The following is a 72089-nucleotide window of genomic DNA, read 5'->3' as shown; positions in this document are numbered from 1 at the left end:
TTTCTCAGAGGTCTTCCAAGTTCCCCTTCTAAATGGAACGCTAACTTCTTAAAATTAAATTGCTCACAATGGAAACTATCTTTGCCTGTGAAAACTTTCGTCAGTATAATGCTGTCACCAGCCTTTGGGTCTCAGACTTTACGGCTGGATTTTCTTTGGGCAAATCTGACATATAGTTAGAGCTGGCCCCTCATCTGACTTTGACCTTTGGGATCTTCATGTGGCCCCTCTTACTGTTACCTTAATACCTACCCTTGCCAGGTTCTGACCTTCCACAGGTAAGTCTTAATCAGAACTTAGTATTCAGTGTTCCATTTTCTAAGGCTCCGTTAGGGCATTTACTTCTAAAATCCCTTATACGGTGTGATGGTTCAAAACGGAAATGCTGAGGACCTGGGTTAACACATGAGTTCTATCACATTCTGCATGTCCTGGGAGGAAAACTCTTTTTCGTTTCTGCAAATGGAGATGATTAAAAAAAAAACCATGTGAAGTTGTCATATAAATAAATTAGGACTCTTGGCAGACAGACATTATCCTAAAGGATTTAAAAGGGGAATGAGGCAATTAAAGAATTATGTGTGGAAATTTTGGCATTGTAAAGAGAAATTTAAAATAAAAATGAGTCTCAACCCACTGGTGAAGTTTAACCCAAGCTAACAAACTGGTCGGAGAAGGCAATGGCACCCCACTCCCACGGACAGAGGAGCCTGGTAGGCTGCAATCCATGGGGTCGCTAAGAGTCAGACACAACTGAGCGACTTGACTTTCACTTTTCACTTTCATGCATTGGGGAAGGAAATGGCAACCCACTCCAGTGTTCTTGCCTGGAGAATCCCAGGGACATGGGCTGCCGTCTATGGGGTCGCACAGAGTCGGACACGACTGAAGCGACTTAGCAGCAGCAACAAACTGGTCATGCTGATGAGGGTACTGAGAATGGGAGGCTTCTAACTGAAACCTTCAGATCATTGTTTCATCAACACGAGGTGTTTTAGCACAACAGAGAGACTCGCTGTGGAGGGAGAGGGCGTTACAAATCGAGCAAGAGGGTCGATGGCGGTGGACTCCGCCCTGTCTGCTCAGATCATGGGCTTCTAGCAGGACTCATTTTCATGGTCCCCTGGCCACATTTTTCAGAGTATTCTCCTCTCTTTGTTCCAGACCTAAACTCTCATATTCATGGGTTGGTCCTATGTCTAAGTCATACAATGCCATGATGCGTGATGAGGATTCAGACATTATTCCTGCCTTGGAAATAAGTTTATCTGTACCATTTTCCTAGATTCCATATGCACACATTACACAATATTTGTTTTTCTCTGACTTACTTCACTTGCTATGACTGACTCTAGGTCCACCCACATCTCTGCACATGGCTGACATGCACACACTGCCACGTATAAAGTAGAGAGCTGGTGGGAACCTGCCGGAACGCAGGGAAGCTCATCTCGGGGTTTTGTGATGACCCAGAGGGCGCACTGGGAGAGAGGCTCGGGTGGGAGGGATATATGTGTACACACAGCTCATTCCCTTCTCTGCAGAGTAGAAACTAACACACTGTAAAGAAATCATACTGCAACTAAAGCTAATAGTTCTGAAAAACAAGCATTCAGACTTCAGGCTCAGGCAGGTCTGCATTTGGACCCTTGTTCTCCCAAGGGCTTACCTGCCACAGGGTTACCTGCGATGAAGCAAGAGGCTTCACCATTTGAAGCTTCCCGTCCTGCTCAGTGTGGACACGCGACTCCTCCACCCCCAGGTCAGTGTGAGGGGTAACGCCACAGGAGGTGTGGTCTTCCCTGCTGGTTCAGGCAGTAAAGAACCTGCCTGCAATGCAGAAGACCAGGGCTCAATCCCTGGCTCGGGAAGATTCCTGGAGAAGGGAAAGGCAAAACACTCCAATACTTCATGGGCAGAGGAGCCTGGTGGGCTATAGTCCATGGGGTTGCCAAGGAGTCGGACATGACTAAGTGACTAAAACTTTCACTTCTCCCCACTTAGCACCTAAATGTGTGCTCAATAAAAAGAAGCCAGAAACTCCATTAGCTGCTTAAGATGTTAAAAAAAAAAAAAAAAAAAATGTTGGTGTTGAATTTCTTTAAGGCAACATTTCACTTAAAAGTGAGCATTTCTGGTGTAAAAAGACACTTTAACTCAGCACTTCTTTCCCGTCCACCATGACCGGGGTCTCCACGCTCCTTGTTTAGCCAGTACTTTGTCATCATGCTTTAGTAGTGGATTAGCCTCATCTTTCTAATGCTCAAGAAATTAGAGACAATTGAGGCTGACAACTCACATGCCGTGTGACCAGAAATGAAGATCCACAGAAATATTGATCGCTTCCAGGAGCAGGGGGGACAGCGAGGGCTTGAGGCAGATGGAGGCGGTGGAGAGGAACAAGGTATACCCTCCGGAGCTTAATTCTTTCAAAAGAGCATCTCTTCCCCGGATTTGATGCAGTTTCCCAGTCTCAGGAACATGAGACCCCCGTGATCATGCTGATGTTCATTTTTACTGTCTCCATTAATCATATTAACTGGATAATTGCTGAGTGCAGAGGCTATGGACCTAGAATCATCTGATCCATGAAATCAGCCGCACCCATAATTCAGCTAATAAAATCACACAAGTGGAGAGAAAACAGTTCCATTAATTTGTCTCTGCGAATTCCACATCTTGGCTTCAATTTGCATCGCATTCAGCAGCGCTTTTCAAATGCAGTACATATCCTCAGGGGGCTGTGTGCTAAGGAAATGGGAAGTCAGAGGATAAATATGGCGCATTAATTACTTCATTCTTTCATTCACTCAGCAAACATTTACCAAGTATTTACTCCATGCCAGGTGCTGCCCAGGCCCCAGAGATTCAGCAAGGAAGAAATGAGTTGCAATTCCAGTTCTCTTTGGTGTTTATAAATAGTGCAGTGAAATAGTCCAGTGATGGTCACACAGGTCTGGACGCAGTGTGGAGACTTTAAAGACTCGGTGGAAAAGTCAGTCAAGTGGGAATAAACTCAAGTATTTTTAAAGACTCGGTGGAAAAGTCAGTCAAGTGGGAATAAACTCAAGTATTTTTACAACTTTTAAAATGGAATATTTATTTATTTATTTGTCTGTGCTGGGTCTTAGTTGGACTTCCCTGGTGGCTCAGATGGTAAAGAATCTGCCTGCAATGCAGGAGACCTGCGTTTGATCCCTGGGTCTGGAAGATCCCCTAGAGAAGGAAATGACAACCCACTCCAGTATTCTTTCTGGGAGAACTCCATGGACAGAGGAGCCTGGCAGGCCCCCGGAGTTCATGGGGTTGCAAACAGTGGGACACGACTGGGTCTTAGTTACAGCATGTGGGATCAGGTCTCCCAACCGAGGATGGATCCCAGCCCCTGCATTGGCAGCAGAGAGTCTCAGCCACTGGACCACCAGGGAAGTGCCAGCAACTTATTTTACATTAAGCAGTGCACATTGCTTTCTATTGCATACATCTGTATGTAAATTTTGTCCGCCCTCTGATAGCGGAGGATAAGAGGCCTGCGCAGACTTCCTGATGGGAGGGACTGGCTGTGGGACAATTGGGTCTTGCTCTGGGGGGGTAAGGCCATGCTCAGTAAATCTTGAATCCAGTTTTCTGCCAATGGGCAGGGCCGGGTTCCCCCCGTGCAGTTTGGCCTTAGGCCAGATGAAGGTAGGGTGCGGGCTGCCTCCTCCCAAAGGACTTAGCAGTTCTCCGTGCCTCCCAAGACGGCAGCTGTCAGTCTCTGACCCAGAGGCAGGCTGCTGGCAACTCGGGCACCCACTGGAGACTCCCAAACACTTGCAGGCAAGTCTAGCTCAGTCCCCGTGGGCCCACTGCTCCTTCCTCCTGGTCCTGGTGAGCACAGGCCTCATTTGTGCCTCCAGGAGTCGCCTTTCCCCAGGCCTGTGGATGTTCTGTGATGAAACCCCGCGGACCTGCAAGGTCAGATTCCCTGGGGATTCTCAGTCCCTTTGCGGGACCCCAGTTTGGGAATGTGTTGTGGGGCTGAGAACTTTTGCAAGTGCGAGAACTTCTTTGGCATAATGGTTCTCCAGTCTGTGTGCTGCCCACCTAGTGTCTCTGCAGTGGGGCTGATGCGATCTCCCCCAGGAGGGCTCAGGCCACACTCAGGGCCTCCAGGACTGCTGCTGCCAGAGCCTGGGTCCCGTCGCAGGCTGCCGCTGACCCCACAGGAGACCCGTATACGGTCACAGGCAGGCCTGGCCCAGGCTATTGTGGGGGTCACTAGTTCTTCCCCTGGGTCCTGATGTGCATGAACTGTTGTCTGTGCCCTCCAAACATCCAAAGAGCCGAAAGCAAAGAGGAACTAAGGAGCCTCGTGATGAGGATGAAAGAGGAGAGTGAAAAAGCTGGCTTAAAACTCAACATTCAAAACACTGAGATCATGAAATCCAGTCCCATCACTTCACGGCAAATAGATGGGGAAACAATGAGGCAGTGACATATTTTATTTTCTTGGGCTCCAAAATCAATGTGGATGGTGCCTGCAGCCATGATATTAAAAGACACTTGCTCCTTGGAAGAAGAGCTATGACAAACCTAGACAGCATATTAAAAAGCAGGGACATCTCTTTGCTGACAAAGGTCCGTCTAAATCAAAGCTATGGTTTTTCCAGTAGTCATATGAAGATGTGAGAGTTGGACTATAAAGAAAGCTGAGTGCCAAAGAATTGATGCTTTCAAACTGTGGTGCTGGAGAAGACTCTTGAGAGTCCCTTGGGCAGGAAAGAGATCCAACCAGTCCATCCTAAAGGAGAGCAGTCCTGAATATTCATTGGAAGGACTGATGCTGAAGCTGAAACTCCAATACTTTGGCCACCTGATGCGAAGAGCTGATTCATTGGAAAAGACCCTGATGCCAGGCAAGATTGAAGGCGGGAGGAGAAGGGGATGACAGAGGATCAGATCATTGGATGACATCACCGACTCAATGGATTTGAGTCTGAGCAAACTTTGGGAGATAGTGAAGGACAGGCAAGCCTGGTGTGCTGCAGTCCATGGGGTAACAAAGAGTCACACACTACTGAGAGACTGATCAACAAAATACATGAATTACTTTTCCCAGCTTTATTGAGGTGCAATTGACAAATAAAATGTATATATTTAAACTGTATATGTAACTTACTTTTTAAAGTAAAACATCATCACTTCAGTCTATTCCCCTTTCAGAGATAAGGGTTTGCTCTTCTCCATCCTTAGAGTCTTGTTAGTGGAAATGTTTGAAAAGTACTGAAATATTCAAAGCTAGATAATGTTTGGGAATAGTACTTAAGGCTGGATTGATTATGTTACCGACTCCAAGCTTACTCTGCTCTCCCCACGACAGGTCCAGAGGAGGCATTGAGGTAGGGAATACGACTTTAGACCGAAAAGATGGCAGACTAATTCTCAAAATAAAAGTAAGGGGGATCTGGCATCTTATGGGGTCTGGATGCCAAGTTCTTTTACAGATCAGAGATGGGGGAGGTGAGGAAACAAAGTAAAAAGGCCTTTAATCTTGCAAATATCTCCTGGAATGGCAAGCCTCAGGCAGGGGGATGTGTTAATCCCTGTCTTCCTGCTATTAACAGGTGGACAGGGTTCTAAACAAAGGGAAGTTAGCTTAGCAGTCAGGCAGAAGGGCAGGATTCTCTGAGGCAGGCCATTATGTGTGATTATAATAACAAAAGCAACGGAAAGAAAGTCAAAGAAACAGTTCCAACATGGAGTCAGAAGTGATTTCTCCCTGCAACAATTACACCTTCAGGAGCTCATTTTTTGTGCAACTGTCCTGGACCACCTCTACACAAGGTGACCGCAAAGCGGGCCAGGATCGTGGCTTGGTCAGTCGCCTCCTGTTGAATATCTCGTCACAAAGCTCACCTCTTAGCCTTTTGCAAAAAACACGGGGTTTGTTGTCACTGTTGCTGTTGTTCCGTCCTTGGTTTTCCCAAAGTCTATGTAGGGATAGGATTCGGTGTTGTCCACACATGTATCTTAGTGGCTTCCCAGGTGGCGCCTGTGGTAAAGAACCCGCCTGCCAATGCAGGAGACATGAGAGATGTGTGTTCCATCCCTGGGTTGGGAAGATCCCCTCAAAGAGGGCATGGTAACCCACTCTAGTACTCTTGCCTGGGAAATCCCAAGGACAGAGGAGCCTGGTGGGCTGCAGTCCATGGGGTCACATAGAGTCAGACACGACTGAGCAACTTAGCATGCAGCATGCGTGCATATATCTTGCAATTATCTTTATTTAACACCTACCTGAAGTAACTTTTGATGGGGAAACACACCAATGTACTGTTACAAGATATTTTTTTTTCAGTAGCCCCATAGCTGAATGGCATTCTGTACTCTCATTTTTGTCAGTGTATAAAAACAAATGCTATGCTTGGTCAGATTTAATATCAAGTGAACTACTGAAGAATTAGATTTGGTTTTAGATCTCTTCTAGCTCCTCAAATAACAACTCAATAGTGCCAACAGGTGGCTTCCTCAGGTCAGCATGACAACTCCTCTACCTTCCCGGGGCTGTTGAAAAGCAAAACGTATCAGCATGGATGCCTCCGAGGAAACACGGGAAGGCACACAGGAGGAGGGAAGGAAGCGACAGACTGCGCATTTATCCTATTCGCTTTTGTTGCTGAGTCGCTAAGTCATGTCTGTCTCTGCCACCCCATGCACTGCAGCACACCAGGCTCCTCTGTCCTCCACCACCTCCCTGGGTTTTCTCAAATTCACGCCAATTGGTTGGTGATGCTACCTAACCATCTCACCCTCTGCTGCCCCCTTCTCCTTTTGCCTTCAATCTTTCCCAGCATCAGGGTCTTTTCAAGGAGTTGGCTCTTTGCATTAGGTGGCCAAAGTATCAGAGCTTTAGCTTCAACATAGGTCCTTCCAATGAATATTCAGATTGACTTCCTTTAGGTGACTGGCTTGATCTCCTTTGATGTTATGTATACAAATGATAGCCCTAGCACAATATTTCCTCGGGTATAAATCAAAATAAGAACAGTAAGTATTGTCTCAAAGCATAAAAATATTGTTCCTCCTTCCTTTATATGCTTATGTCAGGTGACAAAATTATCAGTCCATTCCTAACATTAGAGAGGCACATATTTTTAAAAAGAAAATAGATCAGGGGCTTCCTTGGTGGCTCAGTGGTAAAGAATCCCTCTGCCAGTGCAAGAGACACGGCGTCCGTCCCTGATTAGGAAGATCTCACACGCAGCAGAGCAGCTCGGCCGGGGCACCCCAACGATTGGGCCTGCACTCTGGGGCCGGGAGCCGCAACTGCGAGCCCACGTGTGACGGCCACTGAAGCCGAGAGCCCGCATTTGGCGACGAGAAGCCTCCACAATAAGAAGCCGGCGCCTCAGCCAGCAGTCCCCAGTTGCCTCAACTAGAGAAAGCCTGAGCGGCAGCAAAGCCCAGCATAGCCAAAAACAAGCAAACAAAAAATATTAGAAAGAAAACAGATCAAGAGAGATCTTCTTAAGTGATACTTCTCAATTTAATTTCATGAACAACACAGATGCTGAATTAAAAATTATAATATATACTTGAATCCAAATCAATAAATACTGAACTGTGTTGTTTCATTGTATGAATAACCAACTAAGTTTTAATAGTTAAATGTCAAGCTTAAAATATTAAATTTAAATGATAATTATAAAATTAATAGACTAGAATTTTAGTGAAGTGTGTGCTCCTTTTTTTTTTTTCCCAAAACACAAAACAACTCTACAATGTACACGTTTTCTCATTTCTTCCTCTTAGGAATCTCTGTATTATTGCAGGGAAGTGGGAGCTCATACGGCAGTTTTCCCCCGACTTCCTCAGCTGGTTATGATGGAGCCAAAATTTGAAACCAGCACTCCTGGCCTTCAGGACCCATCATTTCCCACGATACTCTGACATTTCACACACACACTCATTTAGCTGATATTTTCTCTAACTCAAGATGTGGATTGCAATGCGTGGATGATGTAGGGACGGGGTGAGGGGCGCTGGATGAGGCGGGATGACGGTCAGGCACAGTCCTGCTCTGTAAGGTATGTGCTGAATTTACCTGCCACAATTCATTCTTCTTTCTTCCAGGAAAATACAGCTTTTCCTTTTCAAAGACATTTTTACTCTATTCTCAATGCATGTGCTTTCAGCAGAGCCATTCAGAGTACCACCACCCCCAGTCACGACTACTGGCTCACAGGTGAGTCCACCACCCAAGCTGGGCCAGCACCAGCCCTACTTGAGATGCTCATTGAGACTATTAAGAGAAAGACACCATCTCTTTAGTTGATAAGCTGGTAGAATACAAGCCTAGAATAATCTGTAGCCTTCTTACTATACACGGAGAAAGGCTACTTGGGAATTGAGTCAACCACAATGAAAGCTGAACTGAGATGGGGAGAAACAGGTTCATATTGTTTGGACCTGAGCTTCCGGATGTGGCCTTACCTGAAGCAGGTTACCCCTGGAAATATACGAGTCAGTAAAGTCCTTGTTTGGAACTGGGCTTCTGTCACTTGCAGCTATGAGTCCCTTCAAATACATGCTTTATGTAGACTACAATTTGGTAGATAAGATGCAAAGTAAACAAAAATAACTCATGATAAAAAGGATACTACCTCAAAAGGTAGGTTAGGTGTGTGATAAGGATTCATATCAGCTGTGATGATGAGGAACACCTTGAATCTATGTAAATGAATTAATACGTAACATTCTAGGAATCTAAAAGCTAACTTCAAAAGCTGTCTTAAATGTACATTGTTGAAACTAATTCAGAAGCAACACTTTAAATGAGTCACATCTAAAGTAATGAAAGCTGCCAGGCTGTGTCACGGTGCTCCCGAGCGATGGGTTCCGGGTGGAGGGCTGCTCTTGTTTAGTTGCTAAGTCGTGTCTGACTCTCTTGGGACCCTCTGGACCACCAGGCAATGATGGAGGGTTACTTTCCTTCCAAACTTCTGCAATAAAATTTCTTTTCTCCAATGTTCAGTTAAGTTGTCCTTGCAAAGAAGTGAATTATTAATACAAATGCAACTGTTTAAGCGGAGAAGTTCTGCAAACAGCACTTCCTGCTCGTGCTGCTAACTCTGGTGTGTCCCTAACGTCCTCCGCTTTGTAGGTTCTGAAATTACTCTGGGCTGTGACTGCTGAACAGAAAACAATGGAGAACACTGGCAACCTCCTGTTGAAACTGATTCGACTGCCACATTGGATAATTAATACATTTCAACGCGATTTATTCATATTCTCTGTCTACAAGCATCAAATTAATGAGGTACTTGCCAAAACTTCCTTTTTAGACTTCCTGTGGTTCTGAAAACCACATGTCCTGACAAAATTAAAACACAAAGAAGGATTAATATGCAAAACAACGAAAGATGCCAGCAAACAAAAACATTAATGAAACATGTTTCCCAGGCATTTTGCCTATCATAAATGCACAAGAAATGTTAAATCAGTTCTGTTTCTTTTCAGGGCCCTATAAACTCATAGCATTATTTCTAACCCCTGAAGTCAGCCAAATTCAGAGGGCTGATAAAGATGAGTTACCAGCAAGATCCATTCTGGGATGGGCAGAGGAGACAAGACAAGGAGACTCGGGTCAGGCTTCACAGACATTAAACCCCCACGTTTAGGGCTCTAACATCAGGCACAGATGCGATGATGCGCTCAGTTACAGAGGAACACTGATGGGTTGGAAGAAGGGAGCACTGAGCTCTAAACCTGGCTCCTCAGACGGGACGCTGCTGCTCCAGGAGTTCATGTGTGTGTCGGTGTGCTTCCAGTTAAAACACTGTATACCCGTCTTCTGCACAGCCCACATTTCCATTGAAAACTTTGTTAAAAGCATTGTTAGAAGTGAGTGTCAATCTATACCATGATTTTTATACTTCTGAGTGGAAATTCATTATGATGCAATATTTTAAAGATGTAACTAGATCAGACCTTTATTGCTATGCTCTGGTATTTGAAGATATGCCCTTTGCTCATCTTTCTACTTTTCTTTCCCCAGAGTTCTCAGTTCTTGCCTTTGTAGTTTTTGCCTTAACCCCCTTTTCTGGCTCCCAACGGATCTGGAGGTTTTATGTACTTTCCTTGGTACTGGGGCCTTAGTTTTCCTTATGCTTCCTTGTATATATTTCCCACCCCCCACAACTTTAGCTTTTGGTGTTACCTAAGGAAGGAATTTTCTTCGTGTGTGCTCAGTCCCTCAGTTGTATTCAACTCTTTTGCAACCCTGTGGACTGTAGCCTGCCAGGTTCCTCAGTCCATGGGATTTTTCCAGGCAAGAATACTAGACTGGGTTGTCATTTCCTCTTCCAGGGGATCTTCCCAACCAAGGGATCGAACCCTTATCTTCTGTATCTCCTGCATTGGCAGGTGGATTCTTTACCAATGAGCCAATTGGCAATTTCCTGCTCTAGAGTTAAAGCCCCAACAAACCTTGTTTTTGCCCAAAAACTTGGGCAACCCTTGTTTTCGGTGAAGAAGGGTCCCGTAACTACTCCTCATCAAGGCATGGAGCTCTTCCTGTTGGACACCTATGATAACCGGCTCTAAATATGCCTCACTGAGAGTCTGTAGTTTTTCCTTATCTACGGTTTTGCTTTTCATGGTTTCAGTTACCCATAGTCAACCCTGGTGTGAAAGTATTAAATGGAAAGTTCTCAGTTCAGTTCAGTCACTCAGTCATGTCCTACTCTTTGCAACCCCATGGACTGCAGCACGCCAGGCCTCCCTGTCCATCACCAGCTCCCAGAGTTCACTCAGACTCACGTCCTTCGAGTCAGTGATGCCATCAGCCATCTCATCCTCTGTCGTCCCCTTCTCCTCCTGCCCCCAGTCCCTCCTAGCATCAGAGTCTTCTCCAATGAGTCAACTCTTCACATGAGGTGGCCAAAGTATTGAAAAGTTCTAGAAGTAAACGATTCATGAGGCTTACACTGCCTGCCATCCTAGTCGTGTGATAAAGCCTTGCCCACCTGCTCCGTCCTGCCCTGAACATCGTTGTGGTCACACGTTCCTGGCATCCAACCCTCCACGTTGTCAAAGCACCACATCCCAAGGCCACCCGAAGCAGACGTTCTTTCTTCTGATGTGTCCAGAAGCCTAATGCTGGAGATTTATGCTGTTAGTGGAGAAGAGCCCATGGAGTCACAGAGCCGGGCATGACAGAGCATCTGGGCGCTCACTAAGACATGATGAAGATCAGTCTTCATGTGATAAAAGTCAGCGTTAGGATTCTGCACACAGCCTAACGCTGCCTCACAGGGCTGATGTCATCCTGCTCACTTCACCTCATCACACAGACAGTTTATGACCTCACATCCTCATAAGAGCGGTGAGCGTAGTAAAATCGAGTATTTTGAGAGAGAGAGAGCCACACCCACATAACTTTCACTACAGAATGCTGTTATAGTTCTTTTATTAGTTTTTGTTATTATTTTGCCTAATTTATGAATTAAGCTCTACTATAGGCATGTGTCAGGAGAAGGAAATGGCAACCCACTCCAGTGTTCTTGCCTGGAGAATCCCAGGAGCAGGGGAGCCTGGTGGGCTGCCGTCTATGGGGTTGCAGAGTCGGACACGACTGAAGCGACTTGGCGGCAGCAGCAGCATAGACATGTGTGTTAGTCACTCAGTGGTGTCTGACTTTCTGTGACCGCGTGGACCGCAGCCTGCCTGGCTCCTCTGTCCATGGGATGCTCCAGGCAAGAATACAGGAGTGGGCTGCCACGCCCTCCTCCAGGGGATCTTCCCGAGCCAGGGATCAGACCTGCCTCTCTTCCGCCTCCTGCATTGACAGGAGGTTCTTCACCACTAGGGCCGCCAGGGAAGCCCACTATGGGCGTGTAGATTCAGGGGAAACAGTATATTCAAGGCTCAGCACTCTCTGCGGTTCTGGGATCTGCCTGGGGCCTTAGATAAGGTGGGATACTGTAAAGTGATATCTGTACACAATGCATCATTTATAGACACTAATAATTTTAGTTCTTTTTCAGGTCCCACTGAGACATAGGGCTTCCCAGGTGGCTCAGAGGTAAAGAAACTGCCTGCAATGCAGAAGACATAGGAGACGCGGGTTTGACCCCTGGATCAGAAAGATCCCCTGGAGAAGGAAATGGCAATCTGCGCCAGTATTCTTGCCAGAAAAATCCCATGACCAGAGGAGCCTTGCGGACTAGAGCCCATGGAGTCACAGAGTCGGGCATGACTGAGCATCTGGACATTCACCGAGACATGACGTGGATCAGTCTTCATGTGATAAAAGTCAGCGTTAGAAGAACACAACGTTTTTATTTTCTTAAGACTAAAATTGACTTTAAGGATAGAAAAGGCTTCTAGGTTTTCTGGGAGCCCTGAGAGAGGAGGCTTGCCCAGCCCTAAGTCTCCTAAGGTGAGAGTGTAAGAATTCTCCAGGCAGGAATGCTGGGGAGGGCAGCGCTCCCTTCTCCGGAGCACCCCCACCCAGGGTCTGAACCCAGGTGTCCCGCAGTGCATGCAGATTCTTCACCAGCTGAGCCACCAGGGAAGCCCTGGGGCCCTTAGAATTACTTGAAAAGGCATTCCCAGGAAGGTCTTTTAATTTCTTTTCAAAGAAAGACTTTAAGAAAGACTCTAGACAAATTAGCACATAAAGAAAAATTTGCATGAACAAAGTAACACACTAAGCCACAAATAAAACATGACTCCGGGGAAATGTACCTATCAGAGATGCTCTGGAGATGCAAAACTGGTCTTTTCAGATAAACATGATTATAAGCCATTAAGATTCTAAGGTTGTTCCTCAGGTAGCGTAATCACAGAAAAAACTGATACATAAGTACAAGTGAAGTGAAAGTGAAAGTCACTCAGTTGTGTCCGACTTTTTGTGACCGCATGAATTATACAGTCCATGGAACTCTCCAGGTCAGAATACTGGAGTGGGTAGCCTTTCCCTTCTGCAGGGGAATCTTCCCGACAGGGGAGTTCCCTGTTGGCTCCTCAAACTATCTGTGCATCTGTATATTCCTGCTAGGCCTCTGAGTACACATGTATGGATGTGAAAGCTGGACCAGGAAGAAGGCTGAAGAATTGATGCTTCTGAATTGTGCTATTGGAGAAGACTCTTGAGAGCACCTTGGACAGCAAGGAGATCCAACCAGTCCATCCATCCTAAAGGAAATCAGCCCTGAATATTCACTGGAAGGACTGAAGAATCAGACATGACTAAGCGTTCAACACATACGCACGCTGGAGCTCCTGTACTTTGGCCACTGGATGTAAAGAGCTGGCTCATTGAAAAAGACTCTGATGCTGGGAAAGATGGGGGGCAAGAGGAGAAGAGGGCATCAGAGGATGAGATGGTTGGATGGCATCACTGACTCAATGGACATGAGTTTGAGCAAACTCCATGAGATAGTGGAGGACAGAGGAGTCTGGTGTGCTGCAGTCCGTGGGGTCGAAAAGTATTGGACATGACTCAGCGACTGAACAGCACTCCTCTGAGTAGCAGATATCGTCATTACTATTTTTAATTATGGGAAAGAAGGCCTATTAGACCTAGCTTCTTATGACTGGATATAGAGGGTTAGTTCACACTCTCTCCATTATATCAGATATTCACAAAATGCTACACAGCTGGTCTGCAGAACACTGAAATATCCAGAACCCAAAATGCCACAGTAAACCAGGAGTAGAAGCATATTTACCCTCACGATGAACATGGGAACAGCCGCTGAGCAGCTTGTTGCCAGCCATGCACACAGCTGGGCTTTCACAGGGAGCAAGACCCTGGATGGCATCCGGGCCACCTTGGCTGTCCATACATTGCAAGGATACTGGTCAAGCTTCCCTTCCAGAGGCAGTAGAATGAACCACTATCCCCATTAGGGGTTTGGGCCAAATATCAAAATGTACAGTGTGCCTATAGGATCTGAATCTGGGGAGCTCATGAAGTTAAAAATGCTTGTTCCTTGGAAGAACAGCTATGACAACCCTAGACAGCATATTAAAAAGCAGAGACATCACTTTGCTGACAAATTTCTGTATAATCAAAAAAATGGTTTTTCCAGTAGCCATGTACAGATGTGAGAGTTGGACCACAAAAGAGGCTGAGCACTGAAGAATTGATGCTTTTGAACTGTGGTGTTGGAGAAGACTCTTGAGAGTCCCTTGGACTGCAAGGAGATCCAACCAGTCCATCCTAAAGGAAATCAGTCAAGAGTGTTCATTGGAAGGACTGATGCTGATGCTGAAGCTCCAATACTTTCATCACCTGATGTGAAGAGCTGACTCCTTGGAAAACACCCTGATGCTGGGAAAGATTGAGGGCAGGAAGAGAAGGGGAGGACAGAGGATGAGAGGTTTGGATGGCATCACCAACTCCATGGATATGAGTTTGAGCAAGCTCTGGGAGATGGTGAAGGATGGGGAAGCCTGGAGTGCCTGCAATCCATGGGGTCATGAAGAGTGGAACAGGATTGAGCGGCTGAACAACAATAGCATGCTCAGAGATGGCTTTTTTAGGAAATGACATGATCTTCCTTACAGATTACTAGAGTGAAGTAGAAGTTATGAGACAGCGAGAAGAGTATCAACAACAGTAAGATGGAAAAGAAAAGCTGTTGACAGAACTCATTCTAAGTCTACATATTTAATTATGTGGTGCCTAGGCATAGGCCCAAGTCCACTGAATGCAAGATTCCTTGTTCTTTTCTCTGTGCTTCAAAATACATGTGTGTGCAGGAATATACACATACTGCGTATGTATCGTTGTTGTTCAGTCACCAAGTCGTGTCCAGCTCTGCAACCCCACGGACTGCAGCATGCCAGGCTTCCCCGTCCTTCACCATCTCCTGGAACTTGCTCAAACTCATGTCCATTGAGTTGATGATGCCATCCAACCATCACATCCTCTGTCGTCCGTTTCTCATTCTGCCCTTAATCTTTCCCAGCATCAGGTCTTTTCCAAGGAGTTGGCTCTTCACATTAGGTGGCCAGCAATACATTTGTATAAATACATACATATTTCAAAATCAAATATTGATTTATTTATTGAACATCTACTGAGTGTCTATTCTATGTAAAATACTGCACTCCATTGACCGGCACAAACAAGACTGGCACAGTCCCTGGACCACGGCCACTGTTAGTCTCGGGCACCTCTCATCTGTGCCTACCGCTGCTGCTGTGGGCAAGGAACGCGGGGGGAGAACCAGTGCTCTGCGATAGCAGCTCTCCTACCTGTCATCCCACCTCCCCCGACTGTGAAGTCAGCAGCAGAAGATACCCACTGTTTCTCTTAATCCCGCCACTGCCATTGGTCAGGGCCTGATTTGGTTTTTTGCTGGAGGACTAACTGGTCATTCACCCTGAGAGTTAAGCTTTTGAACATTCACTCCAAGCTAGACAGCCACTGAACAAAGACTTGTGTGTGTATTATGATGTTTGCTGATTTCAGGCGCGATCTGGGAGGTAGGATGATGAACCAGCCATGTAATTATGATTATACGCTTCGTTAATTCCAAACGTCATTTACCCTGTGTTGTCTAATATACAAAATGAGTTAAACTGACTCCCTCCCACCCTGCCAATCTCCACTCCCGCCCCTCTCGTGTTCATAAACGTCTGGAGGGAAGATTTCATGCGGATTCTGTATTCAGGATAAATCCAAGCAGCTGACAGCCCCCAAATGTTCACTCTTTGCTGAGAGGGGTCTGCGCGGGGCTCTCTGCCTGCTAATGAATGCCTCGATCACGCGGTGCTGGGAGAGGCCGGACAGGATGGCTTAATACGAGCTAGACAGAACCAAAACTACTGTAACGGAACAAAGAGAGCTCATTTCCAAATTTCCTTCCTCAAAATAAAATAAAATGAGGTCCAGACTTAGAAACGGGAACATTTCACAGCATGGAGGAGAGAGTGGCTGGCAGTTCTCGGGTGCTGGACCATCTGACGTCACGGAGTGGGACAGGCAGGACGCTGTCCTTAGTGGCACCGTAGCGGAGGGCTTGCCTTCCCTCTCTCACTCAGCCAAGCAGCTGCAATCAAGCTAAACTCATTGACAGTGATTAGCTATCCCAGGAAGGCCCAGAGGAAATCCACAAAGGTGCCACGTAACTCCTAAGAGTCTGTAGAGAAAATCAGGAGCAAGACACCAAGCTGAGTGCAGACGCCAAGCTGAGTGCAGACGCCAAGCTGAGTGCGAAGGGCCTTTGTTTCACTAGAGGTGCCACTTGTCATCTTGGGCCTCGAGATAAAATGCCCAAACCACCAATGTGTCATCGCATATCTCATTCAGTTAACATGTCCACGTGGCCACAATCCAAGCGTCTATTGGCTACTGCAAGGACTGACGCTGAAGCTCCAATACTTTGGTCACCTGATGTGAAGATCCAACTCATTGGAAAAGACCCTGATGCTGGGAAAGATTGAGGGCAGGAGGAGAAGCGGGCCGCAGAGGATGAGATGGTTGGATGGCATCACCGACTCAATGGACATGACTTTGAGCAAACTCCAGGAAACCGTGAGTAACAGGGGAGCCTGGCGTGCTGCAATCCCTGGAGTTGCAAAGAGTCGGACATGACTGAGCTACTGAAAAACAACAACTTCTTACGTGGAAATAATTTATTTTAAAGGCAAAAAAAAAAAAAAGAAACATCTATTCTGTTCACTAAACCTTTCATTCAAGAGTGAGTGCGGATACATGCCTCCAGTTTTGTGTCTGGATGTATAAAACTGTATAATCTCAATACTCTCTCTCTCACTGTTTAAATGTTTGCCTCTAATACTTTTATACTAAGATTTCACTGTTCTCAAGCTCTTAATTTTGTTCCATCGCTTATAAGTGAAATAAATATTCACCTATCATTTTTGCTCCAAGCATGCTGTATTTTCTGAGCCCTTGATGACCTAAAATCCATCGCCTTTATCCATGAACTACAATACGGCAAGGCACTCGTTCCTGGACTGAGCACACAACTTTGGAAAGCTGCAGCTGACCTCTGGCTCTGTAACTTCGTGTTGTACATAATCGTTCTGAAGCCAGCCTGTTTTGTCTTGCTTTGCCAGGGAACTATTTTCCTTTCTCATTAGGGTGCTTGATGCTGTTTAAAAATTCTGACCAGCGGCACGTCCTGTGGTTCTCTTCTCTTCTGACTTTGCTCGGAGCGCAGCACCCTCCCTCAGGTTCCCTTTTTGTATTTTGCTAAAATCACAGGGCCCGCCTCTGCTGCTGCCGTCATCAGCAGACAGACTCGGGCTCCGTACGTTCTGCTGGTTCTGTTTTGGTCTTTTCTTTTGGAACCCAGAGCACAGATCTCTTAAATCTTCATTCTGTGTCTCTAAACGGATTTCAGGTCATGGACTCCTTTTGCTATATTTTCAGAAAACTTTTCACATGTATCCCTTATGCCAGGGATGTGTTTCAGCTTCAGAGGGTCCTCAGTTCCTCAGTGTTTCTGGTGTGGAGCAGAATTCCACTTCTTCACTTTTAATTTCCTTGAGCCATCCCTAATCTCATCCATCTCTTCTAAGACACATGACCTGTGCAGTGCCTCTTTCACCCGTGACTTTCTGCTACTGTTTCAGAGAGTGTCCTTGTTTGCATTTCCTTGTGGATGATGAACACACTCATGCAATTTCTCCTTGTTGTTGCACGAGTAATTTCCAGAGGGACCATCTTTGTGACACCTGGAGGTCATTTTCCTTTTTTAGAGTTTTTGGAGATTATTTTTTCTAGACAATGCTTCACTTGTTTTCCCTTTACTCATATTTGAATAAACTGAGACCTCATCAAAGTGAGTGGGGATGGTCCTTGACCAAGGTCTACAGCCACTTCAGAGGGGTCTTATGAAGGTCTTTGAGGGGTCAAGAGAGACCCAGATTGCTTGTATTTTTATGGCTTCTGATATATTTAAAAAGGAAAAAGAAAATTGCAGTATAATATTAAAAATGTGTCATATTTAAGATATTCAGATTTAACAAATTGCTACTTTTTAATATGTACACATGGAAAAATAACTGAATCTATAAACTTATTTAGAAAAATATCTAAATGTAAGCTTCTTTGTGAATTTTATGTAAATGTCCTTCTTAACATCCTTCATTGAGAGTTCTTGATCAAGTTTATTTTTCAGGTTAATAGCTTGAGATTAGTTAACATACCAGTCACAGTAATCACATATATTTAACCTAATATATTCATTTTAACCTAACTGTTCATTTTTTCCTGTATCTTGTACTCTTTCAGGCATCACTGATCGTTCCTGTTCAAGTGTTTTACCCAACTCTGAGGTGAGGCAAAAGTGTCACGAGCTGGAGAACAATGACTTTTATTACTGGGGACATCGAGGCTGGAGGACATACTGTGAGAGAGCAAAATGGGCTGGATCCACAGACCCTCCAACCTCTCTCCTGCCTCCTCTAGTTCCTGAGGAGCAGGACGCACTTGCACCCCTTGATCAAGACCCTGTAGGAGCAGCTCCAGCCTGGCAAGAACCAGAGACCCCCACCTGCCACCCACCAGGTGGCCTCACCTCTGCAGAAGGCTGGGGATATTTGGGAACGAGAGGGATAGGGCAAAGTATTATCCTTAAATTTAAAATCTTCCTCTACCCACAATGCTTAAACCTCTGATTATCAGAATGAATGACACGTGAAAGTAAGGAGAAAAAAAATCTATCAACTCCAGAAAAGTCTGAGCACAGAGCTTCCTGTCAGTAACACGGTCTTCCTGGGAGATGGTTCCCTTCTCAGGGTACCTTCGCCTCAGCTGCCTATGCTTTCACCCCAACTTTCTTGCTCTGTTGTTTCCATGAACTCCCATCTATGAACAAATATAGGAAGGGGGCAGAGGCAGAGAACTGCCTCATCTGTTTTTGCAACTAAGGTCGAGTCCTAGGCCTTAAACGCAAGGAGAGGGCCCTTCAGTCTCCACGCGTCCTCAGTGCTGTTACAGACGCTGTGCAGTTTCCACGGTGCGCCGGGCCCCAAATTTTCCTCAAAGCCTAGCGCTAGCTTCTTTGAGTCCTAATGATCACTTCTGGTTGTTACAATTTTCCCTTGTTTCTATCTCTTCTTGGATATTTTAATGGAATGATATTGAGTCAGGTAAATTTGGTGCCAACTAAAATAGAGTAAAAAGTAAAATATACTTTTGAACTGTGGTGTTGGAGAAGACTCTTGAGAGTCCCTTGGACTGCAAGGAGATCCAACCAGTCCATCCAAAAGGAGATCAGTCCTGAATATCTGTTGAAAGGACAAATGCTGAAGCTGAAACTCCAGTACCCTGGCCACCTGATGCGAAGAATTGGCTCATTGGAAAAGACCCTGCTGCTGGGAAAGATTGAAGGCAGGAGGAGAAGAGGACAGCAGAGGAAGAGATGGTTGGATGGCATCACTGACTCAATGAACATGAATTTGAGAAAAGTCCAGGAAACAGTGAAGGACAGGAACGCCTGGCGTGCTGCAGCCCATAGGATCCCAAAGAGCCAGACAGATCTCGGTGACTGAACAACAACAGCAGCAAAAAAGAGTAACTTCTCGTTCTGTTTCTTTCAAAAATGTAGACCATGAGACTTTCAAAGTGCTTTCTACTTTTAAAGAGATAAAACTTTTATTGTTCTGTGAGCAGTTTACCTTCAGTACATCACACCTAATTGAGTCAACAATGATCAGATCAGATCAGATGAGTCGCTCAGTCGTGTCTGACTCTTTGCGACCCCATGAATCACAGCATGCCAGGCCTCCCTGTCCATCACCAACTCCCGGACTTCACTCAGACTCACGTCCATCGAGTCAGTGATGCCATCCAGCCATCTCATCCTCTGGCGTCCCCTTCTCCTCCTGCCCCCAATCCCTCCCAGCATCACAGTCTTTTCCAATGAGTCAACTCTTCGCATGAGGTGGCCAAAGTACTGGAGTTTCAGCTTTAGCATCATTCCTTCCAAAGAAATCCCAGGGCTGATCTCCTTCAGAATGGACTGGTTGGATCTCCTTGCAGTCCAAGGGACTCTCAAGAGTCTTCTCCAACACCACGGTTCAAAAGCATCAATTCTTCAGCGCTCAGCCTTCTTCACAGTCCAACTCTCACATCCATACATGACCACAGGAAAAACCATAGCCTTGACTAGACGGACCTTTGTTGGCAAAGTAATTTCTCTGCTTTTCAATATGCTATCTAGGTTGGTCATAACTTTCCTTCCAAGGAGTAAGCGTCTTTTAATTTCATGGCTGCAGTCACCATCTGTAGTGATTTTGGAGCCCAGAAAAATAAAGTCTGACACTGTTTCCACTGTTTCCCCATCTATTTCCCATGAAGTGGTGGGACCAGATGCCATGATCTTCGTTTTCTGAATGTTGAGCTTTAAGCCAACTTTTTCACTCTCCACTTTCACTTTCATCAAGAGGCTTTTGAGTTCCTCTTCACTTTCTGCCATAAGGGTGGTGTCATCTGCATATCTGAGGTTATTGAGGTTGATATTGATATCAACAATGATACCTTGATATAAAAATATATTCTGTTTGGGGGCAGACCCATTTTTTTTACATGTTATATCTTGCTTTTTGCCCTGATTTTCAGAAATTGGATGCATTGGAGATATGTGGTTTCCCTGCATCAAGGAGAGGAACACAAATGATGTGAGCTGGTCAGGGACATCATGTTTACTCAGTAGAGGAGAGATCTCAGGCAGAGTTTCCAAGACTGGGCTTTGCTGATGCAGGAAGCTGAGCAGGGCATGGTTGCCATGTATGGTCCAGGCCTCACTGGCACACACGTCATGTTTCATCAGCTAATCGGTGACAGCTATGTCATGCTTTTCAAGATCTGTCCCACTGACGGCTTTAAAAGAAGGACAGCGTGATGAAAGAGTGACAGGTGACATTATGTCCCAATTAGCACGTCTTCCTCTGATATCATCACAATGGGAGCCAAGGACAGATCTGACCACACACTGGTCCTCTTTATTGTAGGAAATGCAGACCCTTCTCCATCCTTAAGTCCCTTATGGCATTTCTGGCTGCTGGCTGTGTTAGTCACTCAGTTGTGTCTGGCTCTTTGTGACCCCATGGACTGCAGCCCGCCAAGCTCCTCTGTCCATGGGATGCTCCAGGCAAGAATACTGGAGTGGGTTGCCACTTCCTCCAGGGGATCTTCCCAACCCAGGGATCAAACCCACATCTCCTGCATTTCAGCAGATTCTTCACCATCTGAGCCACCAGGGGAGACCCTTATGGCATTACTAACAAAATTGTCACAAGACTTCTCAAAGTCTAATGTGAACCCACGTCACCTGGGGATCTTGCTAAAGTACAGATTCTGTTTTGGAGTAAGGCCTGAGACTCTGCATTTATATCAAGTTCCCAGGGCGCTCAATCTGACTGGCCCACAGACCATATTTTGAATGGCAATGAGCTAAGATACATCTCCCGTGTGAGACGGAAGGCCACGAACAACCAGGTGTTTGATTGTGTCCTTTTTCAATGCAGCAGTAAGTACAAGAAGCAGGATAGTTTTCTTGTTGTTTCCTCTGATGTGTGTGCTTCTAATATTTTAAGTAATAACACTAAATGGATTTATAAAAGTCATCAACCCCTCATGTTAAATATTGGCCTTAAAAATGACAAAGGCAGGAGATAGATACCAACATGAAAAACTTTGCAGGAAGCCAGGGTAATAAATGATTAGCTTGTGAAGAGGCAGTAATTTAGAAAACCAACTGGGGCATTGAAGGAGCTACAATATTCAAACCTCCATCAATCACTCCTTAAACTCCAGTTTTAGCTCTCCCCTGAAGGAGAAGACAGAAGTTGAGGAGCTCACTGAAGAAATAGAACGCTGCTGTAAGCCCAGATGCCCCCCTTTGTGATAAGTGAAACAAATCAGGCATATTTACGGTATTCCTCAAAACTGAGTCACATCTGGACTTTATTTCTCATGCCAATAAGTCTGCACCTAGCCCCCAATATTCTCTCTTCCTCATAAATCGTCTCTGTCCACAGCCCGTGTCCCCAGGATCAAATTAAATGGAGACGAGACGCTCACTTCCGTGAAGAGTGGGGCTGACAGCAACGTGATGGACCTCGAGAGTGTCAGGCTGAGCGAAGTCAGACAGAAAGTGGGAAATAACCTACGGTGTCCCTTACAAGTGGAATCTAAAAAGAAAAAAGAAGAAATGACATAAATTAGCTTACAACACAGAAAGAGACTCATGGACGGAGAGAAGGAACTTACAGTTGCCCGGGGAAGGGGTGCTGCCGTTCAGTTGCCCATTTGTGTCCAACTCTGCATGACCCCATGGACCACAGCATGCCAGACGTCTGTCTCTCACCGTCTCCCCGGGTTTGCCCAAGTTCATGTCATTGAGTCGATGATGCCATCCAACAGTTTCATCCTCTGCAGTCCCCTTCTCCTTCTTCCTTCAATCTTTCCCACCATCAGGGTCTTTTTCCAATGAGTTGGCTCTTCACATCAGGTACCAAAGTATTGGAGTTCAGCTTCAGCATCAGCCCTTCCAGTGAATATTTAGGGTTGATTTCCTTTAAGATTGACTGGTTTGATCTCCTTGCTGTCCAAGGGACGCTCGAGAGTATGCTCCAGCACCACAGTTTGAAAGCATCAGTTCTTCGGTGCTCAGCCTTCTTTATGGCCCAGCTCTTGCAACCATACATGACCACTGGAAAGACAGTAGCCTTGACTACATGGGCCTTTGTCGGTAAAGTGATGTCTTTGCTTTTTTATCACACGGTCTAGGTTTGTCACAGCTTTCCTGCCAAGGAGCAATCGTCTTAATTCTATGGCTGCAGTCACCACCTGAGTGCTTTGGAGCCCAAGAAGAGGAAAGCTGCCACTGTATCCACGGTTTCCCCTTCTATTTGCCATGAAGTGATGGGACTGGATGCCATGATCTTAGAAATGAAACAAATGACCTTACTTACAAAACAGAAAAGAGGGACTTAGAGAGAGAACTTAACAGTTGCCAGGCGGAAGGGATAGTTAGGGAGTTTGGGATGGACAAGCACACACTTTGCTCAGTGTTGCGTGCCAGCCTGCATGGGAGCGGGTTTTGGGGAGAACAGACGTATGCACGTGCGAGCCTGAGTCCCTTCACTGTTCACTTGAAGCTACCACAAGGTTGTTAATCAGCTATACCCCAACAGAACATGTTTTTGATGTTAAAAAAAATAAAAAATTAAATAAAATAAAGTGCATCAGGGAACTTATTGAGAAAGTAAGAGTGAATGGTATTGATAAGAAAAAGTGCCAGGCATTACAGAAGAAGCAATCTTCCTGACGTCTCTCCCTGGAAGGCAAGGTGATTAGGAGGAAGCAGAGGAGGCAAGCTGGCAGACAGTATGCTTCCCCAGACCCTCCAAGCCTTGTAATTTCAACTTTGATCAGTATTTGGTTTGATGGGAGCCTTCTGGGGTTTATATAAAACCACAGCGGAAGTTATGCATGGAATTCAGTAAGGAAGAGAAGCTCTCTGAGATTAGATACAAAGTTCATTTAAAAAATCACATCAAGGGACTTCCCTGGTGATCCGGCGGTTAAGAATCCACCCTCCAGTGCAAGGGCTGTGGTTCAATCCTGGCCGGGGAGCTGAGATTCCGTAGGCCGCAGGTAACCAAGCCCACAGGCCACAACCGGAGAAGACTGTGATGCGACTGCTGAGCCCAGCACTCAAGAGCCACAGAGGAGAGCCCTCATCTCAACAAGAAGCGCACGACCCACAGCCAGAGAAACCCACATGCACAGAGGAGACCCAGGGCAGTCAGTCTTAAGAATAAATAGACAAATAAAAATGTAAACAGTTATGTCAAGAAAGGGACAGATTCCCGGGACGGATGGCTTCATTTCCCACCCTGTCTTTTATCAGAAATGTGCCACAGAAAGCGGACAAGGGACTGAATGGGATCTCCGTCTCTTTCCATTGTCCGCGTCTTTTCCCTAGGCATGTGAATAATGGCAGTTTATATTCTCATCCCGAGTCGTACAAGCCTGCTTTCACTACAGTGTGTTCTGTTTTGAGCCCACATTTCTGTGAGGTAGGCTGCTTGATCACAACATTTCTCAAATACGGAAGAGGAAGCTGAGGCCCTTGGGGTAGAAGTTACATCATCAGCTCATAGAAAAGTCAGGGACTGATTCTCAGGCTCCCTGATAGGGGGTGCAGCCCGCTTCTCACCTCTGAATATGCCTCCCTCCCATTACAATGACCATTTCACAGTGGTCTCTAGCCCGACTAAGGTAAAGACAAGAGGTATCACTTCTGAAATATATCATTCGTAGGAAATTGAAGGAAACAAGGCATGTGTTCACAGATATGGATGGCTTTCAATGACTCAAGTCAGGAACACAAAAATAAATAAGGAAAGAAAGGTTTTTTTCCCTACAGAAAAATAATCAGATTACATCAATGCTTAAAATTGATGGGGAAAACCGTTAAGTGCCGTAGGTCTGCTGGAAGCCTCCTGGCGTGAGGGAGATGGGCTGGCAGGCAGACACTGGTCTTTCCTGAGTGTTCCTCGTCTTGCTTTAGCCTCTGTCAGTCACTCAGTCGTGAAAGAAATTAGGCTGAATTCCACTGCAAACCTAATTGCCTTAGAAACTTCCTGTGGGCTCCAGACCCAAAATTCACTCTTGACTACCTGTGACTCATCTGGTCTAACTCTTCCTGAGCTAATCCATTGCTTCGCTCACTAACTGATTTCTATTTCATTTTATGGCCTCAGAGTGTACACATTTGGATGCTTTTCAGCTTAATCTGAATCAATATAAAAGCATTCTGAATTAATTATGCTCAATAATTTTAAAAAATGAACCCCCTGAAACCAAAAAACAATAGGAATTGCTGTCAAATGAGCATCTTATAAAGACTGGAAAAAGTAAAGCTTTAAGATATCTTTAGCCTCCAAATTAAAACTCAGTCAAAAATTAGGGTTTCTGAACAAATCATAGGTGAAGACCCTAAAGGTCTCATCACTTTCTGATACATTCAATTATGTAGATTTTCAGGACCATGGTATCAACTGTGAAATATGGGCCTTATCAATGGGGTCCCCACAAGCTTTAAACAGACATTTTTCCACATGTGTTACAAAAAAGCTCTGTGATGAAGGGGACTTCTAAATCATCTCTTCTGTTGCACTTATAAACTTGAGAGTGTTTTTGACAGATCCATGACAGCCAGTGAATGTCAGTTATTTATCTTTAATTTATAAGTCTTACCCAAACTGAATAAACTAAAGGGAGATTAAGTAGGTCATAGAACTAAAATTATTAGAGCTCTTAACCTCCAAGCACAGCTTGATCAAGGGTTCATATGATTTCACGAGTATACTCTCAGGGCTTCCATGGTGGCTTAGTGGTAAAGAACCCACCTGCCAATGCAGGAGACGGTTTGGGTTTGATCCCTGGCTCAGGATGATCCCCTGGAGAAGGAAATGGCAACCCACACCAGCATTCTTGCCTGAGAAATCCCATGGACCAGAGGAGCCCAATGGGCCATAGTCCATGGGGATGCAAATGAGTTGGACATGATTTAGTGACTAAACAGCAACAATACTCACTCCCTCTCACACACATCGTTTGTCTCCTTTTTCTCATTTACACTCCAACATACTGGTTCAAAACTCAGAGTCTTTCCTCAAGGCTGCATTGTGGCTGCAGCAGCTCCAGCCCTTACAGCCTGTTCTGTCCCATCCAGACAAAAGGCTGTCTGTTCTCTCTTAGAAGACCCAGAAAAGCCTCATGGCATCACAATGACTCTCAGAGGCCACATATTCATCTCTAAACCAAGATTCCCGGGGTGTGCATGCACTCACTAAAAATAAAGAGGCACTGACGCACTTTGCAGAAAACCAGGCTTAAAGAGTTACACAGTAAATTTCCCTCCCAGCCTTATTGAGATGTAACTGACAAATACTGCATATATTTAAGGCATAAGATGTGATGATTTCATGAATTCATATTTGCATATTGTCCGTCTAGTCAAGGCTATGGTTTTTCCTGTGGTCATGTATGGATGTGAGAGTTGGACTGTGAAGAAGGATGAGCACCAAAGAATTGATGCTCTTGAACTGTGGTGTTGGAGAAGACTCTTGGGAGTCCCTTGGACCGCAGGGAGATCCAACCAGTTCATTCTGAAGGAGATCAGTCCTGGGATTTCTTTGGAAGGAATGATGCTAAAGCTGAAACTCCAGTACTTTGGCCACCTCATGCGAAGAGTTGACTCATTGGAAAAGACTGTGATGCTGGGAGGGATTGGGGGCAGGAGGAGAAGGGGACGCCAGAGGATGAGATGGCTGGATGGCATCACTGACTCGATGGACATGAGTCTGAGTGAACTCTGGGAGTTGGTGATGGACAGGGAGGCCTGGCGTGCTGTGATTCATGGGGTCGCACACGACTGAGCGACTGATCTGATCTGAAACTATCACTAAAATGAAGTTCATTAACATACGCATCACCTCACACGGTTTTCCTTTCCTTCCTTTCCTTTCCTTTTCTGGGAACACTCAGGATCACCTGTCAGTCAGAGGCTCCTAAACGCTCCCCAAAGGGTCTAGCGGAGAGCCTGGCATCTAGCATAAGGGGCATTTGTCAAATGAAATGAGGGATACATTGTTTAAAGATCTAAATTACAAATAAATAAAGTATCAGAACATACAAACTCTCAGAGATATCACAGAGATACTGAGAGTTTGGTTCCAGACCACTGGAATCAAGCAAGTATTTCAACAAAGCAAGTCACACAAGTGTTTTGGTTTCCCAGTGCATACTTATCATGACACTGCAGTCTATGAAGCGTGCAAGAGCATCATGTCTAAACAAACAATGCACATACCTTAATTAAAAAGTATTTTATTGCCAGAAATGCTAACCACCATCCAAGCCTTCGGTTAGCTGCGGCAGTAATATCAAAAGATCACCAACGACACATCACCTGCCGTTTATACAAACTTCACAGTGATGTTGCGGACGGTCTCACTTTGCTTCTTATAACTGTACAGTTAGGCTTTGTGTTATGCCCGTTTTATCCATGAATACTGAATGGCATCAAGGTGGTTGAGTCTGGTTTTCTAAAGACAAAACAAAACAAAATACACAAACGTTAAGATGACCCCAATAATTCTTTTCCTCTAAATTCCATGTCTTTGTGTAGTTCCTTCCCCTTGAATATAAGTGAAACTTGTGACTTGGCTCAATACATGGCAAGCTAATAAGATATCACTTTCCTGATTAGATTTCATTATATGGCAAAGATGCCTAGTATGATAAATTATCCGCCTGCCAATGCAGGAGATGCTGGACATGTGGATTCAGGCCTTGGGTCACAGAGGTCCCCTGGAGGAGGAAATGGCAGCCCCCGCCAGGATTCTTGCCTGGGAAATCCCATGGACAGAGGAGCCTGACTGGCTATAGTTCGTGGGGTGTCAGAGTCAGACACCACTGAGCGTGTGCGCGCGCACACACACACACACACGATACATTGCATGAGGCTCCATCTCATGAAGCTGGAGCAAAAGGTTCCCTTTGCTGGCATGGTCAAGTGAGCAATCAAATTGAGGAAGCCCATGTCTCAGGATACCGTGGGTGGCTCCTGAGCACTGGAGCTCTGGGGTGCTTTTGGCTATAGTCTGCAAGAAAATGGGGGCCTTTTTCCTACGGCCACAATGCAATGAATTCTGCCCAAAACCTGGGAACCTGCGGGTGGACCCTCAGTCAAGACTCTGAGGAGGCTGCAGCCCTGGCTGACACCTGGTTGCCATGCGGTGAGATCCTGGGGCAGAGCACCCAGCTAAGTGGTGCAAGAGCCAGGAGCTACGGAGGCAAAGAAACCGAGATGGTAAACGAGAGGCCACCTGAGGCAAAGAGCTGACTCACTGGAAAAGACCCTGATGCTGGGAAAGATTGACGACAAAAGGAGAAGGGGCAGCAGAGGATGAGATGGTTGGATGGCATTACCGGCTCAATGGACCTGAATTTGAGCAAAGTCCAGTAGATAGTGGAGGACTGGGAAGCCTGTCATGCTGCAGGCCATGGGGTCACAGAGAGTTGGACACGACTGAGCGACTGAACAACAGCAATAAATGAGCGTCATTTTAAGCCACTAATTTGTTACACAGCATAGATAACTCACACAGCTACAAAGTCAGTCTTCCTTGCACAACGCCATCGCAGACTTTGTCATGGAAACATGGACAGCCTTGCTAAGGACTCAAGCCTCCTACACAGTAAACAAGGATGAATCACTTTATTTTGTCAAGTTGGCAAAAATGTCTGCTGATCGTGGACGCTCAGCAAAAATAGAGACATACACAGCCTAGAGCAACAAGATTAGATGGAAAAAGCCATTTTATCTGATACAACTTCATTAATCACTGTTGACTGCTTACAAATCAATGTCAAACTCTTTATCTACACAAATAAAATTGTTTTGCCTATCTTTGCTCATTGAGAAATAAAGAAATAAACTAAAACTATCCAATGTGGGTTTTCACCATATTTGGTAGGTCTGTTTGCAATACTCTGACTTAAACGTAGGATTGTTGCACACCTCCAGATACCTTCTATGGGACACGACGGTGAGGGGACGCACCAAGCTCATTGCAGTCAATCTTTCAGAGCAAGTCAGGGTGGGCCACCAAGACCACCAGGCTGGTCTGCAAACTAGCTGCCTCGGTGACATTCTGAAGCTTGTTTGAGGCAAAACTGTGAGCTCTGCTCAAAAATGACTGAATCAGGACCTGCACGTGAGCAGGATTCCTTGCTGACCTGTGTTCACATTAAATTTTGAGAAATACTGCACTGAGAGCCTGTGTGATGCTCATCGGGGGAGATCTGCTAAATCCATCAAGGTGCTCCAGGCACCTTAACAGTGGTTTGAAAACAGCCCCAAGTTGGTTTCCAGTTCGTGTTGATTGTTTGCTGTTGACCTGCTTTCCTATGCAGTGTGTTCCAGGGAGAGGAGCAAGCTCCAAAGGCGAACGAGACTCTTGAGCAACTGAGAGGGAGCCAACATGTGTGAAATAGAGCACATTGCATAGACAAGACTTTGGTGGGTGCCGAGTGATTTTCTGAACCTCTCCTCTGAACCCGAGGCATCAGCCAGCACCCAGATCCTCAGTCCTGGGAAGCCTAAGGTAAACAAGTCCTCTGGCCTCCTCAGACAGCTGAGACCAGAACCTCTGGGTGTGGGTCTCAGGTGCAAGTATTTTTCAAAGCTCCTCACACAGCTGCTCAGGTTTGGGTACCACAGTCTGGTATTGGGGGTGTCAGATGGGAGTCTTTCAATCCAAGGTAGTGATCCAGCAACTACCATCAACAGGCTAAATCTGGCCCCATGCCTGTGTTTGCAAATAAAGTTTTATTGGAACACAGCTATACTCATGTTTTTTGTTGTTGCTGCCTATTGCCACAGTGGCATGGGGAGTAGACCTGAAATATCTACCATCTGGACCTTAAAGAAATGCTTTTACAGCTCTGAGATAAGCTCACACAGTGGCTGTTAAGAAGAATTATCTAAGAATAAAAAACCCATCCAAGAGAAACTGAATTTTTGCTTCCTTAGTCTTAACAGGTAGAGGATTGTGAATTTTAGCGAGTTTGTGTGTGTGAGTTCACATACTGAGATTGAGGTATAATTATTTTGTTTTGTTTTGCCAGGAATTCTAGTGAATATAGCCTATCCTGTGAAGAAAAAAAAAAGTGATATTCTATCCTGCAACTAATCACAAGTTCTACCTACTTGCTTCAAACAAAGCATTTAAAAATAAGAATAGGTATTTAAAAGAAAAATAGATGGGTGGTTTCTATTTTTTAAAGCAAGAAGAAAAAGAAGAACATGTGTTGCGTGAAATGGTGCAGAAACGATTCACTTCTTGAAACCACATGCCTTCAGGAGAACCTCGGCAAAAGTGTCATCTATATTTTCATAGAAAATTTGTTACTTATTTTGGGGACTGTGCAAATCAAGTTTGTTGTTTGTTTTTTTTTTTAATTTCCTATTGGCTCCCCTCTCCCATGACTTTACCTGGGGTCTATCCTTTAATATGCATTTGCTGTACCAAGAGAGTGTCTTCCTTTGGAGGAGTTTGGGCCCAGCTGGATGAGTACATCTATGCTGACTTTCTGTCCATCTTTCCTTCTAGTCAAGTGTCACTAATTTACTAAACCTCTTCAAGCTTCCCTTAAGCAAACGCCAATAATGACCTTCTGTGGATGTTTGAGAATTAATCAGAAGCATTATACATAATCGGTTACAGTGCTGGGTACAATGACCGCTTTTGCCGTTTGAGGGGAGAGAATTTCTTTATCATTCCTCCTCCTGATTGTCTCTAACTTCTCTCCTGTTGACTCTGAGGGTGAGATCGTGCTGGCAGAGCTGCTCTGCACACTGCTGACGCTGCAGCATCTCTACCTTCTTTGGCTTCCCTGGTGGCTTAGCGGTAAAGAATCTGCCTACAATGCAGGAGCTGCAGGAAACGTGGACTGGGTCGGGAAGGTCCCCTGGAGGAGGGCACGGCACCCACTCCAGTGTTCTTGCCTGGAGAATCCCATGGACAGAGGAGCCTGGCGGGCTACAGTCCATGGGGTCGCAAAGAGTCGGACACGACTGAAGCAGCTTGATACTGCACGACTGCCTTCTGCCTTGATTCCCTGGTGGGTCAGTGGTCAATAATCCGCCTGCCAATGCAGGAGAGGCAAGAGATGCTGGTTTGATCCCTGGATCGTAAAGATCTCCTGGAGAAGGTAATGGCAACCCAGTCCAGTATTCTTGCCTGGAAAATTTCATGGACAGAGTAGCCTGCAGGGCTACAGTGCATGGGGCCACAGAGTCAGACATGACTGAGCGTGAGCACGCACACAGGCTACCTTCTACCCACTCGATGCCAGTAACATCTGCCCCCTACCCAGTTGTGACAGCCAAAACTGTCTCCATATAATGCCAAATGTCCCTGCAGGAAGAGTCATTCCTCGTTAAGGATCGCTGTTCTAAGGAGAGAAACCTAGCCCTTCTTCAGGGTATATACGTCCTGAGATGTATATATGCTTATATGCATGTACATGTGTGTTTCTACAGGCTGTCGAGGAGACATCTTAGTCGCATTTTTAAAGTTCACTTCAATGAATGTAATGAGTTGCTGGCTTTGCAGTCCCTATTTTTATTCCACATTTTCTTTTATGAAAAGGCTAGACGGACCTCATCTGGTTCCTTCACATCAGACAGGGTAACGCTGAGCATCTGTCTGCCAAAAAGCATCACGTTGCAAATTGGACTGTTTTCCCATTTCTCACTCAATCCATCTGCTCTTGGTTTGCAGCAGTAGGAAGCAGCTGATGTGGTCAGCATGTCATCAGAGTGATTTTCAATAAAACTTTATAGATTCAAGACTGTTCCCCAGCTATCAATATATCCAGCATGTAAAAGTCATATCAGTCCAGAAGAAAACTGGACATGTCTCAAATTCTACAACCCAAGACCATGTGGTAGGAACTCTACAGCACATTCCAGTCCAAAGTCCTGGGCTGTAAGACTCCAGCATCTGTATTTACAACCACCACGGCCCCCACATGCTCTGTTGTATCACTTCCTGAATGCCACACTCTGGACCCCAAGAAGTGCACAATATTCCCAATAGCCTGGACCAAAGAGATGGAAATTACCCAGAAGGCATGGGTTCTCTTCAGCTGAATGGCGGGGTCATTCCACTTTAATATTACAACATGCTTTAATTTGTAAATACTTTTTTTTTAATTTATTTTTAGTTGTAGGATAACCGCTGGACAACACTGTGTTGCCTTCTGTCACACAACACCGTGGATCAGCCGTGAGTACACATACGTCCCTCCCTCCTGAGCCTCCCCTCCGCCCCACCCTTTCCAGGTGTCAAAGATCATACAGCAAATCCCACTGGCTGTCTACTTTACACACGGGGGTGTACATGTCCCCTGCTACTCTCCACTCTTCCCTCCCTCTCTGTGCCCGAAGTCTGTTCCCTGCGTCTGCATCTTCCATTCTTCCTGCAAATAAGTTCGTCAGTACCATTTAACTAGATTCCACATGTATGTGTTAATATACTGTACTTGTTTTTCTCCTTCTGATTGAAATTGTAAATACTTTTCTTTGCACCCATCTCTACACTTTAAATTTCCTTTGAGCTTTTTTTCTGCTCAGGAATACAGTTTTCCCAGCCGGGTATTATCCCTTAACTCTAAGGTGCTCTCCTGCCTTCTGGGATGGACACACCTGTTTCCCCTTCCCGCCCCCTTCCCCCCATCAAAGCAGGCACTCACATGCTTCCTCTCAGTTTTTGCCCTTGTTACCTCCAGCAGACACTGTGAACTCTGCCGAATTAAGCGCAGCGCTGCAGACATTACAGTTTATGAGGTTTCGGGCAACAGTTCATCTTCTCCTCCTCTGGTGCGGTCACCACTGCCCTCCAATTCTCCACCCTTCAAAATTAGGGGCAGAGAAGACGAGCAGCTGCTTTTCCTGCTGCTCTGAATAATTCATGCCAGCTTAGCTTCAGCTTGGTGATATCAGTGGCCTTGTTTAATACCGAGGGGAAGGAAGGGCCTCTTGAGAATTTTCCAAAGCATGAATTTAAAAGGAATAAGATTTTTTTAAGCCTCCAGATTCTTCTGACTTTTTCCCCAACACAAATAAAATACAACAAAAATTAAACTGACAATGGAACTTTCATTCTTTTCAAGATTCTTCTTCAAGATGAAATTAATCAAGCACATTTATTTACATTTACTGTAGGAGCTATGCCATCCAGCCAATAATCTGTGTTGAGTATTTTCTGTGCTACAGGCACGTTACTGGGCAGCTGGGGGGCTGGGGGTGGGAGAGACCGGCATCCCCCTCAACCAGGGAGCGTACCTGCTGGAGGAGGAGACGGAAACACATCAAGAGAACTGCCGAATAACCACTCTCAAGACAGCAGACGCCCTCTGCTATGACTGTGGACCCACTACATTAATTCATCTTACAAATGCTTGTATTTAAGGGCTGCGCACTACTGGACAGGGAGGAAACAGCAGCGCGTGAGCAAAACCGACACGGCGGCGGCCTTGATGGAGCTACGCTCAAGTGCGGGACCGAGTGGTTGATCGTCGGCTCGCACATAAAGGCACCATCTGAGATGAGTGCGGTGAGAGAACGCTCCCCAGCGAGAACACTTCCCAGGAGTTCTCACACGTCCGCTTATCCGCTCATGCCTTCATCTGAGTGCTGTATGTGTGTTTCCTTCTCTGCGCTAGGCACTTAGATTTCAGCGCTGGCTGCTGTTGGATGGGCCCCTTGACCTCACAGGACTGCAGTCACATGGAGGATGAATAATTGAAGAAGCAAAGACAAAGATGCTCATGTACTTAAAACTGTGCTAGTTCTGGGTCAAGGTTGTAAATAGGAAGTACGCTAGACTTTTACATGAATTATCTTGCATAGTGCTCACAACTGCCCTTTCCATGTGATTAGCTTGTTTACACATGTTGGCACAGTGGTAAAACAATCTGCCCTCCAATGCAGGAGACCCAAGAGACGCAGGTTTGATCCCTGGGTCAGGAAGACCCCCTGGAGTAGGAAATGGCAACCCAGTCCAGTATTCTGGCCTGAAGGAGCCTGACGGCTACTGTCCCTGGGGTGGCGAAGAGTCGGACATGACCGAGCGACTGAGCTGCACGTGGGCAAACCTGAGTCTCACAGACGTTTTAAGGACACGGGACTGATATGCCCCATTGAGGCATCACCACCATGGGTTCCCATTGCTTTAGGGTAAAACTTAATCCCTGACTATTTACAAAGTCCTGGATGAACCACCCTTGTATTGAAACCAGATTGCAGGATAAGCAAGAGGCTATTGGCCATTACACACGAGGCCAAGACTGAAAGCAAAAATCAACATTATATTGAGCCCTTGACCTCCATAGCTCTGTGCTTCTAAAAAGAACCCATTCAGCTCTAAATATCACAAAGCTTGACTCTAGTATAGTGTGACTCACTTTTTTTTTTCATGTTTACGTCCTTTGCTCAGATTTTCTCACATTTATCTCCGGTTTAGCAACATGGCTCTTGAACAGCTTCCAGATGTTGCTCTATAGCCCCGGCCAGATTTCACTCTAACTAGTGTCAACTCTGCATATAAAGAAAGGAGTTCAGCAATCAGGATTTCCTTTCCTGCCAAGAATCCCCAGAAACCCTGATTCCAATATACTGTAGACATGTTTTCCCTTAATTTTACCAAGTTTGGCCTCTAAGTCTAACCAGGTGGTACTCGTGGTAAAGAACCTGCCTGCCAATGAAGGAGACACAAGAGACACGAGTTTGATCCCTGGGTCAGGAAGATGTCCTGAGAAGGAAATGGCACCCCACTCCAGTATTCTTGTCTGAAGAATCCCATGGACAGAGGAGCCTAGCGGGCTACAGTCCATGGGCTTTCCAAGAGTCAGACATGACTGAAATGACTTAGCATGCACCCATGCAGCTTCTAGGGTTTGTGCTTGGTTAATGAGTGGTAGGGTTTTGTGCAACAAAAATCAAAACCGAACAGCATGCTTTTGGAATAAAAACTGACACATTTTATCTAGATGAGAAAAAAAAAATGAATTTGGGAATATTTTGGCTACTTAGTAATACTGAGAGTGACCTATAAAGCTAAACTAGAGGGGCAACATATGTCTGAAACTAGACAAAAAATTTCTCCCATGAGATCTATTTCAATTTTTTTCCCCTTAATGTCCAGTTACAGGGTTGGGCAGTGATGTTCCCTGAGTCTGTCTCATGTCACTGGTGTCAGAGTAGCTGGCGTGAAACATGATAATCGGGTTCAGGACCTATGATTTTGAGTTTATCATGCCTACAGTGTCCTTAAAATTAATCTGTTGAATGTATAATTATTTTAAACACCCTTTTTAGTTAGAAATCATTTTTAAAAGATAATTTTACATTAAAATATGACTCCTTATCCTTTAATTCTTAAAGTTTAAGCTCATTTAATATAGCAAAGGTTGAATAAATTCTCTAGGTAATATATGGATGTTAATTAAAATTCTATATCTACCTTCAGTGGAGACATCACATCAATATGTTTCCTTTGAAGCAAACCAAATTAAAAATGTGACTTTAAATTTATTATCAAGTATCTGTTGAGGAACTATTATGCTTTTGTTCATTCTTTTGTTTTTTGAGTAGGAAAAGAAACAAAAATTTTACTCAAAATATATTATGGTGTATTGGGATCACAGTGTATTGGGAAAAATTTTAGCAGATAATTAAAATCAAGTGTGATTACATTTGTCTTAGATTTTTTTTCTCTGTAAAGAAAATCTCATTATTAAAATCCCTATAAGGAAAAAACAGGTTTAAAAAAAAACTTTGTGTAGATGGAATTTTAAAATCCTTTAACGCCAACTTGATTTTTTTTTCCCATGAAAACTATTGTTTTCTAATACTCTTTGTGAATAACTTGGCTCCCATATTGAGAGGAGAATCGTGATGTAATTAAGAGCATGGACGCAGAGACTCCTGTCTGGCCTCAATTCCATCTCTGCCAACCTCTAGCTGCAACTTTGGACAAGTTCTTGAGACATATTGTGCCTCCGTTATCCTATCTGTAAAATGAGATAATCATCATAGCTATTATTATCAAGTTACTAAAAGGCTTAAATGAACTCCTAATTGGAAGTGCTTAGAGTAATGTTTTATATCTCACAGACACTCAAGAAGGGTTGTTTATTATTGGAGAAGAAGGCGGCAGAGGATGAGTTGGTTAGGTAGAGTCCCCAGCTCAATGGACATGAATTGGAGCAAACTCCTGGAGACGGTGGAGGGCAGAGGTGTCTGGCGTGCTGCAGTCCATGGGGTCACAAACAGTTGGACACAACAACCAGTTGTTAACATTATCATTTCACAGCAAGAGACTATTTTCCTATACTTTTTATTGCTTTTAATTTTACACAATACTTTTGCATTTCTTATCCAAATTGACCCTAAAACCAACAGCTAAAGATGGGGAAGATAATACTGCCCACTATATATGAGGAGCCTGCATCTGAGAGCTTGAGACTCTCAAGTTTATTTCACGGCACAGGAATCCTTGTTCTCTCACACCTCCCCCACCCCCGTGCTTGGCTGGGAGTCCAGATGCACTTGATCTTTACTGGTCACTTGGTCTTCATTTGATACCTCTCATCAGTTCTTTCACAGGAATCGGACATGACTGAGTGACTTCACTTTCACTTTTCACTTTCATGCACTGGAGAAGGAAATGGCAACCCACTCCAGTGTTCTTGCCTGGAGAATCCCAGGAACGGGGGACCCTGGTGGGCTGCCATCTATAGGGTCCCACAGAGTCGGACACGACTGAAGCGACTTAGCAGCAGCAGCAACAGACTGACCAAGGACTCTGGGGAAGTTAAAAACCACGTTGTAGGAAGTAAGTTGGAGAAGAATTTCTGTCCGCAAACCCAGAGGAGACAGCTCGATCTGCCTCTGAAGCCATTAGATAATACCAGGCAAGAGTAATGGAGTGGGGTGCCATTGCCTTCTCCAAGATAATACTTGTAATGATACCAAACTAGAATGAAGTCTGATGGGTCCAACCGGGGCCACCCTCAGGTAATTCTCATTGATAAGAGTAATTGTGTGTTTTCTGTAAACCACCCAGTTCCCCTACTAGAGGAACAGAGCTCACTAGAAGGCTGCAATTCTTGCAGGATGGCCGCAGGCTGCACCTGTGAGGGGTAGTGATATCTTAACACGCTCTGTTCCCATCTCAGGCATCAGGCAGCTCCCCTCTGCACTGAAGGCCAGTAAATAAGTATTTAAATGAATTAATCATAGCATTGCTTCAGGACTTGAATTCATGGACCTAACTAAGCACTATATGTTAAAACACATGGTATGCAGGCCCTGAAAATGTTACTTCTTCCTTTCTTTGCAAATAAATATAATAGCACTGTACCATTCCAAGCAGATATGCATTGTTTTTTCACTTAATAATAAAATCGTTCACTGAATGACTAAAACTCTTTGCTGATTGAGTATATGGCCTGGAGATATGGTTCTATTTGAGTGCAAAGGAAGCTGAGTAACCTTGTAATTATTATAATATTGTTTTCTATCAACAGAATCATAAAGTTGAATCGGGTAAGTACTGGTTAGTAGTTAGTGGCTAGTGGTTAGTAACCAAACTGAAGGCCACACTGCTCCAGCCTGCTAGTTTATGCAGGAATAAGACTACAGTGTAGCCAGATATTTTTAAGGGAATCCAAATCAGTAGATTATTATGTGAAGTTTCCAGATTGTTAAATATTGATCATAAAATAAATTTAAGGTAACACACCAGGCATCTGCTTCTTGCCAAGTCGAATAATAGGAATTGTATTTACTACCCCCTAGCAAAAAACTACACAAGATACTTAAAATAATGGACACAGTAATGAAGGACAATGATCCCGAGAGGTAGGAAACACAGGATAAAATCCATAAAACAAGAACCCAATAAATTTGACTTCACCACAATTTAGAACTTCTGCTCTTCAAAAGACAATGTTAAGAGAATGAAAAGATTGGAAGGAAATATTTGTAGAGCACGTATCTGGTAAAGCACTTGTGTTCAGAATATATAAAGAACTCCCCAAACTCAATAATGACAAATATTACATAGTATCATTTACATGTGGAATCTAAAAAATTGACACAAATGACTGTATTAATATTTACAAAACAGAAATAGACTCACAGACATAGAAAACAAGCTTATGGTTAATAAGGGCAAAGTGGGTAGGGATAACTTAGGAGTTTAGGATCAACATACACACACTATTATATATAAATTAACAGCAAGGACCTACTGTATAGCACAGGGAACTACACTCAGCATTTTGCACTAACTTACATGTGAAAAGCACCTGAAAAGCCACATATATGTGTGGCACTTCGCAGTATAGCTGAAACTAAGAAAACACTGCACACGAACTAGACTTCAGTTTTAAAAATATAAGATAACACTCAATAAAAAATCAACAAAATATTTGAATGGACTTCACCAAAGAAGATATACAGATGGCAAATTAACACATCAAAAGAAGTTCAACATTATTAACCAGTAGTGAAATGCAAATTAAAACCCTGATGAGATACCATTACAACCCATTAAAATGGCTTGAATTAAAAATACTGGCAATACCAAATGATGGTGGACACGTGAAGAAGTTAGGATGTGAATAAAATGGTGGTTGGAAATTAAAAATATTGCAATTACTTTAGAAACACAGTTTGGCAATTTCTTTAAAACCTAAATATACACTTATATTATGAGCTAGCCATGCCAAGGGTAGGTATTAACTAAGGAGAGAAAAATGCATTGCCCATACAAAGATGTATACCCAGATATTCATAGAAACTGTATCTGCAGTGGCCCCAAGTGAAAATAACCCAAATATCCAGATGGATAAACATATGGATATGTTTAAACACGTGGATAAACATATGGCATATGGATAAACACTGTGGTATGTCTATACAATGGAAGACTAGTCCACAAAAAAGGGATGAATTATTAATATCTACTGCATCATGGATCTCAAAAGAATTATGCTCAGTAAAGAAAAACAAACCAAAAGATTATATTCTCTATGAATCTTTTTTATAAATCTCTAGAACATGTAAACTAATCTGTCAATCTGGGCTGCTATAACAGAAATACCATAGCCTGGTACTGTCTTAGAAACAATAGAAATTTATTTCTTACCTTTCTGGAGTCTGGGAAGGTGAAGGTTAAGATTTTGTGTCTGGTGAGAGCCTGCTTCCTGGTCCTGGATGCCATGTCCTCACCTGGGGGAAGGGGTGAGGGCGACCTCTGCAGCCTCTTTTTTAAGGGCACTAATCCTATTCATGAGGGCTCCACCCTCATGGCCTAATCACCCCTCAAAGACCCCACCTCCTAATACCATCACACTGGGGGTTAGGTTTCAACTGATGAATTTGTGGGGAACATAGACATTTAGTCTACTGATAATCTCTAGTGACGGAAGATCGGGGTTACATAGGGATAGGGTAGGGCAGAGAGGGGCAGGCGGGAGGAAATAGAGGCATATGAGGATATATTTGAACTTCCCTGGTGGCTCAGATAGTAAAGAATCTGCCTGCAATGCAGGAGACAGGGGTTCAATACCTGGGTCAGGAAGATCCCCTGGAGAAGGAAATGGCTACTCACTCCAGTCTTCTTGCCTGGGAAATCCCATGGACAGAGGAGCCTGGAAGACTACAGTCCATGGGGTCACAAAGAGCCGGACACAATTGAGTGACTAATACATTACTTTTTTTTTTCATGAGGATATATTTAGGGATAATGGATACGTTCACCACCTTGATAGTGGTGATCATTTAGTGGGTGTACATGTACAAAAAATTCTATAAAATTATACTTTTTAAATATGTTTGGAATTAAATGTCAATTACACCTCAGTAAAGCTATTAGAAAACAAAACAATAACATGGATTTTAAAAGGTAAACACCAGGTCGGCGACACACAGGGACTCTGGGCTAAGAGTTTGCAAACTCTGATCTGTGTTTATGACTTACTTTCAGGAAAATACTCACAGCCCCGAACACCTATACTAAATTACAAAATGAAATGTTTGCTAAATGGGGGCTCTGTGGTTGGCTACTTTCAAACAAAGCAAGTACCACTTCCAACTCTTTCCTTGAATGATCCAAGCCAACTCTTCCTGAATGGTCTGATGGCTGCTGAGCAAAAGTTCTGATTAAAGTCCAGAATCTCTTAATGCAAAAGATGGCATGCGAGGCAGAACTCGTTTCCCTTTTGACGTTCACACGTAATTCCTCTTCACAGCGGCAGGAATTACGGGTTTAATAGCACCCTGAATCTCTGCTGACAAAGTCCCTTCCCAAACCTCACTTGCCTCACACAACAGACTCTCAGCGATGTGGACTATTGTTCACAAAGCACGGTGGAGGCATCTTTCTGAACGACTCCAATACGTGAAGGGAATGGAGATTTTCCTTAGAGCGGGTTTCATAAATGTATGAGGTAGAATAAAAAGTTTTAAATCCGCATTTAGGAGCTTACTGAACGCATCTACGTGTAACTATGGATCGCACGAGCTGGGCAGAATGAACAGAGCTTTCTCTTTCTCCTCTGCTCCCTTAACCTCTCTCCCTTTCCTACACGGACGTCTTTAGAAAGACGCAGGCTTTTTCATTCAGGAGAATGGTCACTTTGGTAAGAAGAAGATCCAGCAATGGAAACACCGCTCTTCCCGGCGCTGTAACGCCTGTCTGTCTCCACTGGCCTCAGAGTGCTCCTTCCTCCCCACCGGCCAGGCCGCCCGCGGTCCCGGGCAGAGGCAGCAGGGCACAGGGCCTGCCGCGGGCCAGCGGGGCCCGGCCGTGGGCCGCCTCGGCCCGCCGTTCCTGCTCTTTCCGGCGCGTGGGGCGCATTCTTGAGAGCGGCCCCGTGGGGCTCCACCTCCGCTCCCCCGCAGAGACCCGAGCCTTCTCTCCCGGCGTCGGCTGGACATGCAGACGCCGCCTGTCTGCGGGGGCGCCGGTCTGTGGGGCTTCCAGGGCCTCCTTTACGACGCTGGGTCCTGCCTTCAGACGGTCAGGGCTGGTCCGTGAGAAGCGCGCCTTCCCGTTCTGAGACCAAGGGAGGCTCGCAGGGCAGCCCTCTCTGCTCGGCTAAGCCCTCCACCCCTCGGCTTCCCTTCATTCAGTATCCGATGCTGATCCCTATGTCCCCAAAGTCAAGCAGGACGTATGTCTAGTTCTCAGTGTGGTTCTCTTCAAAATCTCAGTTGGATAGAGGTAAAGAATCCGCCTGCCAATGCAGGAGACCCAGGCTTGATCCCTGGGTCGGGAAGATCCCCTGGAGAAGGGCACGGCTACCCACTCCATTGTTCTAGCCTGGAGAATCCCATGGACAGAGGAGCCTGGCGGGTTACAGTCCATGGGTTGCAGAGTCGGACACAACTGAATGACGAACACTGACACTGCCTAAGAAAGTAACACCGTGTTCATTTCTCCACCACGAGGTGCAATTCCGGAATACACAGCACAGCCGCTGCTCGGCGCAAACAGCACCGAATCCTGGCCCTGCTGCCCCTCCACGTGGCTGGCGGCTGGGTGACGGGCTGCTGCTGGCGGCACCCGAGTCCTAACCTCTTGGCAAACCCTGCGCAGCTGGTGGAACCTTGAATTAAACTGGGAGAGCATTTGTCTCCTCTTGTCCATTTCTGAGCTTTAGAAAACAACAGGAAGTAAGGGAAGGCAACAGAAGAAGTCCTATTAAATTTCATAAGCTTACATAGAAAAAAGGGCGCAAAGTGAATGCTGTAATTACGACTGGCCAATAGCTTATCTCTCTTTTCTCTGTGCTCCAGGGATGAGATCATACTGCAGTTTTCAGCTTAAAATTAATTCCATGAAAATCTACTTTATGAGAAGTTTTGAGAATTTTCTTGAATTACAATCCATAAATGAAAATGTGTGGAAACATGACTCAGAATAACTTGAACTCAGTACCTCAGTGATTATAACCTTATTTTAAATTGTTTAAAACATTCAAGCTAATCATTTAAATTATCTAAAATTCTTTGTGCTAAAATACCCAAATGTTTCAGAGGAAAGTAGGTTGGGGTGATAGTGTTTTATTTAAATTAAATACATAATTGCCAAAAGTATATTCTTTAAGGTTTGGGGAGCTTGGGTTAATTCAGTTTTCACTGCCTGCTTAAAATGGGGTATGTTCAAAGAATATAGAACTAGGTTGGATATTTGCTAAGCTGCCACTTATCTCTATTACCTTATGATTCTATCTTTGCTATTTTTAAATGACAATATCCAGGCTTAAAACGAATGTAAAAATGAGTATAAATGTAAAAAGGCACTCCTCTTCCCATCACAGTCTGATCTTGATACCACACCTCAAAGGGAACTATTGTGAACAGCTTAGTTCTTTAATCTACACACACACACAAACACACATACACAAACACACACACACGCAAACACACAAACATACACACACAAACAAATAAATATCCAGTGGCACACAAGCATACACAGTGCTTGCCTGCTTGCTTTTACCAAAAAAACACAAAAAGCAGGGGGCGCCTCTCAGCACAATTCTGTAACCAGCTTTCTGGTTTGTGTTGTCCCGTCACTTTCTTCTATACATCATGGCTCTCCTTTAGCAGAGGCATGCATGATCTGTATTTCTTTTTAAGGTGGTCAACACAGCTCATATTTACTAGGTCAATTCATTTAATCATCTAGTCTTGTTGGTCTTTCAGGCAGCTTTAGGGTTTTTGTTTTGTTTTTCCAAGGCTGCCATAATTATTAATGTGCCGTGCTGTGCTTAATTGCTCGGTCCTGTCTGACTCTTTGTGACTCCATGGACTGCACGAATCCTCATGTGCCCACCAGGCACCTCTGTCCATGGGATTCTCCAGGCAAAAGTACTGGATTAGGTTGCCATGCCCTCCTCCAGAGGATCTTCCCGACACAGAGCGCGAACCCAGGCCTCCTGCAATGCAGGTGGATTCCTTACCATCTGAGCCACAAGGGAAGCTCAAGAATACTGGAGAGGGTAGCCTGTCCCTTCTCCAGGGGATCTTCCTGACCCAGGAGTCCAACTAGGGTCTCCTGCATTGCAGGCTGATTCTTTACCAGGTGAGCTACCAGGGAAGCCCAAATGTCAATAATAAGACTTAAAAGTCTGTATGTGACATTTTCTTGTTCAGAGCTCCCATTACTCTTGCTTATATTTTAAAAAATAGAAAATGCAGACATTAAGACGAGTGATTAACTCAAGGGTGAGGACAGGGGGCTGCATGGGAGTGGGTTTTGATGTCTCTGACCATGATCAGGCAAGTGGAGTAAAATGAAACATAACTGAAACTCCTTCCCGGTGGGGCTAACAGTCTGCCCTTTGCTCAGACTTATCCAGAGATACTGCGTTGTAAGTACCAGATGGTCTATGATGCTGCGGCTTTATTTTATGATTTTCAAAGGTTGGAAAGAATCAGACACTCCAGGCTGCTTCTCTGCTGCGCATGAAAGACCCACAACCTTTCCACGGTCCTGGAGAGGGCCACCTGACCTTCAGTCCCTCTGAACGTCCTAGGGAGACCCCTGAGTCCTTGAGGGCAGGCCAGTGTGTCTTTCTATGTTCATTTGGGAAAATATGCTCTTTATTAATCCAGACACAGTGCTCAGGCAAATGGAATGAGCAAAAAGGGACCACCAGGTCCATTACAATCAGAATCTTCTGTGTATGTAGATAAGATAAAATGGATTACATTAACTGCATGTGTACATTAACTGTTCATTTTTCATACAGATAGTCCTGTTTAATAAGTAATGGCACCTTAGTCCATTAAGTTTCACGGCTTATACGTCCCTCCTCCCTCTGAATCTTGTTTAAAGAAAAAACATTTGGTTGGGTAATGTGCAGGATGTACCTTGGGGTACCAATTTATAGTACTCTCTTATCAGAAATTGCTTCCAAATGCCTCATATCCATATTTGAAATTCTGCAGGCAACAATTTCCTAAACCATGCTTGTGGTGCTCCATGGCAGATTACTTCAGTTGATGATGCAGTGGATCAGGTAGAGAGCGGACGGATACACACAGAGGAAAACCAAACAGAAACAAACGACTATCAATTTGGACAAGATTTCTTATTGCATAGAATTTAAAAATTTAACCATTTAACTAGTGTAGTAAAGCCAGGTTTTATTCATCAATATTATAATTCCTAGAATATTGGCTGGAGCTGTCATTTTTAAAATATATTATTTACATACATGTTATAAATGTCTTTGGGCTTTCTATCCCTTTTGTCTTTATTCCTGAAAACCCCTTTCATGGGTCTGTGTTTGGCTTATCATTTAGCTGTTAGTCCAGGTCACTTCCTCATGTTAGGCAAGACATTCCTGGGCCGATCGGCAAATGTAAAATATGGACTGTGTACATTCTAGCTTTGCATCCATGTTAAACATCCTGGCTATGACACTGTTCTAGGGTGATTTCTAGAATGACATTGTTCTTAGGACATACACACTGAAGGACTCATAAATGAGTAACACAAGTGAAGGATCAAGATGCCCAAAGCTCTTAATTGGGTCAGAACAACATATTATACAACAATTATACAGAAAATATGGCAAAGTGTTAGCAGTTGGTTAAACTGAAGGAGTCATGAGTCAACTATACTACTTTTGTAACATTTTCTAGATTTGATGTGTTTTCAAAATGAACAGTTGGAGAAAACAAAATAGCCTCCTTAGAGAAGATGTCTCTCCATTACTGAAGTCTCCACTGCCCCGTGCCGTCTATGCCATTATTCACATCACAGAACATTGACTTTACATCACTAGAATGCTTTACTTTTCAGTAACTCTGTCTGCCATCCTTCCAGACAGAATGCATGTAGGGCCTTCACATTCATCACCTCATTACACAGAACATTTCACAGAATGTTAAAAGAGGCTCAAAAAAATTTTTTTTTCTGAAAATATTTGTTGAAAATCTTAATTCATGGCAAATTCATATCAATTACCCGACATGTTTTCTGAGATTACTATCCTTCTCGTAGTTGCCAGATTCTTGGGAAATGCAAATCTTTTGATGTGAGCTAAAAGTGTAACGTCCACACACACACACAGCTAACCAACAAACGCGGCAGAGCACAGCGACTTGTACTTGGCCTGTTCATCCCATTCACTGGCATCACGGGCAAAAGTCAGGCGTGGATTGGCTACATTGCCTTTAACATTGGCACAAAAACCAGCATCTAGTAGTGCTGGCAGAGCCGTGAGGAGACTCAGCCCACGCCACTAAGGGCACACATGTGCGTGTGTGTGCTGCGTGCTCAGTCACCTCTGACCCTGCGATTCATGGACTGCAGCCCTCGGGGCTCCTCTCTCTGTAGGTTCCCCAGGCAAGAACACTGGAGTGCGCTGCCATTCCCTACTCCAAGGGATCTGCCCAACTCAGGGACTGAACTCACGTCTCTTGTGTCTCCTGCCTTGGCAGGCAGATCCTTGACAACCGGGCCACCTGGGAAGCCCCTATATGTGTAAATATACACATACTTTACTAAAAACTCCAGAAAAACGGCATGTAGTCACAAACATCTGTGCCCAAAACAGGCATCTGTACAAGACGCATCCTCTTTGCTGTGTCCATATTTGGAGACGCCCGGCAGCAGGCGGTCTGCCTATTCCTTTTACAGGAATTTCTGGTCAATGTCCAACCTGTTTCTTCCTGATCGTAACTGATTTTCCAGCATGGATTACAAAATTGCATCTGATTTCTGTTGGATTTTATTATTCAGAGGATTTTTGGAGTTCTAAACTTATGCTTTTCCTTTGGATGAGGAATAGGTATTTTTCACCAAGATAATAGATGCAAATGACATGGCTGATGCTAGTTATCAAGTCAAGTTTGCGTAGCACATGGGGTGCATGCTTTTATGCTTTGCGGTGTTTTGATTTTTGTTGGGCGAAACAGGCATCTGGCAGATCAGAGAGAACAATTCTAAAACGAAAAGGATCCCTCAGCCTACAAATAATGAGCTTCATGGGTGCAGCTCATTTTTTAGTTAATTGCCCTTAATTTATTCAGCTGAAATACCTTACAGTTTTCCGTGATTAAAGGGCACCATGTTTGACTTGTCATTGAATTAGTTTGATATTGATATAAATGAGCCGTAAGGTATCTCCATGATTGCTTCCTGAATAATATAAATGTGTTTTCTTTTGTTACTGGCTCAATAAAGAATGAGATATACCTGATCTGTGGGTTTTGAAGCAAATCTTCTGCAGTTTGAAAATGAAGGGAAGATGGACTTAATCAGCAAGGAATGTATTTCCACAAGAAATTAAAACGTCTGTCGGTAATGAAGCTTATTTACTGTGATGCAGAATGAATAATGGTACCAGTTTCCATTTCTGTCTTAAACCTGAAAGAAATAAATCTCCATCCAAAAAAAAAAAAAAAAGAGGAAAAAAGGAAAAAAACCATCTAGACAACAGTTGTCTCACCCCAACCCCTCTGTTGAACAGTGGTCTAATTTACAGTAGCACATTGATCGAATTTGCTCTTTGCCTCAAAACTGTGTGTTACAAACATATATAAAAAGTCAATTTATTATAGGATAATTTAAGAAAATAAAAAAAGAAAATCTACACATATGCTAGGCATGTCTCAGATAAAAATAGCTTATCTGTACTGCAACCCTCTGCACAAGTCACGTCGTAAGAAGCATCCAGCTAAGGGTTACGTGCCAGCAAGGCACACTGAAAGGAGAACAACTGGTAGCCTCTAAATGCTGATATGTTTTGCCCCTAAAACACCGAATGAAACTCTCCCATTTTCTTTCTTTGAAGGACTTTTCCATGTTTCTAGAAGATATTGTTCAGTTGCTAAGTCCTGTCTGACTCTTTGTGATCCCATGGATCGCAGCACACCAGGATCTGTCCTCCACTATCTCACAAAGTTTGCTCAAGTTCAAGTCAAAAAGATGAGCCATTTGAAAAATATACCTAGAATTTCAAACCTAACTACACAGATCTGAACCCCTTTATTCTATTAAGTCTCCTCCCCTTATTTCTGATTTCTGACCATGTCCTTACAGCTTTTAAATGATTGTGAAAATTTTAATTGTGTTTCCTGGTCCTTTTAACTTGCCTTGGTGCAAGGAATCTGAGACAGAGCTGTCCACCAGAAATAAAATGTGAGTCACACATGAAAGTATAGATTTTCTGGTAGCTACATTTTTTAAAGTAAAAAGAAGAAATTAATTTAATAGTATATTTTATCTAACACAAATGTGTCCCCAACATTTTCATTTCAACCTGTAATCAGCATAACAATTTTTTTCATAGTAAGTCTTTAAAATTGAGATATAGAATACTTATGCACACGTAGTGGACTGAAGGCTTTTGTCCTAAAATTCATATGCTGAGATCTGAAACCCCAGTGTGGTGATATGAGAAGGGGCCTATGGAAGGTGATTAGGTCATGAGGGTGGAGACCTCAGGAATGAGATCAGTGCCCTTATAAGAGACACCAAAGAGCTCTCTCACTGTCCACCCGCCAAGTGAGGAATACAAGGAGAAGGCAGCAGCGTGCAACCCAGATGAGGGCTCTTGGTCGACCCTGGCATGGTAGCACCCTGATTTCAGCTTCCAGAACAGAGAAATAAATCACTGTTGTTTATAAGCTACCTCGTCTATGGCACTTTTTTTTTTTTTTTTTTTTTAGCAGCCCCAGTGGACTAAAACAGAACATCTCAGCTCAGATAACCACATTTTAAGACTTCAAGAACCACACACGGCTTCTGGCTGCTGGATCAGAAACCACAATTCTAAGAGAAATATACAGAGTACTAGAAGTGATATCAATAAGCCTCGAGGCTTGCAGTTGCCCTCCGTCAACTGTCTCGAACAAGTTAACCAAGGCACTGAACCCAAGGGCTAAGGGTTTTAAATCTTTAAAATAAACAGGTCAGGGTAGATGGTCTTGAGTGTTTATTTTAACTCTAAGATGATGATACTGTTATCATATGAAGAAACTTTTGCTTTCTGGCTTCCCTGGGGTTGCTCTGAAAAACCATTATCCATGGTTAAGTAAATAACATTCCCGCTGAGGACCACTGTGGAGCAGCGACTCAGGCTTGTCCTGCGAGGAGCAGCTGGCTTGCAGATCAGAACCTGCAGCTTAGAAGGCCTGCTCTAGGGATTCTTTTGGTGAAGGCTCATATTTAAAATCACAGTCTTTAAAATTTGCCTTTTGCGTTTTAATAGTATCTTAATAAACATGAAATGCATCCTCCAAATACATTTAGGTTTCTCACTGTAGCTAGTTTCAAGTGCGTTGGTTGTTGACACCTGGAGTGTGTCTGTGGGGCTCACATGAGTGCTAAGTCACTTCAGTTGTGTCTGACTCTTTGCGACCCTATGGACCGTAGCCCGCCAGGCTCCTCTGTCCATGGGATTCTCCAGGCAAGAATACTGGAGTGGGTTGCCATTCCCTTCCCCAGGGAAATTTCCTAACTCATGGATTGAAGCTGGGTCTCCTGCATTGGCTGGTGGATTCTTCACCATCTGAGCCACCAGGGAAGCCCCATTTTAAGTGAGACCATCCCCCAAATACCCTCCATATTGCAAAATGCCAGTCATCTCCGTGTGGGTGTGCTGGATGCAGAAGCGTGCTGCGCTGACATAGGTCTTAACTACGCTGCATGGTCTTCATATGCGGGTGGTAAGTACATGACCTGCATCATTTCCTTTCATTCACAGTGAGGGAAGGGGTTCTGGAAAGATTTGCTGGTTTTCTCAAGATCGCCCAATTGTTTCCTAGTGAAGACAGAACTTGAATGGAGACTCTCCTCCTGATGGATGGAGGGTGTTCTTAGCCACCAAGTACTGCTCCCTAACTGTCCTTTTCTGCTCAGGTGAGCCACTCCTCCAGGTCAGTCTCAACCCTGGCTGTATATGAGAATCACAGGGGGCTTTTTATTTTATTTTTTTAACTTAAAAAATTGCTTTACAATGTTGTTAGTTTCTGCTGAACAACAACATGCATCGGCTATAAATACGCATCTACCTCCCACCTCTGAGCCTCCCTGCCACCCGCCACCCTCATCCCAGCCCAGCAGGCCATCACAGAGCACCGAGCTGATGCACAGGGGGAGTTCTAAACCTCCCGCTGTCCTCGCCCCACCCACAGCCCCAAAACCTACTAACTCAGAGTCTCTAAGCACCATCTGGTCTGGGGTGAGGCCTGCAGCTGGGTGTTATTTCAAAGGTTTCCCATAACTATTCTTTTCATCAAAAGCAGAAATGAGACCTTAGCCTAAGGAATAGTTACTACTATTTTACTCATTAAAATATAGGTCTGCACACACAAAGAGAAGTAGATGACTAAAACTGTGTGAATATGTGTGTGCCAAATGTGCTTTTTACTAAACATTTTCAGTATAAGGATGGCTTGTGCTTGTCTTTTAAAATTTCAGTTCGTGTTCCTTAAGCATTTGTTTGTACCATAGCCAAACACCTTCAGAGACCTGCTGGTAGCCCACTGTTTAATTCTCTTCTGATTTTTCCATCTCTTAAGCAAGTTCTCAGCTCTCACATCCCACTCTGAATTAGCCTGAAAACCGACTAACGTATCTTTTAAATTATGTATCATGTGTAAATATGTGAGCAAAATATATAAAATTTGTATTTTAAAATGATTTTTTGTATTTGTTTTTGTCACGTAAAGGGAAGCCCCGGTGGGGACCGAGCTCCTTCTGTCTTTCTGCTCATGCTTCTTGCCCTTACGCCCCGCACGATCACGCTCCCCTCCGGAGTTTTGCCGGAACTCCCGGGAGGAGCGCCTCCGAGGCTCGGGACCGGCCTGAGCGGCTCCTCCTCTCGGCTCGTGGGCCAGGCCCGGCACGGGCTCCCTCGGCTGGGAAAGGACGCTGGGGAAAGGGCCTCCTTGAAGCGGGGCGAGCTGGCTCCACGCCCACGCTCCAAAAAGTGAACGAGCAAGCCAACAGAATGCCCAGGCCGCCACCAAAAGCAGCGAAAACAGACCGAGTGCTGAGGCCGAAAGGGGGCCTCGGGAATGGGGCGCCCACAGAGGGGACGCCGTCCGCTCGCCGAGGCATCACGGCTTTCCGTCTCCGTGTTCCAGCGCAGCCTGTCGCTGTATGTTCATTCACTTACCTCCGTCTCGTGCTTATTGTCTACACTGCCCTTTGTTTCTGTAGGCTCAACGTTTGCTCTTCTCACCAAAGCCTCCCTGCCACCTACGTGCTGTTTGGCCAAGAAAGGTAACGAATCTTTGGTTACTGAAAGCTGAATGATGAGATTATGGAGTGAGGAGAAGTAAGGACAGGAGGGGCTCCTGTTTCCCTTATCTAACCGAGACCTACTCTTTTTAGTAAATTGATTTTTTTAAATCAAAATATCTTTAGTGTTTTAATACCACCACATTTTAAACAGTCTTTTGTTATGTTTGCTTTCAAAAAAAGTTTTGGCATAAATTACCAAACCCTGATCATAAGGAAGATCATAAGGAAGAGTCCATATACAATGCAGAACAATATATCATGAATTCCATACCACAGAGCAAAGTTTAATGCAATACATTAAATACAGATACAACACTGAAATGAAATTCACAGAAATGAAATTTACATAAATCAAAATATTAATCAGTCATATTGAAGCTAACTTTAAAATTGCTCCCTTAGACTGTTCTAGAAACTAGGAAATCTTGTATCAAAGTATATAATTTCATTTCACAAAAATCTAAACATGAAATCCTTTTTCTACACTGCCAGTGATATTGAGTCAGACTGGCTGAACCCCGCTGCGGGGTCTCCCCTTCTTTCCAAGCCCCACGTTCCCTCAGCTCTAATCTCTCGCTTGACCCTTTTCCCCAGATTGCAGGTCATCAGTTAATGCCTTAGAAATTGGCATGAATGGTGCATATGCAGACTCAGCAAAGAAAAAAAGATAGGCTTGGAAGAAAGAACAGAAAAGCATTATACTCTTGCTTCTTTGAAAGATGTGGTTTAGCTTACTTTGCAAAGAGTATTGAACAAATCATAGTACCACACTGTGTCTTTTAGCAGCAATTTTAGAAAGGTCCCTTTACCCTTCCTTCAATTATTAAACAGAGTGCTCTAGTTGAGAGGCCGCCAACTCTCACTTCCCATGCTATGCTGCTGCTAAGTCACTTCAGTCGTGTCTGACTCCGTGCGACCCCATAGACGGCAGCCCACCAGGCTCCCCCGTCCCTGGGACTCTCCAGGCAAGAACACTGGAGTGGGTTGCCATTTCCTTCTCCAATGCATGACATCCTCAATTTTTCCTTTGACCCTAAATGACCTTGGAGAAAGCAGATACCCACTCTGCGCATCAGTTGCATTCTTGTAAGGTGCCCTGCTGAAAGCTCGGAGTCCAGGTTCATGGTGACAGACAAACAAGATGTAGAGGGCATGGACATTGGTTGTTGGAAAACAGACACTCTTCTAATGAGATTATGTACTTCCCTTGTTTAAAATCTTCAAAGTCTTTCCATTACCCTCAAAATAGAACCGACTCTTGGCTCGCTGACGCCTCCTCATACCTCTGAACTCGCTGCATGGGTGTCTCAGTTCTCTGTACCCCACCCAGCCCAGCACGCTCCTCTTCTTATATCTCAGCAACTCCTCTTTATCACAGCACTTCTCTGTGTCTAGATGGCTTTACTGCCAAATTGTCCAGCAGCTAATTCTCAGCATCACCTCTCAACCCCCAAATCCTCTGTTAAGGGGCTTCCTATTTACTGCCTTGTCAAGACCCTCCCTAACCTCACATCCTCTTTTATACTCTTCATAGCACTGTGTGAGATGATTATGCTTGTTATAGGTGAGTATTCTGTGTTCTCTGCCTAACACGAAAGTTTCACAAGGGCATCACTGTCTACCGGGAACAGTACATTGTAAGTATTAAAGAAGAACTACAATGAATAAATAATGTTTGGTTAAAATGAATACATTTCAAATAGTCTAGTTCAACACACACATCCTCACTCAGCTTCAGAGAGCAGCTAGAGCATTCTGAACAGGGCCTGGATACTTTGCTGTAAATCCAACTTATATATACAATGCCTGAGACATACGTAACCCAGATGTCAGCTGTGACCTCATTCATCTATTCACTCTCCACGTGCAAAGTCCTAGGCTGGGCACAGAGACATGATGGTATGATCTTATTAAGATGGTCACGAGTCTTCCACCCCATAACTTACATGCATTGGAGACAGTCGGTGTTTCTCTGCAGCTTTGCGCTGAGTAAGGACCGAGGCAGAGTGACCCCTGGTTTTGAATTCCTTTCTCTGTGCACGTGTCATTTGTTGCCCGCAACCCGTCACCCAGCAGGCATTCACCTTCTTAATGCACGCACACAGAAGCTGCTGTGGGTCCAGCGTATTTGTGAGTGAAATAAACTGTCACATAACAGGGATGGGGTTGCTGGAAAGGAGAGGATTCTTTAGTAAAGCAAACACACAACACGTGAACACGCTTCTTCTCAGAACCACTTGACTCCAGCTTCCACTCTGCAGCTTCACACACCTTGTAACAGGCGATGCTTCACTCTTCCCTTCCCCCTTGGCCCTTCTTAACTCTCTCTTCTCCCCTTCTTGGAGATGCTCTCCATAATATTTTAATAAGGCTTATTGCTTGAGTTCTGTTGGCCAACATCTCAAAATTTCACCCAACAACCTATGTGCCTTTAAAAACACACACACACACACACAACTATACAACTAAAGCAATATCTTTCCTAAGATACACCAAATGCCCCTTTCTTACCATATTAGTATTTTTTTTTTCATCTTATTACACTCAGGTATATTGTCTGAGGCTTTCCAGGTGGCACAGTGGTTAAGGACCCACCTGCCAGTACAGGAGACATAAGAGACTCGGGTTCAAACCCTGGGCTGGGAAGATCCTCTGGAGTCCAGAATGGCAACTCCCTCCAGTATTCTTGCCTGGAAAACTCCAGGGACAGAGGAGCCTGGTGGGCTACAGTTCATGGGGTCACAAAGAGTCAGATATGACTAAGCCCACACATAAATACTGTCTGAAGAATGGTTAGGGAAAAGACCAATGGCTGGTAACCAGAATGTCAGGATATTAATTACACGCCTCATGATAATGTTTTATTCTGATAATAGCTGTTGAAACATAATAGAGATTTCCCTCACAGTCTGCTGGTTAAGACTTTGCCTTCCAACGCAGGGGGTATGGGTCTGATCTCTGATTGGGGAGCTAAGACCTCACATGCCTTAGCCAAAAAACCAACAGGTAAACCAGAAGCAACATTGTGACAAATTCAGAAAGACTTTAAAAACGGTCCACACCAAAACACCTTTAAAAGAAGCATAAAAATGAAAAAGTGTGTTTTCTGTATGCCAGTCATTGTTTTAGACACTTTGCATATGTTATCTTATCTCATTCCCATATTTGCCTTATATGGTAGGTTCCCAGGTGGGATCAGTGGCAAAGAATCCACCTGCCAATGTAGGAGGTGCAGGGAGCATGGGTTCGAGCTCTGGGTCAGGAAGATTCCCTGGAGCAGGAAATGGCAACCTGTTCCAGGATTCTTGCCTGGAAAATTCCATGGACAGAGGGGCCTGACGGGCTAAAGTCCATGGGATTGTGAAGAGTTGAACACAACTGAACACAACAACACTATCCCTGTTTTACGGATGAAAAAACTGAGGCAGGGATGGGTTAAATAATTTGCCCAAGATCACAGAGCCCTACAGACGTTACTCGACGTCGCAGCTCTGACCAGACTCACGAGGTCCAAGAGCAGGAGGGTCAGATGAAATGTCCTCCTTCCAAAGGAGCTGAAATTGTATTTGTGAGCACTGGTGCCTTCCCTGCAGAGACGGGAGTGACAAGAGAAGCCTGGGCACAGGATCTGATGGAAAGATTAAAGGTCACAATGTCCTTAACTTATTAAAATCAGAAGCCAGTGTTTACCACCGCTTAGTATGTGCCAGAGTCTGCTAAGCACTTGCAAAGCTTAATCATGTTTTAACCCCTCCAGTCTCCAAGGCAAGTATCATACATATATTTTAATATGCTTTCAAATAGCTTAAAACCCTTAGGTCACAAATCTGATGAGCAGAGGAACTGGGCTTCTGCTTCAGTGAGACTTTTCACCTGCTCCCCTGTCCTAGCCCGCTCCACGCTGGACTGTGTTTACCTGAGCGGGTAGGCCATCGGTCACTGTGCCGGCCCACGGCTCCCTCCCAAGCTCACACTCACACAACATACCTCTTCCCTTGGGTTACTGTCATAAACTGCACATGATGACATTTCTCCCCTATTCAAAAGAAACAAAGAAAGGATACTGATAAATCCGTCCTAACTGAGCAACCCTTTTCAATTTCCACTGCATTTCACAGTAACCAAATAACAACAAGCTCATGGAGGTAGGTAGGGTAACTTATGGAGACCTGGTTTTGCTCAGGATTTTTAAAATCACATTGTCTTGCATATTTACAGCAAATCTTTTCTATAAAAGGAATTTTTGAAATGCCATCTTGCTACACAAATCTGATATTCCGTGATTTCTTAAACACATGTTACAGTACTCCTATTTGGTGAGGGTACTGTTGAGGGTCTTTCAATTTATATCAGCTCGGGTGTGTTGGTTTCATGTGTTTATTTCCTCTGAGGGGCTTCATATATTCTCACCAGCCATGCTTCTGAAATAACTGAGAAGCAGCAGGTGGTCTAGGCAGTAAGCGATCCTTTAGAATACATAAATCTTTTGACTTGGTGGCTCCTTCAAGATACGTCACAGTAGCTACTTGAAAAATGCTTTCTTTTTGCCAAGTGATATCACAAAGGCTTGGGGTTGGAAAACCTGTGAGCCATCTGAGACGTTCGTCCCAGCTGAGAGACGGGTCTGTGAGACGCCTCCTATTCTGACCACCATCTGACGGCAACCCCAGGCCGTTATCTGTGTGGGAACTGGCCTGTGGCGCTCAGTCTGCAGAACTGTGAGGGACAATAATAAATGTTTTAAAGCACAGAGACTTGGGATGGCTTATTTTGTAGCAATACAGGCAAGGAGAACACTCTGTTAAATGCTGCAATTTCAAGCCTCAATTTTCTAGGAGCATTTCATGTACAAACAACCACACAAAAGCAAACGTTTATGGTGAGTTTCAGATTTTCAAGCCATGGTCAGGCAACTACAACCCCTACACACTTTTAGAAACACATACACACACACAGAAGAATCTGTGTGACCCTGATTGGGAAAATTTTTCTTAAATATGATGCCAAAGTCATGGTCCATAAAATTTTTTAAAAATTCATTAACTGGACTTCACCAAAATTGAGAGGTCTTGCTCTTTTGCTCTTCAGAAGGCAGAGTGAAGAGAATGAAAAGACTAGCCACTGACTATGAGAAAATATTTGCCAAACAGATCGCCTACAGAACTTTTATGCAGGATACATAATGAATTTTCAAAACCCAACAGTAAGAAAACAATTCAATTAGAAAATGGGTGAAATATTTACCAGACATTTCACTGAAGAAGATATAAGGATGGCAAAGACACACGTGAAGGCTGCTCGGCATCGTAAGTGATTAGAGAAAGCATGTTAGTCGCTCAGTTGTGTCTGACTCTTTGTGACCCCGTGGACTGTAGCTTGCCAGGCTCCTCTGTCCATGGGAAGAATAATGGAGTGGGTTGCCATTCCCTTCCCCAGGGAACCTTCCCAACCCAGGGATCAATCCGGCAGCTCTCCTGCACTGCAGGCAGATTCTTTACCAACTGAGCCACCAGGGAAGCCAAATTAAATCCTTGGAGTGAACCTGCTCCACATGTGAATCAATGGGGAAAAAACTACAGGATGGAAAACAGATTATTAGTTACCATGAGCTGGTGGTGGAGGGAAGGCTTGACTACAAAGGAGAAAAATAAAGGAATTTTTTGGATAATGGGAACGTTCTGTGCTGTGGCTGAGGGGCTAGATACGATGCTATGCATTTGTCAAAGCCCATAGAACTGTGCCCCACAGAACAAATCTTACTGTATACACTTAAAAAACAAAAGTTCAGGATGGGGAACACATGTATACCTGTGGCGGATTCATTTTGATATTTGGCAAAACTAATACAGTTATGTAAAGTTTAAAAATAAAATAAAATTTAAAAACAAAACAAAACAAAACAAAATCAACCACCACCAACAAGGCTGTCACGAAGGGTGATGGTGCACCCTGAGGATGACATGTGACTTCAGATCTCTGCCTCTCAGTTCCAAGAGCTTGGTTCAGTATCTTTTAACTCCTCACCTAAATGGGGCCAGTGGAGACTGAGGTACGTTTCAGGGGGAATAGACAATATACAGGCTGAGAGTCTTAAAAGAGTCCTAGGTCAACTATTTTGCAAATCAATCCAAATCCACTCTGGCTATAGATTCTTCATTTTTTTTTTCCCTCTAGAGCACAAATCTTCACTTTCCTGACCTCTACATTTGTAATAAATTTTGTCTTTATCCCTTACGTCAAAAATTGTTCTTAGTGGATAATGCATATCATATGCCTGGATATCAAAAGATGACTCTCAAAATATTTTCATAAAATGCAGTTTTTAGATCCTGTCCTTTGTCTTATCATTGGGATCCTGATGGAATTTCTTTAGGCAGATGAACATCAACATCTTAACTTTCAGAAACTTACTATATCTAAGATCATGGCATCTGGTCCCATCATTTCATGGCAAATAGAAGGAGAAACACTGGAGGCAGTGGCAGACTTTATTTTCTTGGGCTCCAAAATCACTGCAGATGGTGACTGCAGCCATGAAATTAAAAGATGCCTGCTTCTTGGAAGGAAAGCTATGACCAACCTAGACAGCACATTAAAAACAGAGACATAACTTTACTGACAAAAGTCCATATAGTCAAAGTTATAATTTTCCAGTAGTCATGCATGGATGTGAGAGTTGGACCATAAAGAAGGCTGAGCACCAAAGAATTGATGCTTTTGAACTGTGGTGTTGGAGAAGACTCTTGCGAGTCCCTTGGACAGCATGGAGATCAAACCAGTAAGTCCTAATGGAAATCAACCCTGAATATTCATTGGAAGGACTGATGCTGACCATGAAGCTCCAATATTTTGACTACCTGATGGAAAGGGCCGACTCATTGGAAAAGCCCCTGATGCTGGGAAAGATTGAAGGCAGAAGGGGGTGACAGAGGATGAGATGGTTAGTTTGTATCACAGACTCAATGGACATGACATTGAGAAAACTTTGTGAGATAGTGAAGGACAGAGGAGCCTGGCATGCTGCAGTCCAAGGGGTCACAGAGTCCAGCATGACTTAGTAAATGAACAACGACAATAAATACCTGAAATAAAACATTGTGAACATAGAGTTCTGAAAGTTGTGCCAGTCTCCCTGCGAGATGCCATTTTAGCACCATTTAACAGAGGGATGGATGACAATCAGAACAATCAGCACACACCTCAGGCCACACCCTTTACGTGTATTCCTGGTAAACCCTGGAAACCAGAGCTAAGGAAGAGGGGAAATGATCCCTCTTTGCTCTTCAAAGGGCTCTACAAGTGGGCATTGTGATACCAACATTTTTTGGATAGTTCACAGAGAAATTCAACAGTTCACAAAGGAAATTCAAATCACATATAAAAATAGTGTCAAGGCTCTCAACTCTAGCTTCGTTCTCCTGATTTTTAGGAAATCCTGAAAACAGCTTCTGGCATGCTTTCATTCCATGCAGTACTCACCAGTATAGCTGGCTTCCCCATGCTTAGAAGAAAGAGCCTCCAGTTCTCATATTTTAAGCCAGGTCGAGATGTCACAACACACTGTCCACACACACAGTATAAAGGTGTTCAGGGTCGGCCATGGCTGTGACCCACAAGAATGGGATGAAAGCCAGGACAGAGACCAAACAAAATTTCCCTTTGAAATGAGTGCAGAAGTGCCAGAGAACACAGGCAGCATCCAGCACCTTCTCACTGTACCCAGTCTACCTGGGGATACCACCTCCCAGGGCTTTCTCTGGCCGACACAGTCCCTGAATGAACAATGAGGACTTTAACGTTAGCTATTTTTCTCCTGTCCATGTCGCAGATTCAGTTCGGCAGAAACATAGCAGGTGATACCGTCCAAAGGGAGACTTGGCAGTGATACACAGACTTTCTTTGTAGCTTGTTGTCCAGTAAAATGATTTAGAGGAAAAAGGGAAAATAAGGTGATTTGTAGTTTAGAGAAACCAAATAGTAAATTAGTACCTTTTCAGAGGGATATAGGAGGAAAGTGACTGGAAAAGAAGGCAGCAGCGTGGCCTCTGAATCCTGCGGCCTTGACTTGCACATGAACTTGGATAGGCTACAAGGAGCTGCCATCAGCATGCAGGAATCGCCTTGCTTACTTTACCTTTAGTGCACGTGACATTTTTCTCCACAATAAATCAAAGGATATTTTAAAAATCTTTCTTGATTCCAGAAGGAATTATAACATTGTATGTCTGCATCATCTTTCATCCCTGGATTATAAAATGATTTGCAAATAGATGCCTCTCATCTTCAAGATTTCCATGAGAGACAGGAAGGAAATAAAGAACTTAATCAGATAATTGATATTTATAGAACACCTACTCTTTGCTCTGTATACTCTGCATCATCTCATTTAATCTCCATCAGGAATCGCTATGGCAAATATTCTAAACCCCACTTTACAAACAAGAAAGTTGAGATTCAAAGAGATTAAATAATCTATTCCACATAACACATCTTTCTCCAATGCCCACAGCTAACCTTCATCTCAGGACAGAGAAAATGTTATTACATATCTGCCCCAAATCATAGAGGGGTCCCTCTGTAAGTAGATGACCTTCCTGACTTCAAGTAAATGTTTCCACACTAGCTTTCTTATGCTATCGTGGCTTTTAGAATAATCAAGAATGTAGGATCCGTGGTCAAAGCCCTTGATTTGGACCTTAGTCAACTTGATAAATGCTTCCTGAGCTTCAGTTTCCTTACAGATAAAGTAGCATAACAATAAAATCTGCTTTATAGAGCCATTGTAAATATTAAATGATATATAGTGTGTATCTGTCTATCTATCTATCTATAGGCTTCCCAGGTGGTACTAGTGTTATTGAACCCACCTGCCAATGCACGAGGCATACGAAACACTGGTTTGATCCCTGGATCAGGAAGCTCCCCTGGAGAAGGAAATGGCAACCCACTCCAGTATTCTTGCCTGGAGAATCCCATGGACAGAGGAGCCTGGTGGGCTACAGTCCATGGGATCTCAAAGAGTCGGATACGACTGAGCAACTTCGCGTGCATATATATAGTGAGCAGGACTCTGCCTGGCCTCTATTAGTACTAAATCCTCTGTAAAGGTTGGGCAATGATATCATCATAAAAAGTATAATTAAACATGTGGCCATGCATTCACTGACTTCTATGTATGGCATAAAATTGTATTTGATTGCTGACAAAAAGAACATGGTTATTTGGCTTATTTCCTCTTCATTATGACTCAGATTTAGCGCTCAGACAGGCGTGCATTTGATGAAGTTTGGAATTTGGCAATCTTTCCTTCTTTAAAAAGAAATACAAAGATAGAAGAATAAAATTACAACAAATATTTATAAATTAGTCCTTTATTTGATAAATACTTCTTGGAAAATTACTTTGCCAAAAGTCAGAAAGCAAAAACAAAACAAAACAAAGAGAGAAAAACAGTGGTTATAGTGAAGAAAAAATTACCAAGGAGTGAAGACTATTTAAGAAGACATGCTTTCAGGACTTAAGGTATCTCTTGCTTTCTTTTGCCCCCAAATCCATAAAATGTCTGTGGTTGACTTTCCCATGCCATTATGTAGTTGGTGTAGGGCAAAGAGATAGAACCTCAGCAGAGCATGCAAATTTTTAGAGATCTGGGTTTGAGAGCTGAGTTACAGCAATGCTGTGAATTATTAACTGAGAAATCACACAATTTACCTGCAGTCCAGGGGCTGTCCATTCCTTTTGTTCACAAATCCTCATTTTATTCTGATCCGAAAGCCCAGCATTATCTGGCCTTTGCCTGTGCCACTAACCATACCCTGTACTACAGGCACTCACTGTCAGTCAGACTGAGTTAGGCTGTGCTGCTTTAAGGAGCAAATCCATCATCTCAGTGGCTTCACACACAGAGGCCTTCCCATCACACTCTGTTACTTGTTTCTCCTTTAATTTAAAGCAGAGCATTTACCACTATCCGATTTTCTCATCCCCTGGCCCCCTTGAAGCACAAGTTCTAAGAGACCAAGGATTTAGCTTATCTCCTTTATCAGCTGGCATTCTAGCACTTAGCCTGGCCCTGGTACATAGCTGGCAGTTAGTAAATATTTGTTGGGACAAATGAGCAAACCAAAATATATGCAAATTAAAGTCAGTTCATATGTGACCAAAACTTACTTGACCAAACAATCTATCATCATCATCATCCATGCATGCTCAGTCGTGTCAACTCTGCGACCCCATGGACAGTAGCCCACCAGGGCCCTCTTCCCATGGAATTTTCCAGGTAAGAAGAGTGGAGTGGGTTGCCATTTCCTTCTCCAGGGAATCTTTCTGACTCAGGGATCAAACCTGGGTCTCTTGCATTGACAGGCAGATTCTTTACTGTCTGAGCTACAAGGGAAACCCCCACACAATCTAATCCAATTCTCCAATTCAACATCAGAATCCTCTATATACTATCCCGGGCACCACGTCCCTACTCTACCTGAACACACCTGGGAAACAGGAAGCTCACCACTCATCGAGGGCAACATGACCATATTTGCTGAGTGTGCAAGCTGTTCTAAGAATATTTCATTATACTTTTACCATTATAATAGCACTAATGAATATTACTGCTATTATCACTTTTTAAATTTATTTTTAATTAATTTATGTTAATTGGAGGATAATTATTTTGCAATGCTGTGATGGCTTTTCCATACATCAACATGAAGCAGCCACAGATACATACATGCATCCACCCTATCCAACAACCCATCCCCTATCCCTCTGGGCTGTCCCAGAGCACAGGCTTTGAAGGCCCTGCTGCATGAATCAAATTTGCACTGGTTATGGGATTTGCAGTTTCACATATGGTAGCATGCCCAGTGCTGTACACGGCTGCCGCAGACCTGGACCACCCAGCATGGGGCATAAGCCATCTTGGAGGAGGTCATAACTGGCCCCATCATAGAGCCACTGAGCAGAGGAACCACACACTGCAGAACAATTATACCAAAGAAATTCTCACACTGTTAAGAAGTTCTAGGGCCCACAGATTTCCCAATCTGGGGATCTGGGAAAGGGACTGAGAATCCCCAGGGAATTTGACTTCAGAGGCCAGTGGGATTAGATTACAGAACTTCCACAGGACTGGGGAAACAGACTCTTGGAGGGCGCAGACAAAACCTTGTCTGCACCAGGACCCAGGAGAAAAGAGGAGTGTGCCGAGAAGAGACTGAGCTGGACTTGCCTATGAGTGTCCAGGAGTCTCCAGTGGAGGCCTGGGTCAGCATGCCTCAGGCCAAACAATGGGGACGGAACACAGTCCCACCCATCAGCAGAAAACTGGATTAAATATTTACTGAGCATGGTCAGAACAAGACCCAGTTTCCCATACAGTCTATCTCTCCTATCAGGAAGCTTCCATAAGCCCCTTATCCTTCTCCATCAGAGGGCAGACAGATTGAAAACCACAATCACAGAAAACTAACCAATCTAATCACATGCACCACAGCCTTGTCTAACTCAATGAGACTATGAGTCATGCCGTGTAGGGCCACCCAAGATGGAAGGGTCATGGTGGAGAGTTCTGACAAAACATGGTCCACTGGAGAAGGGAATGGCAGACCACTTCAGTATTCTTGCCTTGAGAACCCCATGAACAGTATGAAAAGGCAAAAAGATAGGACACTGAAAGATGAACTCCCCAAGTCGGTAGGTGCCCAATATGCTGCTGGAGATCAGTGTAGAAATAACTCCAGAAAGAATGAAGAGACGGAGCAAAAGTGAAAATAAGACACAGTTGTGGATATGACTGGTAATGGAAGTTAAGTCCGATGTTGGAAGAGAACAATATTGCATAGGAACCTGGAATGTTAGGTTCATGAATTAAGGTAAATTGAAAGTGATCAAAAAGGAGAAGGCAAGAGTGAACATCGACGTTTTAGGAATCAGTGAACTAAAATGGATTGGAATCAGCGAATTTAACTCAGATGACCATTATATCAACATTCAACCAATTCAACACTCAAAAAACTAAGATCATGGCATCCGGTCCCATCTCTTCATGGCAAATAGGTGGGGAAACAATGAGAGACTTTATTTTCTTAGGTTCCAAAATCACTGTAGATGGTAAATACAGCCATGAAATTAAAAGATGCTTGCTTCTTGGAAGAAAAGCTATGACCAACCAAGACAGCATATTAAAAAGCAGAGGCATTACTTTGTCAACAAAGGGCCATCTAGTCAAAGCTATAGTTTTTCCATCAGTCATGTAAGGATATAAGAGTTGGACTATAAAGAAAGCTGAGCACTGAAGAACTGATGCTTTTGAACTGTGGTGGAGAAGACTCTTGAGAGCCCCTTGGACTGCACGGAGATCCAACCAGTCCATCCTAAAGAAATAAGTCCTGAATATTCATTGGAAGGACTGATGCTGAAGTTGAAACTTCAAAACTTTGGCCACCTGATGTGAAGAACTGACTCCTTAGAAAAGATACTGATGCTGGGAAAGATTAAAGGCAGGAGGAAAAGGGATGACAGAGGATGAGATGGTTGGATAGCATCACCGACTCAATGAACATGAGTTTGAGCAAGCTCCAGGAGTTGGTGATGGACAGGGAAGCCTGGCATGCTGTAGTTTAAGGAGCTGCAAAGAGTCAGACACGAATAAGTGAATAGGTGGATTTAACTCAGATGACCATTATATCTACTAATGTGAGCAAGCATCCCTTAGAAGAAATGGAGTAGCCCTCATAGTCTACAAAAGAGTCCAAAATGCAGTACCTGTGTGCAATCTCAAAAATGACAGAAAGATCTCTGTTCATTTCCAAGGCAAGCCATTCAATATCACAGTAATCCAAGTCTATTCCCCAACCACTAATGCTGAAGAAGCTGAAGTTTAATGGTTCTGCGTTGACCTACAAGATGTTCTAGAAATAACACCTAAAAAAGATACACTTTTCATCATAGGGGACTGGAATTCAAAAGTAGGAAGTCAAGAGATACCTGGAGTAATATGTAATTTGGGCCTTAGAATACAACATGAAGCAGGGAAAAGACTAACAGTTTTCTCAAGAGAATGGACTTGTCATGGCAAACCCCCTCTTCCAACAACATAAGAGACAACTCAAAACATGGACATCACCAGATGGTCAATACTGAAATCAGGTTGATTATATTCTTTGCAGCCAGAGATGGAGAAACACTATACAGTCAGCAAAAACCAGAACGGGAGCTGACTGTGGCTCAGACCATGAACTGCTTATTGCCAAATTCAGACTTAAACTGAAGAAAGTAGGGAAAACCACTAGACCATTCAGATATGACCTAAATCAAATTCCTGATGCTTACACAGTGGAAATAACAAATAGATTCAAGGCATTAGATCTGATAGAGTGCCTGAAGAACTATGGACAGAGGTTTGTGACACTGTACAGGAGGTAGTGATCAAGACCATCCCCAAGAAAAAGAATGCAAAAAGGAAAAATGGTTGTCCGAGGTGGCTTGACAAATACCTGAGAAAGAAGAGAAGTGAAAGGCAAAGGAGAAAAGGTAAGTTATACCCATTTGAATGCAGAGTTCCAAAGAAGAGCAAGGAATGATAAGAAAGGATTCCTCAGTGATCAATGCAAAGAAATAGAGGAAAACAATTGTATGGGAAAAACTAGAGATCTCTTCAAGAAAATTAGAGATACCAAGGGAACATTTCATGCAAAGATGGGCTCAATAAAGGACAGAAATGGCATGGACCTAACAGAAGCAGAAGATATTAAGAAGAGGTGGCAAGAATACACAGAAGAACTGTACAAAAAAGATCTTCAGAACCCAGATAACCACAATGGTGTGATCTCTCTCCTTGAGCCAGACATCCTGGAATGTGAAGTCAAGTGGGCCTTAGAAAGCATCACTACGAACAAAGCTAGTGGAGGTTATGGAATTCCAGCTGAGCTACTTCAAGTCCTAAAAGATGATGCTCTGAAAGTGTTGCACTCAGTATGTCAGCAAATTTGGTGGCCACAGGGCAGGAAAGGGTCAGTTTTAATTCCAATCCCAGATAAAGGCAATGCCAAAGAATGCTCAACTACTGCACAATTACACTCATCTCACAAGCTAACAAAGTAATGCTCAAAATTCTCTTAGCTAGCTTCAACAGTACATGAACCAAGAACTTTCAAATATTCAAGCTGGATTTAGAAAAGGCAGAGGAACCAGAGATCAAATTGCCAACATCCATTGGATCACCAAAAAGCAAGAGAGTTTCAGAAAAATACCTATTTCTGCTTTATTTACTATGCCAAAGCCTTTGTGTGGATCACAACAAACTGGAGAATTTTTAGTGATGGGCATACCAGACCACCTTATCTGTGTCCTGAGAAAGCTTTATGTAGGTCAAGAAGCAACAGATAGAATGGGGCATAGAAAAACGGACTGGTTCCAAACTGGGAAAGAAGTATGTCAAGGCTGTATATTGTCACCCTACTTATTTAACATATATGCAGAGTATATCATGTGTAATGTAAGGCTGGATGAAACACAAGCTGGAATCAAGATTTCTGGGAGAAATATCAATAACCTCAGATATGCAGATGACACCACCCTTATGGCAGAAAGTGACGAAGAACTAAAGAGCTTCTTGATGAAAGTGAAAGAGGAGAGTGAAAAAGTTGGTTTAAAGCTCAACATTCAGAAAACTGAAATCATGGCATCTGGTCCCATCACTTCATGGCAAATAGATGGGAAGCAATGGAAATAGTGACAGACTTCATTTTCTAGGGCCATAAAATCACTGCAGATGGTGACTGCAGCCATGAAATTAAGAAGCTTGCTCCTTGGAAGAAAAGCTATGATCAACCTAGACAGCATATTAAAAAGCAGACATTACTTTGCCAACAGAGGTCCATCTAGTCAAAGCTATGGTTTTTCCAGTAGTCATGTATGGATGTGAGAGTTGGATCATGAAGAAAGCTAAGCACTGAAGAATTGATGCTTTTGAACTGTGGTGTTAGAGAAGACTCTTGAGAGCCCCTTGGACAGCAAGGAGTTTAAACCAGTCAATCCTAAATGAAATCAGTCCTAAATATTCATTGGAATGACTGATGATGCTGAAGCTGAAACTCCAATACTTTGGCCACCTGATGTGAACTACTGACTCTTTGGAAAAGACCCTGATCCTGGGAAAGATTGAAGGCAGGAGGAGAAGGGGACGACAGAGTATGAGATGGTTGGATGGCATCACCTACTTGATGGACATGAGTTTGAGCAGACTGGGAGTTGGTGGTGGACAGGGAAGCCTGGTGTGCTGTGGTTCATGGGGTCACAAAGAGTCAAACATGACTGAGTGACTGAACTTAACAGAACTGAGTGTACATGCTTCAGCACTATTCTCTCAAATCAGCCCACCCTCACCTTCTCCCACTGAGACCAGCAGTCTGTTCTTTACATGCCTGTCTTCTTTGCTGCCCTCCATGTAGTTTCATCAATACTGTCTTTCTAAGTTCTATATACATACGCTAATATACAATGTTTGTCTTTCTCTTTCTGACTTACTTCACTCTGTATAATAGGCTCCAGGTTCATCCATCTCATTAGAATTAACTCAAATGTGTTCCTTTTTTATAAAAAAAAGCTATATATATATGTATATGTGTGTGTGTGTGTGTGTGTGTGTATATATATATATAGAGAGAGAGAGAGAGAGAGCGCTATAACTATATACATATCTTAACTAGGCTATAGCTACAGCTAGTCAGTCCATTCAGCTTGTCAGTCGTGTCTGACTCTTTGCAACCTCATTGACTGCAGCACGCCAGGCTTCCCTGTCCATCACCAACTCCCGAAGCCTACTCTAATTCATGTCCATTGAGTTGGTGATGCCATCCAACCATCTCATCCTCTGTTGTCCCCTTCTCCTCCCGCCTTCAATCTTTCCCAGCATCAGGGTCTTTTCCAACGAGTCAGTTCTTCGCATCAGGTGGCCAAAGGATTTGAGTTTCATCTTCAGTTATAACTTCTTTCAAAGAATATTTAGGGCTGATTTCTTTTAGGATTGATGTGTTGGATCTTGCAGTCCAAGGGACTCTCAAGAGTCTTCTCCAACACCATAGTTCAAAAGCATCAATTCTTCCGTGTTCAGCTTTCTTTATAGTCCAACTCTCACATCCATATCTGAATACGGGAAAAACCATAGCTTTGACTAGATGGACCTTTGTTGGTAAAGTCTCTGCTTTTTAATATGCTGTCTAGATTGGTCATAACTTTTCTTCCAAGGAGCAAGCATCTTTTAATTTCATGGTTGCATTCACCATCTGCAGTGATTTTGGAGCCCAAATCTCACACTCTAGCAAAGTAATGCTCAAAATTCTCCAAGCCAGGCTTCAGCAGTATGTGAACCATGAACTTCCAGATGTTCAAGCTGGATTTAGAATAGGCAGGGGAACCAGAGATCAGATTGCCAACATCCACTGGATTAGAGAAAAAGCAAGAGAGTTCCAGAAAAACATCTACTTCTCCTTTATTAATTATATCAAAGCCTTTGACTGTGTGGATCACAAGAAACTGTGGAAAATTCTTCAAGAGATGGGAATACCAGACCACCGGATCTGCCTCCTGAGAAATCTGTATACAGGTCAAGAAGCAATAGTTAGAACTGGACGTGGAACAACAGACTGGTTCCAAATTGGGAAAGGAGTAGGTCAAGGCTGTATATTGTCACCCTGCTTATTTAACTTCTATGCAGAGTATCATGAAAAATGCTGGGCTTGATGAAGTGCAAGCTGGAATCAAGATTGCTGGGAGAAATATCAATAACCTCAGATATGCAGATGATACCACCCTTATGGCAGAAAGTGAAGAAGAACTAAAGAGCCTCTTGATGAAAGTGAAAGAGCAGAGCGAAAAAGTTGGCTTAAAGCTCAACATTCAGAAAACGAAGATCATGGCATCTGGACCCATCACTTCAAGGCAAACAGATGGGGAAATAATGGAAACAGCCATAGCTATAGCTGAGTAATATTCCATTGTGTATATATACCAAAACGTCCTTATCCATTCATCTGCCATCTGGAATGATAAGGTTGTTTTATCAATAATATGAAGCCGTGATAATGTTGCTTCCATTTCCTAGCTATTGTAAATAGTGTTTCAGTGAATACTGGGGTACACGTGAGAATTTAGAACTAGTGGCTCATAGAAGTTTGGTAATGTGCCCTGGGGTCACACTTAGTGATTCAAATCAAAGCTTACTTTAATCTCAAATTAACCTCTTAACTAAAATGATCTAATGTTTTTCGGAAAGTGACCTATTCAGTTTGGGGATATCTCTGTTAGAAGGACATCTCTTTCTAAACTAAAAATAAATATAGATGATATTACTTAATATAAACCAAAACCTGTCTCCCTATAACTTCTCATCATTCATATATTTTTCCCACTGATTAAAGTCACTCATATTATTGTTCTATTTTCCATCTGAAAGCCCCAACAAAATTTGAAAACAATCTTCAACACTGTGACTCTATTTCCAGACAATTCTCCATCACGTTTGCCATCTTTTGAGGTAGAGGAGCTTGTCAACAGCCCTTGGAAACGTGGCGCATGGCTGGAACGAGCTTTCCCCATGTGCTCGGTCTCCTGTGCAATGTGATAAGCCCTCATCACAGCTGATCTGCACAGCGTGCTCCAGCTTCGCGTGCCCCAGCTTTGCGTGCCCCAGCTTTGCGTGCCCCAGCTTCACGTGCTCCAGCTTCACTGCTCCAGCTTCACAGCCAGTCTGCTGCCTCAGCTTATTTAGCAAATGTGTCTTACCTAACGAGTTCTATTGAGGTTCATCTAAAATACTATACACTAAGAACAATCAGCTCTTGCATAATGCATTCTTCCAACCTAAATGTTCCCACAGATTTATTTCTATTAAACACTAAGAGGGAATGGAGAATAGAGGTTTACCCACCTTGATGCCTAGGAAGGACCCAACCTCCTACTAAAAGAACAAAGACTATTTGCCAAAATAAATTCCATTACATCACCATGAAAGGAAACATATCTATCCATCTGATGAGTTCTTCTTAGATACTGATAAGGGTTCCTGCACCCAATTTCAACACATGTGTGTGGGGCTCCCCACTCAACAAGCAAATCTCAGACACCAGCATGGTATATGAGAATTCAACTCAATTCTACACCATCTACCAAGGACAGGGGGCTTTTTCAGTGACTCAGTGGTGGGGAATCTGCCTGCAAAGCAGGAGACTCAGGTTCGATCCCTGGGTTGGGTAGATCCCCTAGAGAAGGAAATGGCAACCCACTCCAGTATTCTTGCCTAGAGAATCCCAGGCACAGAGGAGTCTGGTGGGCTACATACAGTCCATGTGGTCGTGAGGAGTTTGACACCACCGAGTGTGTGTGTGCGTGTACATACACACACACACACACACACACCCTAAATGCACATCTATTTTAGTCACAAAATATATATTTCTTATAGGTCATAATATCACTGCTGCTAAGTCACTTCAGTCGTGTCCGACTCTGTGCGACCCCATAGATGGCAGCCCACCAGGCTCCCCTGTCCCTGGGATTCTCCAGGCAAGAACAGTGGAGTGGGTTGCCATTGCCTTCTCCAATGCATGAAAGTGAAAAGTGAAAGGGAAGTTGCTCAGTCGTGTCCGACCCTCAGTGACCCCATGGACTGCAGCCCACCAGGCTCCTCCATCCATGGGATTTTCCAGGCAAGAGTGCTGGAGTGGGGTGCCATTGCCTTCTCCCATAATATCACAGAAGCACACTAAAGTTTCATAGCAGTGAAGATCCAGGGGAATATTACCCATAACACAGAGGCAGAGGGTTAGGAATACAGACATCACAGCCTACCTCCCCACAAGTGCCTACACACACATGCACACAGTCCAGTTTCCTACAACAACATCGAGGGCAGAGCTGACACGTGGGCAGTAGGCTGAGGATACCTGTGTGCAGGAGGGAACTGGGAGGCCACCGGAAGGAAAACCCACCTGGGTTTTTAAGTTGGACCACGGACATAGTAAAGAATCAGCCTGCAATGTGGGAGACCTGAGTTTGATCCCTGGGATGGGAAGATCCCCTGGAGAAGGAAATGGTGACCCACTCCAGTATTTGTGCCTAGAGAATTCCATGGACAGAGAAGCCTGGTGGGCTACAGTCTATGGGATCTCAAAAGAGTCAGACACAACTGAGTGACTAAACAACAATTCCTTTGTTGAGACAGCCCCACAGTGACTTTCAGCAATGACAAAGTCAGAAATTCATATGAACACATCATATGAATTCATATGATTAAATACCAGAAGCAATCCTCATAAGGAAACCAGCTTTCATTCAAAATAACATCTTTAAAAAGATAAACAGTACTCTTAATGACATTCAAGAAGATGCTGTGTCATTAAAACAAGGCAAGATGCTAAGAAATATGGGGCTGAGAATAGGATATTTTGGAAATAAAAAGTGCTAGCTAGTTTTTAAATGAAAGTATCAGTAGAGGCAATGCATCACATTTTGCACCACATATAGCTAAAATAAAAGCATGATAGCAGTTTACTTAATTCTAAATAGAAATGTTGAGAGAACACTAGGATGTAGAGAGACAGAGGACAGATTCGGGACCCCCAATATCCGCACGGTTTCCAAGGGGCAAAAAGCTGCTGCAATAGTCAGAAGACTTGTGCTGTAAAGGACCAGATGGGAAACATTTTAGGCTCCACAGAGTAGGCATGAGGTCTCTGCCACAGCCACTCAAGTCTGCCCTTGTAACAGGAGAGTAACAATAAATGACTGTGTGGCTGGGTTACAATAAAACTTTATTTAAAAAATCAGGTGGCAGGCCAGATTTGACCTGAGAAATGTAGTTTGCTGATTCCTGAACTATGAAATAGAGGGGAAACAAGAATCAGTAGCTACTTGTGCTGTTGTTTTTAGTTGCTAAATTGTCTGACTCTTTGCAACCCCATGGGCTGTAGCTCACCACGCTCCTCTGTCCATGGGATTCTCCAGGCAAGAACACTAGAGTGGGTTGCCATTGCCTTCTCCAGGGGACCTTCCCAACCCAGGGATCAAACCTGTATCTCCTGCACTGGCAGGCAGATTCTTTACCTCTGAGCCACCAGGGAAGCCCCAGTAGCAACTTAGCATCATGCTAAACACAGGTTTGGATTCAATGGACCTGACTTGAAATTCCAAATCTATTGTGTCCTTGCTGTGTGATTTCCAACAGGTTCATTTCTCTAAATTGCAATTTCATCATTGGTTAAGTGAAAATCTTGGACAGTGTATAACTAAGAGAAAAGCATGATAACAGATTATATTTTTAAAGCAGGAAAATTAAATGGTATAGGAAAAACTTATCGTTTGGGGCACAATAAATAACAATGCTTAAATTTGAATTTTTGTCATCAACAAAGCAACATAATTAATATATAAAACATTATTGAAAGTCAATTAGAGGGCTTCCTTGGTGGCTCAGTGATAAAGAATCCACCAGCCAGTGTAGGAGACACAAGTTCAATCCCTGGTCTGGGGAGATCCCACGTGCCATGGAGCGACTAAGCCCTTGCACCACAACTACTGAGCCTGTGCTCCCGAGCCCAGGAGCCACAACCACTGAGCCCACGGCCACAGCTATCGAAACCCAGGCACCCTAGAGGCCCTGCTCCTCAAACAGAGAAGCCACTGCAGAGAGAAGCCGGCATACCAGCACTGGACAGGAGCCCCTGGTGCCACAACAGAGAAGAGCCTGCAGAGCAGCGGAGACCAGCACAGCCAGGCACACAAGTAAAACTGCTGAAAAATCAATTAGAACATGATAGGTACTCAGATATTTTAAAGGCATTAAAATCAAGGAACTGTCAATTCACAAAGGAAGAAATATATTAAATTCTTAATAAGGTGGAAAAAGGAATTTTACATGGAATGAAAAATATGCATGCATATAAAATAATGATATCTCTGATTTGATAAGAGAAAGAGAGTACAACTTTTTTTCAATTTTCTGTTGAATGTATAAAGAAATAAGCACTTTAATCTACTTGTAATGGTGCTCAAAACTGGTAACAATTGTAATTGAGGGCAAACTGACTGTTTCATTTCAAAGGTACAGATACGTGTATACTGTTTGAGCCTGCAATTCCACTTCCAGTAATTATCCTAAGGGAATTACTATGGATGGGGAAGAATTCACCTCAAAGATGTTTCTTACAATTTTCTTGGGAGGCTTTGCCAACAACAGTGATAAAAAAAAAAAAAACTGTAAATACACAACAATAGAGTTTGGTTGAATTAAGCCATACTTAGCAAAACATTACAGTGATCTTCTAAGATTTATTTTTTAATCTGTGCCTTCCTGCATTTTCTATAATATTCTTACATAGTGAGTAAGAAAACTAGGTTTTATTTCTGAAACATAAATGTCAGAGTTTATGTTAGAATTTTTGGTTGAAAAGGACAAATACAATGCATTCTTGATATAATCAGAAAGGGAATCTAATGCTTTGTTTTACTAAAAAAAATGGAGGAGTGGGCTTAATAGCTTCCTTACAAAATGTCACTCTAAAAAAAATACTCTGGGCTATAAATCTAACCTTGGTAAATTTTTTAAAATTTGAAATAATTTCAAGCATCTTTTCTAATTACAATGTGGTAAGATTAGATGTCAACTACAGGGGGGAAAAAAAAACTATAAAAAACACAAACATATGGAGGCTAAATAACACACTTCTGAATAACCAACAGATCATGGAAGAAATCAAAAAGAAATCAAAATATGCATAGAACCTAATGAAAATGAAAACATAACAACCCCAAACCTATGGGATTCAGGACAAGCAGTGTTAAGAGGGAGGTTCATAGCAATACAAGTCTACCTCAGAAAACAAGAGAAACATCAAATAAACAACCTAACTTTACAGCTAAAGCAACTAGAAAAAGAACAGAAGAACCCCAAAGTTAGTAGAAGGAAAGAAATCATAAAAATTAGAGCAGAAATAAATGAAAAAGAAATGAAGGAGACTAAAGATCCATAAAACTAAAAGCTGGTTCTTTGAGAAGCTAAATAAAATAGACAAACCGGTAGCCAGACTCATCAAGAAAAAATGGAGAAGAATCAAATCAATAAAATTAGAAATGAAAATGGAGAAATCACAGCAGACAACACAGGAAATACAAGGATCATAAGAGATTGC

General features: G+C 43.7%; 1 long non-coding RNA gene across 2 annotated transcripts; it reads right to left on the bottom strand.

Annotated features, from left to right (window-relative positions):
- Nucleotides 1-21236: 21236 nt before the first annotated feature.
- Nucleotides 21237-38872, bottom strand: LOC129625150 (uncharacterized). Of its 2 annotated transcripts, none has more exons than XR_008701283.1 (3): nucleotides 38776-38872; nucleotides 26859-27093; nucleotides 21237-22164 (listed from the first exon to the last, which is right to left on the bottom strand). It is a non-coding gene; the product is annotated as an uncharacterized LOC129625150 (long non-coding RNA). The 2 variants fall into 2 exon arrangements; XR_008701284.1 differs by lacking the exon at nucleotides 38776-38872 and adding an exon at nucleotides 32312-34242.
- Between the last annotated feature and the right edge of the window lie 33217 nt (nucleotides 38873-72089).

The sequence above is a fragment of the Bubalus kerabau genome, chromosome 13 (genome assembly GCF_029407905.1).
Source record: "Bubalus kerabau isolate K-KA32 ecotype Philippines breed swamp buffalo chromosome 13, PCC_UOA_SB_1v2, whole genome shotgun sequence".
Taxonomy (NCBI): domain Eukaryota; kingdom Metazoa; phylum Chordata; class Mammalia; order Artiodactyla; family Bovidae; genus Bubalus; species Bubalus kerabau.
Note: the sequence above shows the minus strand (reverse complement) of the source record. Positions and strands in the feature narration are given on the sequence as shown.